The sequence below is a fragment of the Maniola hyperantus genome, chromosome 20, assembly GCF_902806685.2.
Source record: "Maniola hyperantus chromosome 20, iAphHyp1.2, whole genome shotgun sequence".
Classification (NCBI taxonomy): Eukaryota; Metazoa; Arthropoda; class Insecta; order Lepidoptera; family Nymphalidae; genus Maniola; species Maniola hyperantus.
In genome coordinates, this window is record NC_048555.1 from 37,269 (window position 1) to 109,357 (window position 72,089).

Genomic DNA, 72,089 nt, shown 5'->3' on the forward strand with positions numbered 1-72,089 from the left:
ACGTGTTATTATGAAATTCAGTACAACATAATAACACCCGTCTGGATGATGTTATGGTTATTACGTCATTGGGTGTTTTAATGTTGGCAATGCGCTAACTGTTTCAGGATCTTTTATAGAGGATGTAAAGCATGGGTGTAGATAAAGATACTAATGTGGTGTCAGTGAAGAGATTATAGGGGCCGCGGCACAGCCGCCTACGTCTCGGTTTGTTGCGCGTTAGTTTTAATTTTACGATATTTCATATTATTTTAATTTTGTGATATCTCATAGATATTATTCTAAAATAAATAATGTCAAGGGCAATTTTGGTCTAAATGGAAAAATACAGATCAACTATTTTATTTTGATAAGAATCAATAGAATGTCAGTAAAAACACTCTCGAAAGTAAGGCTTTGTTTCAGATCACATTTGAAAACCATAAAATCGATTATTGTGAGCCAACCTTCAAAGATACATGTATGCTATTGCGGATTTTTTTGTAGAACTTTTTAAGAGAAATAATTTCACCATACATGGTTTTCGTGTAACTTTGACCATTTATGCAGCGCACGCCTCGGAAACTCTCAAATGAGAGAATTTTTTCAGACCTAATTCACATTATTTCAATTTCCCTAGGGATCTCTAATTTTTGAGAATTAAACTATACCTATAAACCATTTTCTTGAATAATTCTATCTATTGGTGAAAACCGCATTAAAATCCGTTGCGTAGTTTAAAAGATTTACGCGAACATACATACCTACAGACAGCGGGAGGCCACTTTATTTTATACTATGTAGAGATTAAAAGGAGAAACCTAATAACTGACTTGTGTGCCTGTGTGTAGTTTTCTCTCTAACGTAGAGAACTTTTTTCATATTGCTAAGCTTTTGTTAAAGTACTTATTCACGAATGGATTTTAGAGAAAGAATAGATTGCGAGCTCCAAGGAAAGTTATCGAAGGTACACTATTTTATGGATTTGTAAGAAAAAAATAGACTGCGATGTTAAAAGGTCGTTTTCGGAATTTTTAAAGATTGTTTTATGAATGTTTTATGTAACGTCGATTGTTTTATTAAAATCCGACGAGCGTTGTCCGTCGCTCGTAAAACGCAATTGAAATTGATCGGCAGCTCTACGGTGTAGGCGGAAATCTGAAAGCCGAAACGTTGTACGTTCAGATAAAATGTTCTACAATCAAATACTTTCGTGACGGATAACGGATGAGTCAAACAAGTTTGTTGACTTTATTTTGATGACAAATAATCAGTAGGTACTCTTATTAACCATTATAAACCATTATACCAATTATATAAACCATTTTATTGTCTTTTTTAGGATTTTCCCGTTCGTCGAACATGCTCGCAGTTTACTGCCTCCACTGCTCTTCTTGTTAGACGTTATAGAGAGAGCCAGTGCGTGCCAGATCTTCGTTACGTTATAAAACGTGGCAACCCCTGCCAGACGCCCTGGTGCTGGCCCCGGGCGTTGCCACGATACCTGGCAATGCATGACGTGATTTCTAATATTATTTATTCCGGAGAAAATATAAAAAAATTGACTTTGTACGTTGACGTAAGATTTTTTACAACTTCAACCTGTTATCTCAAAAAACCACCACGATCCAAACTTCACAGTCGCAGGTCGTTTCTCCCTGTGTTAGGGACAATACGCAGAAAAACTTTTAGTTTTTATAACATAACGAAGGTCTGGCATGCGCTGGCTCTTAGTCCTTTACATACAGTCCAGTGGGTGTAAGTGCAGTACGAAACGCTAAAGGCTCGTGGGTTCAGATCCTGGTCAGGTACTTCCGAGCTTTGTTTCGCAAAGCACAATCGGAGAGACAACATCTTTCTCGTGATTTGTATAACGCTTAGCATCAGCTAACTTTTCATCAGAAAAGTTTTCGGAAAAGCCACGAAAAATCGTTGTCACAGTGGAGTGCTTAGACTGATGAAAAAAATCAAGACAAAATCGGCCTATTTCGGGCCAATGAAAAACTTTTTTTGGACTATAAAATTTAAAAGCTAGTATGATTGCATCGTAACTACCCAATGCCAGCCCGATGCTCGCTCAAACATTTGTAACTACCCGATGCCAGCCCGATGCTCGCTCAAACATTTGTAACTACCCGATGCCAGCCCGATGCTCGCTCAAACATTTGTAACTACCCGATGCCAGCCCGATGCTCGCTCAAACATTTGTAACTACCCGATGCCAGCCCGATGCTCGCTCAAACATTTGTAACTACCCGATGCCAGCCCGATGCACGCTCAAACATTTGTAACTACCCGATGCCAGCCCGATGCTCGCTCAAACATTTGTAACTACCCGATGCCAGCCCGATGCTCGCTCAAACATTTGTAACTACCCGATGCCAGCCCGATGCACGCTCAAACATTTGTAACTACCCGATGCCAGCCCGATGCACGCTCAAACATTTGTAACTACCCGATGCCAGCCCGATGCACGCTCAAACATTTGTAACTACCCGATGCCAGCCCGATGCTCGCTCAAACATTTGTAACTACCCGATGCCAGCCCGATGCTCGCTCAAACATTTGTAACTACCCGATGCCAGCCCGATGCACGCTCAAACATTTGTAACTACCCGATGCCAGCCCGATGCACGCTCAAACATTTGTAACTACCCGATGCCAGCCCGATGCACGCTCAAACATTTGTAACTACCCGATGCCAGCCCGATGCACGCTCAAACATTTGTAACTACCCGATGCCAGCCCGATGCACGCTCAAACATTTGTAACTACCCGATGCCAGCCCGATGCACGCTCAAACATTTGTAACTACCCGATGCCAGCCCGATGCACGCTCAAACATTTGTAACTACCCGATGCCAGCCCGATGCACGCTCAAACATTTGTAACTACCCGATGCCAGCCCGATGCACGCTCAAACATTTGTAACCGTGTAACTTTATAGTTTATAACTTCTTGCAAACCACAGACGCATACCTAGCCTACTGTGTGTTTCGAAAGCTTATAAAATTGAATTGAGTTTGATTGGTTCGTATATAAACTCGTCTTGCAGCATTGGCTTGGTTGTAGGTACGACTGGCCTTCCTGCCAAAAATACTATTCCAAATAAATACAGACGGGGAAGTTTCAAGTTATATATGGGTAGGTGTGTTAATAATAACCTTATGAAGATTATATTAAAGTGTTTCTGAATAGAAATGTCACCCGTATATAAAAGATTGACATTAAAATACAATTTCCAGGCTGTCAAATCCAGTTCGTTTCATCTTGTATTAATTAATTACGTCGCTTAAAACAAAACATAAAGAGGCATGTACATATTGGGTCATTGCGCTCGGCCAATGCGTTCGGAGAACGTGGCTAGAGTTAGGGATGATTTATGCTAGACCATGCCGAGCCCGAGCCATGCCACGTTCGAGGCACGAGCAACGCGCAGACGATCTATAACACCCTAATACGGACGAGGCTGGGAAGTCTCGGACATGGCACGATTTGATGTAACTTTATACATTTTCCGATATATATGTGTCTCGGACGTGCACGATTTACAAAGTTACAGGCATTTTAATTTTGGAGTGGCAGGGTCTACTATCCCTTTCTCGCAAAGCGAAAATTTGTATGAAACCGCACGAAACTACTATGGCATTAGTAAGGTGTGACGTCAAATGCTATATCGCTATCTCTGTCTAATCAGAATTTAAATGCTTATAACCTTAATTAGTTTTTTTAATTAATTTAATTAGTCAAATACCCAATTGCCACAGCCGGGAAACCTACCCAGAACCTCTCCTATTATATTTTCCGCATGCAGCCAGTGCTGGTACGCTCGACAACTTTTCTGGGTTTCTAAAACTTTACAATTTACAGATTGGCTGGCACTGGCCGAACGCAACGAGGCCAATGAGTACTGGGGTCATAACAATATTATAACAATGTAAAGTTGTTCGATGAATTAAATCACTTAATTACTTTTAACAACTACTTGGTCGCGAGCTGACAGCTGACAGCTGCGAGCTCCGACTTGGCAACTTTACTGAAACTTTGTATTCATTGGACTCGGATTTCATTTGGACGAAGTTAAATGCATTATAATGTCAGGTGACGATTTTCAATCGTCAAAGGTAGGATGTAGGATGTTACTTCATAATTTGTTAGTTTGTAAAACAATCGCCACTAAACCATGCCCCCCCCCCCTCTCCCCCCAATCTCCAAAACTAATGAGTCTAAAACTCAGTAGTTTTGGAGATTGGGGGTGGTTTTAAAATAACATGGTTCTCAAATTATTATCATACAAACTCACAAAATAGGTATTCATCGTACACAGAACCTTCTCCGCGCGAGTTCAACTCGCACTTGTCCAGTATCTAAACAACCATCTACATTCTACTGCGACATCGAGGCACATTTTGTCCGCACTGAAATCCGCACAGATATCTGCGTCTGTTCCGCAAAAATGCGGCAGTTGGGACGGTGACAGTAATTGGTGGTAATTGGTTAATTTTATTCTACGGGTTATTAAATTCATAAATATAACTTAAAAAAATATATTCAAAAATATATACCTACTGGCTGATGCCCGCAACTTCGTCTGCATGGAACCCGTGGGAACTCTTTGATTTTTCGGGATAAAAAGTAGCCTAAGCAGCTCTACAGGTCTTTAGCTATAACCATGCAAAAATTCGTTGCTCTGTTGAGACGTGACTGATGGACAAACCAACAATCAAACACACTTTTGCATTTATAATATGGGTAGTGATGATGGGTAGTGATTGCTAAATTTTCCCTGCCGAGAATCAAACCCAGGGACCCTGTGATCACACACCACTGCGTCAACATAAAGCTGCACTGTGATCACACACCACTGCGTCAACATAAAGCTGCACTGTGATCACACACCACTGCGTCAACATAAAGCTGCACTGTGATCACACACCACTGCGTCAACATAAAGCTGCACTGTGATCACACACCACTGCGTCAACATAAAGCTGCACTGTGATCACACACCACTGCGTCAACATAAAGCTGCACTGTGATCACACACCACTGCGTCAACATAAAGCTGCACTGTGATCACACACCACTGCGTCAACATAAAGCTGCACTGTGATCACACACCACTGCGTCAACATAAAGCTGCACTGTGATCACACACCACTGCGTCAACATAAAGCTGCACTGTGATCACACACCACTGCGTCAACATAAAGCTGCACTGTGATCACACACCACTGCGTCAACATAAAGCTGCACTGTGATCACACACCACTGCGTCAACATAAAGCTGCACTGTGATCACACACCACTGCGTCAACATAAAGCTGCACTGTGATCACACACCACTGCGTCAACATAAAGCTGCACTGTTAAGAGAAAGTTGTAACTGCACTGCAGTAGATATTTTTATTATCCCAGTAAAGAACATAAAGTTCGGAACACCTGGATAGCATAAACATCCGAGCGATCTGATATAATATGGATGGCGGGAACATTCCGCCCGCGCCGAATGTACGAGCTGGATGAACGGAAGCGTTTCATTTCGTTCATATTGTACGACGTGACGGACTATGGGGATACAATATGGATGGCGGGAACATTCCGCCCGCGCCGAATGTACGAGCTGGATGAACGGAAGCGTTTCATTTCGTTCATATTGTACGACGTGACGGACTATGGGGATACAATATGGATGGCGGGAACATTCCGCCCGCGCCGAATGTACGAGCTGGATGAACGGAAGCGTTTCATTTCGTTCATATTGTACGACGTGACGGACTATGGGGATACAATATGGATGGCGGGAACATTCCGCCCGCGCCGAATGTACGAGCTGGATGAACGGAAGCGTTTCATTTCGTTCATATTGTACGACGTGACGGACTATGGGGATACAATATGGATGGCGGGAACATTCCGCCCGCGCCGAATGTACGAGCTGGATGAACGGAAGCGTTTCATTTCGTTCATATTGTACGACGTGACGGACTATGGGGATACAATATGGATGGCGGGAACATTCCGCCCGCGCCGAATGTACGAGCTGGATGAACGGAAGCGTTTCATTTCGTTCATATTGTACGACGTGACGGACTATGGGGATACAATATGGATGGCGGGAACATTCCGCCCGCGCCGAATGTACGAGCTGGATGAACGGAAGCGTTTCATTTCGTTCATATTGTACGACGTGACGGACTATGGGGATACAATATGGATGGCGGGAGACAGAAAGTTGGATTAGTAGGTAAGTACTCCATGCTTTTCTGCCTGCGCAGTTTCCATTACATAAATTTCTTTTGGGCTGGACAGATAGACAGATAGACGGACGGACAAATATTTTAAAATTGAGCGTTTGGGTTTTGATAACTTGTAATCATAAATAGTCTAGAGCTAGACAACTACTAGTTTTGTTATCAACCATAGAGACTTTCAATTAATTTATCTTTTATAATTTGCTTTTTAGCATTATGAATAGAAAAGTCTAGTAATCGAATTTTAATGAAGACTATGTAGCTTAATAACTTTTGAACTAATATTGTTCCCTTGCATCGTCTATTTGTTATAATGCTCGAGGGAAATCAAGAAGTGACAAACCCCAGCTACTAGTCGCTAAGGTACCAAATAAATACCATTTCGTATTTAAACTAATCAAGTCAAATGGTTTATTCAAAGAAGTCAATAAATTACACTTTTTGAAAGTCCGTTGTTGCAATTGTAATGGTGATAATTTTCACGCGAACTTAAAAACTAAAACTAGGAGGGTTCCAATCCAAACGCGCCCTGGGGCTGAGAAGAGCCCACAACAAAGTACAAACTCAGCATTTAGCATCTAGCTGAACCGCCCCGGCTTCTCTTTCTAAAAACCCTTTTTGAGTGGAGTTTGTCTAGATAGAAAGTACCCAGTTTACGTTGATATGTTAGTCAGTCAGTTTATATGTTCTTTTCAACGGCACGCTATCATTGTCGTTCCCAGCTGTACAGTATAATAAAGTTAAATCTCTCGGTAACGGCAGATGGGAAGCGTTTTAAATTAATCCGAGTTCCTTAACTTCCACAAGTGCCATTGAGCCTGTCTTATTGAACGCTGGAGGTTCCGTGTGATGCCTAATAGTCTCAAATAAATAGATATGTCGAGATGTATGTAAGTTTAAGATTCCTTATATGTATGTATGTGTATATAATATGAAAGGAAAAGCTGACTGACTGATATATCAATCTATCGATCTAAAATGAGTGCAAGAACTAGAAAGTAATCAATGAATGTTACTTCCATCCAAAAAAATATCTGAGTTATTCTCAATGAATCTCTCAAGTCACGCCTAGAGAAGTTATACACAAACAAGTGTTTTTAACCCAAAGCCTTGGCCACAGCCTTGGCTATAAATGTGCAATTTGTAGGACAAGGATGAGACTCAGACTTAAAGCTAAGACGGGAAAGCTGTGTCCGACTTAAGTCTGGTTAGAACTCTATCTCCGAGCAAAGTCTGAGCACTTAGAATTCTGCCTGGATGACGATTCAGGCAGCGATGGAAGCGAGCTAACTTGATGGGTATGTGTGTCAATTTAACAACACAAACTCTCTCATCGGTTCTATGTGTCATCATGTCTTTGTGTGTTAATTGGCCACGGCAGAAACTTCAGACCAAATCAGACCTAACCCAATTCAGATATTATAATTTTAAAATAAGTCCCAGCTGTGAATCAAGCCGTTCGCTACAGCATCCGGGAGGCATCACACCACCTACAGGCTGATATAGTCTCGCCAGCGCTCACAGTAACCGGGCGGGCGGCGGCGGCGGGCGGCGGCGGCGGGCGGCGGGCGGCGGCGGCGGGCGGCGGCGGCGGCGGGCGGCGGCGGCGGGCGGCGGCGGCGGGCGGCGGCGGCGGGCGGCGGCGGCGGGTGGCGGGCGCCCACGTGCCGCGAGTTTAGTTTCCTTTTCTTTAATTGCATTCTATCTCGTGTCGCGTATTTTATTCACGGAAGGGTAACGGGAATTTCCAATTGCAAGTAATTAAATTCCGCCCCCGCTGGGAATTCAATTCCTCAAACGAAAATTTAAGATTTATATGCCGCTCTTTTGGGCAACGCGTTTACTAAATTCTCCCATTCGTGTTCAATGTTCTGCTTACTTAATTATTATTGTACTTTTTAGTAGAGATACTTGAATAAACTTCGTTTTATACGAATTTTGAAGATAGATTTTGACCTGAATCCTTTCATACACACTTAGGTATTGTATTGTAAACGAAGTGGAAGTACGACTTGTGTTGCAACGCTCGTTGTGAGCCTGTAAATTGAGTTAAATACGAAACCTATAGAACGCAAAAACATATTATGTAATTTAAGTGTGTGGGTGGTTCTGTGCCAAATAAAAGAAAAATGAATACATAAGTAGCGGCACTAGCGGCCGCCCTGCGGATCCGATCGGCACTAGCGGCACTAGCGGCACTAGCGGCACTAGCGGCACTAGCGGCCGCCCTGCGGATCCGATCGGCACTAGCGGCACTAGCGGCACTAGCGGCACTAGCGGCCGCCCTGCGGATCCGATCGGCGACAATGTAAATCCTCTTTATTGCCTATCGCAAAACATTCCATCCTACAGGTTCGTCTAGGTCCAAAGGTTCCGGCTGCGTGTTGTTGAGTTAGTCAGTGACCTTTCTTTTTATGCACTTATCTAGATTTCTGGATAATACCTTCGTACCAATGCAAGTCTAGACTTTAGAGAGATGTACGAAATATTACGTAAAATGGTCATCAATTAGTATCAAAATATCTGTAAAATAACCAATGTAACTATGTATTTAAAATTTTATAAAATAGCAATTTTGAAATAAAACTAAATTCAAATTATTATTTTATTGTTACTTTATAATTTTTTTTGCAATTGTGTTTTATGTTAGCTTGGAGTTTTGTATTTGGATTAAGCCTAAATCAAAAATATTTAAATTGAACTATATTAATTTTATCGACCTCCTGGCGTAGTGGTGAGCGCTGTGGTTTTGTAAGTGGGAGGTACTAGATTTGAGTGGAGAATTTAAGTATTTTTCAATTGTCTTGTCTCTGATCTGGTCTAGTGGAAGTCTTCGTCCACGGACAGCCTTCCAAGTTATCCCGCTTCTTAGACGGTTTTATCATTTACTGCGTGGAAAAATATAGTAGTTAAATTGTCACCGAATCAAAAAAATGAGCAAAGATACTGCAATTAGAATAACATTGTTTAAACTCATTAATTTTAATTCTTTCTTACTTATTGTTTAATGTACATTTTGACCTACATTCGTTCAGAGATTGAATCTCAGGTGCTGAAATACGTTTCGATATTAGCATTGTAAGACACGTATCAGTGTAGATCTGCAACCCTGGATTTTACATACTTTAACGAGGTCATCACGTATCATAGTATCGGCGAGACAATGAAACGAGGAGTTCATGTTCTACGCTTCCTGAGGGGATTGCCTTGTATAGTAGTACCGAGCAGTGTTGCGCCGAGATGAGCTGCACGCCGCACGCCGCACGCCGCACGCCGCACGCCGCACGCCGCACGCCGCACGGGCGATGCTGCTGCAGCTGCCTAGAATGGTGAGTGCGACTGAATACCTTACAGCTGGTTTACTTTAGGTAAACAAATTCAAATGTAGTGTTTAAGACTTTAAAACTTGATTTATTTTTTTATATGTATGTATGTATTTGTATTTTGCTTTATAAATAAGTAAATAAATATGTAATTACAATTTATACTTTAGTGTCTTATTTTTTGTAAAGTAAAATAAGGTAAAAAATAATAATGTAGAGGGGTATGTTGAAGGTTTACGCTCGTAGTTCCGGGGCTTCGAGCTCCCTGTCCTAGTTTATACTCTTTACTTATGGCAACCCTATAACAAGTGGGTACCTACCAAGTTGTGTTGTGTGTAAACTGCGTCACCGCTCTAGAGCTAAGCCAATTATGTCGCCGCCTGCATCGACTAATGTTTGTCTCACGTACGAACAAGTAGGTACCTACCAAGTTGTGTTGTGTGTAAACTGCGTCACCGCTCTAGATCTAAGCCAATTATGTCGCCGCCTGCATCGACTAATGTTTGTCTCACGTACGAACAAGTAGGTACCTACCAAGTTGTGTTGTGTGTAAACTGCGTCACCGCTCTAGAGCTAAGCCAATTATGTCGCCGCCTGCATCGACTAATGTTTGTCTCACGTACAAACAAGTTTTAGTTATAATATCAAATATGCCACTTCCGTTTTGATTGAAAGTTACAATAACAGTTGGTTGTTGGAGCTACATTGCTTCTAAGTACTTACTCACTATCAGCAACTCGTCGCCGGCTCCCTGCAGAGCACAGAGCACAGAGCACACAGCGCCTGTCTCATCCCCTCACAGTGTAACGAAGCGTTACATGAATTTATTATTTATATTAGTATTTTATCCGACCTACCGAATAGGAGATAGAGGTGTTAACCAGTAGGCTGTCACGGCTTGTAATAATCACATACGCACAATACAATGTACGTACATGGTTATTACAAGCCAGAAGCCTCGTGGAAACTTGTATTTACACAAGTTTTAATGAAACCCTCCGCGCATTGTTCTGTCGCGCCGCAAACAAAGGGTATCGCCACAAAACGGGGGGAAGGGTTTTGTTCATGTCGTCGCAACATGGCGCCTGGCGAGCCGTGTAATGTGTGATTGATAAAACTTCACATCCTGAGCCTTTTTTAGGGTTCCGTACCTCAAAAGGAAAAACGGAACCCTTATAGGATCACTTTGTTGTCTGTCTGTCTGTCAAGAAACCTACAGGGTACTTCCCGTTGACCTAGAATCATGAAATTTAGCAGGTAGGTAGATCTTATAGCTGACTTTTGGGGAAAAATCTGAAAACCGTGAATTTAGGGTTAGATCATACAAAAAAATTAAATTGTGGTCATGAACTAATAATTAGTATTTTCAACTTTGTAAGTGAGTGACTATATCAAGTGGGGTATCATATGAAAGGTCTTCACCTGTACATTCTAAAACAAATTTTTATTTATTTTTATGCGTCATAGTTTTTGAATTATCGTGCAAAATGTCGAAAAAATACGACTATTACGGAACCCTCATTGCGCGAGCCTGACTCGCACTTGGCCGGTTTTTTTATCTGTTCTACAAATATCCAAAATGCATGATACCGTAGCGGCCATGTTAATTCCGACTGTGACGTCACGAGGATTGGAGTTTTAATGTATTTCACTAAGAAAATGTCATTGTTTATCAATCCGTGTGACGTCATCACAGCTCATAAACCTAAAAAGATGGCGGGTATCACTGCGTTTGAAATGCAAAATTGTGGCACTTATCGATCGAATAAATTTTTGTGAATTTTTGGTAGTTTGTTATCCTTTTAGGATCAAATTAAGACAGTTTTCAAAACAGGGTAAATACCCTATTGCTAAAATCTTTAGAGGGCATTATTTCCAAGCTGTAATTTTTTCAAAAGGTGTCTAAGAAACCTATTAATGAGTTTAAATTATCTATTTAACGAAATATCACTCGAGAGGGTTAGCCAAACTTTTTTGACTTAAATTTTTCATGTTCAGGAGGTACTTTCTTTAATTTTTTCAAAATTTAAACATGCCTCTTTATAGCGATAATAATTAATTTTGCTAATTCTATATTTGTGTTTTAAATTGTACAGCTATTATAGTTTGTTTTTAAAATGGATGTGACACACAGACCGACGGACAGACGGACTGACCGACTAGACGAAACTATAAGGATTCCTTGTTTTTCTATGGAACCCTAAAATACAACAATTACGTAAAAAACTTTGACATTCAAGTAGGTATGTCTTCTCAGTTGAAACGCATTGTACCCACTGATAGAAAGACTTGCGAACCAAAGACAACTTTTCCCTCCGTGCGGGGGTGCGGGGGTGCGGGGTGAGGGGTGCGGGGGTGCGGGGGTGCGGGGGTGCGGGGTGCGGGCGCGGGGCGGCGCGACCAAGTCGGAGCGACTCCTTACTTCGCTTAAACAAATAATTATTCCAGATCCATGGCTTCCAAGGTTTTCTCACGATTTTACACGATTCCTTCCCACTCCTTTCCTTGGAAACACGAATCTAATTACTTATCGAACGAAGTAATTAATATACCTATTTTTCGTGTTATTTCAGCCGAGCCTGTGACGCCGTGACGCCGTGACGCCGTGACGCCGTGACGCCGTGACGCCGTGATGCCGTGACGCCGTGACGCCGTGACGCCGTGACGCCGGGGGTTCGTAAATTGTATTTGTAAGCGCCGAGCCCGAACTGCTAAGTATTTTTTGTTAGTGGAGGTCTAAATTCTAAATTACAAATTCAAATTCTCAAATTTTTAGACTCAGCGAAGCTTAAAGGTATATGAGAATATAAGCACTATATCTTTGCCTTTGACTTAAATAAAACTAGTTCCCATAGATTGCGTATCTCTCTTTGACTCTGCCTTGCTCGAGATGTCTTCCGGTTTTTTTGTACTATTGATGTCTAAATTACTACAATAAATACTCAGCGTTTTGGACCAAAAAAAATTTAATTTAACATGCAAGTAGAATAATTAAACTAAATGAGTTCACAAATAGAGGTCATTGAACACAATGACGCAAACCATAATATCCCACAATATATACGATTAATGTTAGTTACGATTAGTTGTACACACGTACACGAGTGTATCGCGAGGTGTAAACACTCGGTACACGCTCGTTAATGTACACACGTACACGAGTGTATCGCGAGGTGTAAACACTCGGTACACGCTCGTTAATGTACACACGTACACGAGTGTATCGCGAGGTGTAAACACTCGGTACACGCTCGTTAATGTACACACGTACACGAGTGTATCGCGAGGTGTAAACACTCGGTACACGCTCGTTAATGTACACACGTACACGAGTGTATCGCGAGGTGTAAACACTCGGTACACGCTCGTTAATGTACACACGTACACGAGTGTATCGCGAGGTGTAAACACTCGGTACACGCTCGTTAATGTACACACGTACACGAGTGTATCGCGAGGTGTAAACACTCGGTACACGCTCGTTAATGTACACACATACACGAGTGTATCGCGAGGTGTAAACACTCGGTACACGCTCGTTAATGTACACACGTACACGAGTGTATCGCGAGGTGTAAACACTCGGTACACGCTCGTTAATGTACACACGTACACGAGTGTATCGCGAGGTGTAAACACTCGGTACACGCTCGTTAATGTACACACATACACGAGTGTATCGCGAGGTGTAAACACTCGGTACACGCTCGTTAATGTACACACGTACACGAGTGTATCGCGAGGTGTAAACACTCGGTACACGCTCGTTAATGTACACACGTACACGAGTGTATCGCGAGGTGTAAACACTCGGTACACGCTCGTTAATGTACACACGTACACGAGTGTATCGCGAGGTGTAAACACTCGGTACACGCTCGTTAATGTACACACGTACACGAGTGTATCGCGAGGTGTAAACACTCGGTACACGCTCGTTAATGTACACACGTACACGAGTGTATCGCGAGGTGTAAACACTCGGTACACGCTCGTTAATGTACACACGTACACGAGTGTATCGCGAGGTGTAAACACTCGGTACACGCTCGTTAATGTACACACGTACACGAGTGTATCGCGAGGTGTAAACACTCGGTACACGCTCGTTAATGTACACACGTACACGAGTGTATCGCGAGGTGTAAACACTCGGTACACGCTCGTTAATGTACACACGTACACGAGTGTATCGCGAGGTGTAAACACTCGGTACACGCTCGTTAATGTACACACGTACACGAGTGTATCGCGAGGTGTAAACACTCGGTACACGCTCGTTAATGTACACACGTACACGAGTGTATCGCGAGGTGTAAACACTCGGTACACGCTCGTTAATGTACACACGTACACGAGTGTATCGCGAGGTGTAAACACTCGGTACACGCTCGTTAATGTACACACCAATACAATTAACAGCGGCACATACGTGAGTGTTTCAAGTTCATTAAACGCGCTCTTTGACTACTATTAGTATTTTACTCTAAGAGCTGGCAGAACATTTCCAGTATATATTGTACAAACACACGCGTGTATGACGCGTTTCACTTTTGTGAGTTAGGTTCCCACAACGAACGTTAAAATTAGTAGTTTCACTTCAATAATTACATATTAATTGCTGTATTGTTACTCTATTCTGACAAACCCTCCACTGCAATCGATCCACCAGTCACCCTCACCCTCACCACGGACTGGCGCCTAAGTTTGCGAATACAGTCAGCTATGTAGAGGTACCTACTATGAACATTGGAAAGTCTTCTTTTTGAATTTATAGAGTAGCGTTTGGCTGCACCTGACCTGCACCTGGTGGCAAGTGATGGTGCAGCCTAAGATGGAGCGCGCTTGCCTAGAAGATACCTATACACTCTTAACCTAAAGGTACCGATTTTAAAATTGGACGGAAAAACTGATGCTGGAAGGGCGTTCCATATCCTAGCAGTTCGAATTAGAAATGAGGTGGCAAATCGCTTCATACGTATCCATATATAATTTCAACTACGTCTGGTTGCAGACCTCGGTTGTGCCTTGCGGTACGATAGTGGAGGAACCAGGTCACAGCATTGATCAAGTATCTCGTGAATACTTCCCGCCAGCTCCCCGCCCGTGTGACAGCAGTGATTAGATCTGACGTCATTCGTCACGCGCCACTTAGCTCGCCTCGCCTCGCTCATTGCCTGCTATCTGACGTCATTCGTCACGCGCCACTTAGCTCGCCTCGCCTCGCTCATTGCCTGCTATCTGACGTCATTCGTCACGCGCCACTTAGCTCGCCTCGCCTCGCTCATTGCCTGCTATCTGACGTCATTCGTCACGCGCCACTTAGCTCGCCTCGCCTCGCTCATTGCCTGCTATCTGACGTCATTCGTCACGCGCCACTTAGCTCGCCTCGCCTCGCTCATTGCCTGCTATCTGACGTCATTCGTCACGCGCCACTTAGCTCGCCTCGGCCTCGCCTCGCTCATTGCCTGCTATCTGACGTCATTCGTCACGCGCCACTTAGCTCGCCTCGGCCTCGCCTCGCTCATTGCCTGCTATCTGACGTCATTCGTCACGCGCCACTTAGCTCGCCTCGGCCTCGCCTCGCTCATTGCCTGCTATCAACGATCACACCAGCCTCTCCACACTCGAGGCTGTTTGTCAACTATTAGCCGATATCAATAAGTTAAATTCAAGATGATTTCCGAGGCTCGGTGGCAACACGGCATCTTCCCAACACTGGACTACTGGGCTCCTAATTTGTTGACAAACACCCAATAACTTTTATTTTGAGCCCGTAGTTGAGCGAGGCAGCCAGTAAAGTAAACTACAGCTAGTTATAGTGGTACCTATGTACCCAGGGCTGGCACTCCGGTGTTCGCAGCAGTGGGACGGTAGTGGGACGGTAGTGGGACGGTAGTGGGACGGTAGTGGGACGGTAGTGGGACGGTAGTGGGGCGCGGGTCAAGCCCTAGCTATAATTAATCTCCATGATTGATGTTCCTGCGTGATGTATGTCCCCCCCCCCCCCCTACACGAATACCTACTCACCTTACACTCGAGTGAATAAAGCAATTAAATCATTTTCAAGCAAATCTGAAGGAGGGTCTCAAAATCTTATTCAACGAAGCTTTATTGGCGCTATAACTTTTTCTTATTACTTAATATTCGAGTTTAATTTGTGAGAGCATTACACATTGGGCCAACACATTTGCCCAACATGGTAAAGTTATGCAGGCTACTTGGCGTATATTTGCCGGATATGGCCAGCGTTGGTAACGTTTGTGGGTTTTCAAACATGTTCACACGTTGGCCAGTACTGGCTTAATGCATTGCGCCAATGTGTTTTGCCAATGCCTTTAAATTTATGCTAACTTTTATCAACTATCATAGTCAAACTAAGTACAGTTTAAACATCATACCAAAGCCGTTAATACAACTCAGTATTTCAATAAAGTGGCCCTCATTCCACCATCCAATTTAGAAAACTTTTATCCAATACTGACCCAATTTGGAATTGAACCTAGAATTTTGCTCCTTTTGCGATATACGTAGCTATATATTATAAAGTATTATACAAATAATATATTCAAAAAAGTATACAAACATAGCAAGAATGTGCAAAGCAAAGATAAATATTGTAGAGTCGATACTCGATGTCAATGCACTGCGTAGCACGGCGTAGCTGAATGTAGAGAAATCCGTAGTGCTACGAGCTACGTGTAGCACGTAGGAAGCAAATGAGCGTTGGCTGAACCCGTAGAGAGAGTAATAAAGGTAGATACAGGAACGTTTGCTTTCTCATCTAAATATATAAAAGGAAAAGGTGACTGACTGACTGACTGACTGATCTATCAACGCACAGCTTAAACTACTGGACGGATCGGGCTGAAATTTGGCATGCAGATAGCTATTTTGATGTAGGCATCCGCTAAGAAAGGATTTTTGAAAATTCATTCCCTAAGGGGGTGAATTAGGGATTTGAAATTTGTGTAGTACACGCGGACGAAGTCGCGAGCGTAAGCTAGTTCACGCTAAAAAGAGAGCACAGATAAAGTTACTAATGTGATAAACAGAGACGCAGCTAACCTATTTTTTGTCCCTTATCGTGTAACTGGTTTTTTTCAAGAATATACAACTTACATACAAGGCATGCAACTTTAGTTGCGAAACAAACTTTGAGAATTCGTGGCGTAATTGTATTTCTCATGAGTTATTTACTTGTTTTCACATAAAAAACGTTTAATACAAATATAGATTACCCTCCACATAGCTATCAGACACAAACTCGCAAAATTCGTACTAATATTCGCACTCATAATATTATTATTTTATCAAGCGTAGATAGAGTAGGTACAATAAAAATTGATTGTGCCCTAAAGAAACGTTTGTTTCTTTGAAATAACGATAAAATATAACTCTTTTCTAAGATTGATAAGCATGATTAGTTCTGTTTTCATTATTTATTTTTGTTTCTCAAACCTCACTTAAATCATATTAAATAAATTATTATTAGTCAGCATAAAATATAGTAATAGAGTAAATAAATCCTAAAATAATAGAGTCCCTTTTTAAATAATAGAAAGAGTCCAGAAAGCATCACAATGTCTCCCAATCTCAGTGATCGGGAATATTGTGACGAATATTCCAGATCCACAGGCTTCTCAAGTTCTCAGAGCAATATATAGTACGCGACAGGTCGAGATGGCCATCGGGGAGGGAACGCCCCACACACCCGCACAGCCCCCGCGCTAACCCAGTGCGGACAAGCGCGGGTGACGTGTAGGTGTGCGGGGCGTGCCCCCGTCTCATACCCCGATTGCCATCTCAACCTGTCGCGGACTATAGAAGGCTGTGTTCCGCGCCCATTGTGGACTGCAAAAGCTCACTCACTCGACCTAAAAGTTAGCGAGCCTCGCTAGTCGCTAGTCGCTAGTCGCTACCTGCATGTACCGTAGTCTAAGGGCGACGGTCCACTGGCAAGCTTTTGTTGCAGTCACTGACATTGTAGCTAAAATTGTATTCTACATAATCCCTAATCTAGCAATAGCAAATCTAGTGCTGTCCTTTTCCGCAGGCAACTTTATGAAAGCTCCTAAAAGTCGAAAGTCGCGTAAGATTGTTCAATAAGTTTATGTTTTATAAAACTTGTAACTTGTTGAGAGACATCTCCAATCTCCATCTGGGAGCTCATTGTAAACACGTATACAGTTGCCAATAAGTGAATTGCTAAGTTCACTTAGCCTATAAACATAACACAGAGGGATAACGACTTCAAGTCACTCGATAGTTGTAACGCAGTGGCCTGTGGCAGTGGCAAGGTGCTCCACAGCACTAGTGTACGCTGTGACGTCACTACTACAGCTCGCCCCGCGCCGCCCGCCCCTCGCGCCGCCCGCCCCTCGCGCCGCCCGCCCCACGGCTCCGCAGCTACCACTGTGTAGTCGATAAGGGCGCTTTTGTAGTGCAGGAGATGGCCGGGCCTTTCCATTTGTCTACATACATAATAATCCATACTCCATACTAATATTATAAATGTGTTCTGTCTGTCTGTCTGCTAGGTTTTTACGGCCAGTCTGTTTAACCGATTTGGACAAAATTTGGTACTGGAATAGCTTGCATCTCAAGGAAGGACATATTATGCTACTTTTTATCCCGGAAAATTAAAGAGATCCCACGGGATTTTTAAAAACTTGAATCTACGTGGACGAAGTCGCATGCATCATCTAGTTTATGATAAAAGAGCGGTGGTAAGCTAGTAGTTAAAGGGTCAGCCTCCTATTCGGAGGGTCGGGGGTTCGATCCCGAGAAAATTCATGAACGACATTGTGTGAATCACCTTCCCGCGACTTTATTTGCGTGAATTTAAATTAATCATTTTAAAGACAGAGAAATTCTAACTAGATCTTTATTTTCTTACTGTACTTTATAAAGAGGATCTATATGTAAAATCTCGAGTATCTAAACGTTCTAGCGATTTAAGCTGTAATTGTCAGTCATTAGTTTCTCCTTTTATGTTGCCTTTCCACTCAAGCGGTACGGAGCGGAAATGCGTTCAGCAGACCAAACAGATTAATCATTTAAATATGCCCCAATAATATGAGTGGTCGACTAACCTACATCTCCGCTTTACTTTACTGTTTTATTTGACAGGCAGTCTTATGGCGTGCCCTTTGCAAAGCGTAGCGTAGAACTGTCCGCCACCTCCTGGGCTACAGCTTCAGTTTCAGCACTCGGACGTCGTCGCCAGTCGCGCCGCGCTCGTCGTGCTGGTCGGATCTCGGGCCCGTGAAGCCGCCACAGTCCACACACACGAGCGCCGCGCGCCGCGAGTGCCGAGTTAGCGTGCAGTGATGGTGGCGTGTGTGGGGTGACCTGGGGGTGACAGACGCGGATGCCATGTGACCTTGGATACCGGCTGCTTTTACGTGGATTCATGTAATAATTAATCAACTTTTTTAGGGTTTCATTACTCCGTAATTAAAAGTGAAAATAAAACCCTTGCGGAATCACCCCGTTGCAGCTGTCCTGTCCGTCCGTCTGTCTGTTACAGCCATTTTAGTTTTACGGCTGTACAAGTTGAGTTTTTGATACTACGTAGATCCATGTCATGAATAAATTAATGATTAAATACTTAAGTAACTTTTCTTTTTAACCGACTTCAAAAAAAGGAGGAGGTTCTCAATTCGTCGGAATCTTTTTTTTTTTTATGTATGTTCCCCGATTACTCGAAAACGCCTGGACCGATTTGGAAAATTCTTTTTTTGTTTGAAAGGGTATACTTCAAAGTTGGTCCCATTTCAATTTGGTGAAGATCTGATGAACATCTTCGAAGATAGATACTGGAACTCCTCAACGGATAAGAGTAAATTGCTCGCGATCAGTGTAATAGCTTAGTAAACAGTAGATTTTTAACCAGTCATAGCATAATTCCATGGGGCCACTAAAAATTGTGAAATAAATTTTTTTACAAAAAAAATAAAAACCGACTTCGTTACACAAACACTAAAAATTGAAAAATAATTTAATTTATTACCGAATATATTATGTATACAAGAGTTAATATAGTTCCATAATAATATTTTTTGGGGTCGGTGCCAATGAGGTGCCATTGTGGAGTCCCATAAAAATATGAAGTCTAGACGATTCGCGCAGCTAAAGCTAATTGGCACCGGCACCAAAAAGTATTATTATGGAACTATATTAACTCTTGTATACATAATATATTCGGTAATAAATTAAATTATTTTTCAATTTTTAGTGTTTGTGTAACGAAGTCGGTTTTTATTTTTTTTATAATTTTTTTTTATAATTAATTAATTTGTAACTTGCAATAGCAAGTACAATACTGACTGTATTATATGCAGAACTTAGTTATACATATACAGCGAACAACATTTCAAGTAAAGCTTTATCGATTTTGATCAAACTGTAAGGGACAGATATTATTTCGCCGTGTTGTCGACTCCTGCAAAAGTTTTGGAGTCGGCTATTCACAAGAGCATATACAAGCAGGTAAGCGCGCAGCTCTCGGACGCTCAGCATGGGTTCCGCCCGGCAAGAAGCACGACTAGCAATCTCCTTAGCTACATGTCCAGTGTTGTGCCAGCGGTTGACAGGGGGAGCCAGACTGATGCTGCTTACTTCGATTTTCGAAAAGCCTTCGATCTAGTCGATAATGATGTCTTGCTTAAAAAGTTAGCAGGCGTCGGGTTCACCCCACATTTATTATATTTTTTTGCCAGTTACATGAGGGACAGGCAACAATATGTCGAATACAGAGGGCATAAGTCCCAACCGTATTGCACAAGATCCGGGGTAAGTCAGGGCAGCAACTTGGGACCTTTGCAGTTTATCATAATGATAAATGATCTGCCGAGAGTAGTCAGGGAAGCAAAATGCTTGCTATTTGCGGACGACCTCAAGCTCTCTGTAGGAGTGACCGAAAAGGCTGACTGTGCAAGGCTGCAGAGGGATATCGACAGAGTGGTAAGATGGAGCGAGGATAACCTCTTGCAGTTCAATATCTCAAAGTGTGCAGTCATCAGTTTTTCTCGTTCACATGCTCCAATCCTAAATCAATATAAAATCAACGGGATGCCAATGTCGAGGGTTGTAGAGGTAAGGGACTTGGGGGTTAGTCTGAACACTGAGCTAACGTTTCGTTCTCATATAATTAAATGTTGTAAAAAAGCATATCGAAATTTAGGCTTTATACTTCGCACGGTTCGCGGTTTTAGTAATATGAAGGCTGTCGTTGCCTTATACAATGCGCTTGTAAGAAGCCAATTAGAAGGTAATGCAGTCATCTGGGCTCCTCATGAAACCAAATATTGTATGATGTTGGAGAGGGTACAGAACAAGTTTGTCAGGTACTTGTATATGAGGCTGTATGGGGTATATCCATATTATCCTCTAATGTACCCAACATTGTTTGTTCTAGGGATGGTAGGATATAACGAGCTGAGGGTAAGGAGGGAACTTGCGCTCGTTACATATATCTTCAAGATATTGAGAGGGAAGGTTTGCGATGCAGACATATTGGCGCAGGTTAGTCTGTGTGCCCCGGAGAGGTACGTGGAGCGGAGACGCCGGCCGCCGCTGCTGGCCGTGCCGTACGGGCGTACCAACTTGCTCAGGCAGGCGCCGCTGACGCGCGCACTCCGCACCCGCACACTTAATAGCCGAAATAATAGATATTTTTTGTTGCTCTCTGACTGAGCTCACAAGGATAGCAATGTGGATTATAAGTTATTCATAAGATAGCCGTTAAGTAATAGATTAATAATTTTATTATCGTTGTAAATAATTTATTTTTTAATTTTAAGTATAATTGTTAATAGGTATAAGATAGATTAGAGTGCACTGTCGCATTAGGACTACCCTGTAAGGACAGTGCACATTATGGTATAATAATAATAAATAATAATAATAAATTTAGAATGGAAATCACTCACGGTAGTTTAAATGCTAAAAAACTGTAAGTGCTTTAAAACTGACTAATTTTTAATGTTAAATATTTTTTCGTGATTTGCGCGTCCAACGCTGCATTTTCCGGTGTGACGGAAAGTATTTTAACACGTTGAGGCCCCCAATTCTATCGGCTTCCCGAACTATCTGCCCTGCCCATTGCCACTTCAGCCAAGCAACTATAAGCCATGTCGGTTACTCTGCTGGTCGTCTTTCTCGTTTACGCCAATCATAGCTCTTCCCATAGTACCCGCTGAGTGAGTGAGCTTTCTGATGAGGCTCATAGTTAGCCATTTATTATGTATAGCTAACCATGAATTATCTTTCAATTCTCATAATTTAGATAGACATAAATAGAACTAGCTAAAATCCGGGTAAAAAACTATCATAGTTAGCCACCCTATCTGGAACCCATAATGTTATGTTATCACTGGCAAGTGGCAACACGCACTGGCCGTCTGCTGGATACTGTAGTCCCATTGGTTAGCTATCTTCCATAAGCTTACTTTGTGGTTCTATTGGGACGATTGGTCTTAAAAGACTTGGACTTAACCGACTGTACCGTTTCCACCAGCCTGTTGTTGAGGTCGTCCACAGAATCGTAACTAAAAGAATTAGTCTTTGGGAGAGAGTTACGTTTACGCCATAGTTTATTGTGAATATTAAACATGTGAACCTTATTGAGCCAGCGCGTGCCAGACCTTCGTTATTTTATAAAAGCCGAAAGTTTCTTTGCGTATTGTCCCCAGTACACGGAGGAACGATCAGGGACTTTGCGTATTGTCCCCAGTACACGGAGGAACGATCAGGGACTTTGCGTATTGTCCCCAGTACACGGAGGAACGATCAGGGACTTTGAAGTTTGGATCATGGTGGCTTTGGGAGATAATAGGTAATAAAGATATATAACACATAACATAACTCCGAAAAGTTAGTAGTGCGTGCCTGGGATCGAACCCCCGACCTCCCGAAAAGAAGGCGGACGTCTAATAACCACTAGGCTATCCAGATAGATAAAGATAAATGCACATAGATCTATTTCCTTACCGTTTTCAAATGTGTTTCAAGAATTTAAATACTCGAGTTTTAATAAATGAGCGTGAAACTAAGTAATAGAGTTTCGGTGTAAACATAAACACACCCAACATAATAATTTCCCGACAACACAAATACCGCGGCCTGGCTTCACATTCCGTGCACGGCCTCCTTGTACCCGCCACCGGAATGTGGGGGGGCACATTGGACCCCCACAACAATGAACACGGCCGTTACTAAATATCTAAACGTTTCATTATGACGTCACGAAATAACATGGTTCCGTCCACGTTGGTAACCAATGTTTCGTAACCAGCTCTACGAAATAAGATCTTCGTGTTTTCGTAACTAATTAGTCATTAACCAAGATTATTTTACCCGGATCGAAGTAGAATAAACTGCCGTATTATAATTAAGTTAAAATGCTGTGCAATAGATGTCGTTGATATAAGTTTACCGCGCACTATCCATCAAATTGAGTAAAGCAGTCTGTAAAAAAATGGTGACATTGAAGGAGAAATGTACAATTTAATACCTATGTGTTTGATGTTTATTCTTACTTTATTTACAAACTGAGAGAAATAAGAACATAAATTTAGTCTTTTTTAGCGTTTAAACTATGTCTCACACCCCGCTTTACTCACGTGTTTAGTCGACCGTCCTTTTTCACAGGGTCTCAGTTGAAATGAATTTAGTCACTTCGTAAACGAAAATAATAATAGGTAAGTTATATCCCAAAAGAATCTTCGTGTGATTTCTACAAAAATAAGTATATTATTATTATGATTTTTTATGTCACAATAAGTGAAGATAAAATACAATCACATCTCAAAAGACTCTCCGTTTGATTTGTACGTCAACATTGATTGAGCCTACATGAATAATGTGTCATAGCATCTTACGCAGAAGGACTTATAGAGAGAGAGCCAGCGCCTGCCAGACATTTCTTATTTTATAAAATCTGAAAGTTTCTCTGCGCATTGTCCCCAACACTGTGAAGAACGTTTGTTTGGATCATGGTGACTTTGGGAGATAACAGGTAATAAAGGTATTTAAAATCTTACATCAAAGTGTAAAGTCTAATTTATTTCTTCTTAGTAGTATTACGAATCACGTCATGCATTGCCAGACACTTAGTGTCGTGAAAACTCCTGCCTTTCAACGTTAATAATTTATAATACTTTAAAAGTGTCTTTCAGGGGGTTTCCATCATACTAAGTGTGTTTTCTAATACTAAGCATTCTGAAAGAAATGTAAAAAAATGACTTTATAGTTTGATGTAAGATTTTTATACCTTTATTACCTGTTATCTCCCAAAGCCACCATAATCCATACAAACATCCAAAATTCCAAACAAACGTTCCTCCCAGTGTTGGGGACAATACGCAGAGAAACTTTCAGCGTTTATAAAATAAGGAAGGTCTGGCGCACGCTGGCTCCTAGACCATTGGGTACATGTCTCGGCAACGTTACCTACTCATTGGCAACGTTACGTACTTATTACCCAATTATGGAAATAGCTCATAAATATGTAACGAGTCGTAAACGTTACGTTAGCGGACTGATAAGCTGTTTATGGGGAATTATAACGAGCCACAAACACGAACTTCACTCGACTTTGTGTGTTGCCTCGTACAACACTAACTACACCAAGCAGGTTAGTGCACAAGTTATGGCAACTTTGACCTTCAACATGTACTGGTAACAATAACTTAAGTACATAGGAATCTAATCATTATATTTTTCAAAATATGGTGTCTCAGAATAGTTAACTTTATGAAAATTAAATTGATGACTTTTTAGAGAAATTTCAATAGAAATATATATTTTATTCAAATTAACTTTAATGAGTGCTTTTATATCGTCGCTGAATTGACCACTGCTTCGCTTCGGAAAGCCCTTCCTACCGAGAAGAACCTTAAGAAACACGGCGGTTGCTCTGTAGGTAACGGTGATAACAGATAGTTTAACGTCAACGCTGCTACGAGGGTTCCAAACGTGCTGGTCTGAGAATAGGCCCACAACAAACTTAGCCGGGGACCTATTCTATATATATTTTGACTAGCTTATGCTCACGACTTCGTCCGCGTGGACTACAAAAACTTCAAACCCCTATTTTATATAGCTATCTGCATGCCAAATTTCAGCCCGATCCGTCCAGTAGTTTGAGCTGTGCGTTGATAGATTAGTCAGTCAGTCAGTCAGTCAGTCAGTCACCTTTTCCTTTTATATACATATATAGATTAACACTATAAAAATATAAAAACAAGCAAGTTTAATTCGTTAAATTACAATATCGATGTTTTATGAATGATCAGAAATCTCTTGTCAACTAACTATTATGTAAAAACTATTCGTTAAATGAGTAATTCATCCTCTATATTCAATATAAACTGCCATCGATTGAGATTTGTCTACATAGTTTATTTTAGAGTTAAGCTAGACATGAGATGGCTCTAAACCTTTAAAATATAACCCTTTATAAATAACAGACCCCCCCCCCCCCCCCCCCCAAGAGACCACCAGTGAGACCTTATCACGACCACCCCTACTACAGCTACGATATAAACAGTCTAGACACACTAGATTATGTTTATAGTGGAGCTAAGTCTGACTTATCGACGCCCACAGTACATCGACTATAGCACTCTCATAAAAACATTTTATCCCTTCTGAAAAATTAAAAAGTTAATGAAATAAGATATGAGATTACTAAGTAGGTACTTACACGTCTTTTTGGTGTGAAGTTTAGAGATTTTATGTTACTTTTTTAACAGTTTTAACCAACTTTCTAAACAGTCATAATTAAAAAGCATGACTCTCCTGCCATTGTACGCTAAAAATAACTGTCATAATGATTTTTTCTCAAAAAATTATATTCAATGTCACTCGGCGTGATAACGATTCTAACGATACCCCATACATCCAAATCTGTTCAGGCTTAGAAATTATGGTGGAATCGGGAAGGGGATGCTCCGCACACCCGCACAGCACCCGCAGAGCGCGGCGTCCGACGAGACGCGCGACGTGCGGGAGTGCGAGGCGTCCCGCCCCCCGCCTTATACCCCGATTGCCATCTCAACCTGTCGCGGACTATACATACATGAACCCTGTAAATATTACACTAAAAAGAAAAGGTTCGACAATTCAGTTAAAAAGTGCAACAACAAGCAGTGTTATCCGCAAGAACATTTGCTTCCCATAGAAATAAGAGTTGTAATTTCAGATTTCTGTGGTTTCCCCACAGTGTCAAAATTCTGTCTTATTCTGTCTATGACTAACATTCGCCTTTCCCCTCCAACTAAGCGTAAAGCTTGTGCTAAGAGCAGATTATACCATTATAGTGTAACGACTGACGTTTGAACGCCGACCTTTCGGATTTCCTTTAAAGGAGTGCCTTTAACCTTTGAGCTTTTGAGGGTTGAATTTTATTTGTCCTTTAATTATGCCACAACGGAGCAGCGAACAGATAGAGTGATTTTTACGTGGATATAGCTAAAAACCTAGAGAGTGACAAAAGCAACTTTTAATCCCAGAAAATCCAAAGAGTTTCCACGGGAAATCCAAGGGAAAACTTAAGCCCACGCGGACGAAGACGCGTGTATCAGCTTATTCAGTGCTAACTTGATTAGGAAATGATGTAATTACTTAGGAGTTGGCAAGTCGTAAAAACGCTGTCTAAACAACATTTGCTAAGTTTAACTCATATCGGAGTCAAAGTGAAAAGTTCGGGGAACAAGTAATTTATGTGCCTATTAGGGGGGCGTTTAGAAGTTAAACAAGGGCGTAAGTCAAAGGTTGCGTGGAAGTTTAACGTCATAACTCACTAGAACCACTCGGCACCCCACCAGCACTACCTCATCGTCATCGACAGGTGGTCCATGGGTGGACGCCGCGTTGTCACTAGTGAACCTCGTCATCAACGAGTGAGTAAACGTCGCGTGGCACTAGGTCTCGAATATCTCTAGCGCGAATCTCGCAAGCAGTCCACTCTGGACCCGTGCAGGCAACCCGTGGCGAAGACGAGGAGCAGGCAACGCAAGACGAGCAGCGAGCAGGCTCGCCGTCCCCGCGTAGACAGCTTGCGAGCGAGGCGATCCACTGACGCTACGGAGTTGATGTAGTGAGCGAATGTCCATAGAAGTTCATATATACAGAACTAGCTGATGCCCGCGACTTCGTTCACGTGGATTTAGGTTTTTAAACATCCAGTGGGAACTCTTTGACTCTTTGATAAAAAGTAGCCTATGCCACTCTCCAGGTCTTTAATTATACCCATACAAAAAATCTCGTCAATCCGTTGCTCCGTTGCGACGTGATTGAAGGAAATACCAACAAACCAACAAACAAACACACTTTCGTATTTATAATATGGGTAGTGATATGTGTAGTGATACTAACCGCATGAGGCGAAGCGGTGCAGGTTGGGTGCTGGATGGCTCTAATGAGCCATGACCTTTATAGTAACGAGCGATTGGCTGCGGCGAGGATCGTGAGACTGCGCCACATGCGATAAACGTGGAACACATTTGCGAAGGAACGAAGGAACACAGGAGCGCGCTTGCCTAGAACATAATGTCCTCAGTGGCTAAGGATAGCACTAGATTTAGAGCTATCAATTTAGTTAAGTGAGAGATTGTGTAAAACACAATCAGCCACAGCGCACAACATTACTTAAAACTATTGGAACTATCGGCAATCGCGTCAGCCACATAGTTTGAAAAACCGATACACGTTAGACTCCCAAGGCGCTAGAATGGCGACCTTGCATAATATAAATAGCTGGAAAATAATTAGAACTGCCCACTAGGACCTAGGTGGACAAATGAGTCTGCGAGAGTCGCTGGACGGCATGTGGATTGTGGATGTCCCTACAGTGGACGTCTGTCGGTTGATCATGATCTGATAGAGCAATTCCCGAGCTTGCTGAATGCTGTCGCTCGTGCCGCACTACAGCTGGCGTGTGTTGCTGCAGGTGCCGCATCACGCGCCAGTAGCGGCACATGGCGGCCGCGCTCGCCCTGGTGCTGCACGCCGCCCTGCTGGCCTCCGCTGGCACTGCAGGTCAGTACAATCCTACTTTTTTTAATTTACAGACTAGCGCTTGGCTGCAATCAGACCTGGTGGCAAGTGGTGATGCAGCCTAAGATGGAACACGCTTGCCTTTTACTCGAAAAAACACCCATATTTCTCCATATTTTGTTTCTACTTTGATTAATACTCATAGCTGCAATCAGTCTACTATAAGCTGGTTGGTTTCGTTTTCTGTGACTTTGCCAAACTACAGGCTCTTCAAGTCCGTGACAGTGTCAAGCACATTGTCCGCAGTCAGTAAAGCGATCGAAACATATCTCCATTCACTGGCAACATTGTTTGTTTGTTTGTTTGTCAGTGAATCGGGATATCTTCCCGATTCACTTCTTCTTCTATTATATTATTGTCGGCATTTCTAGATGTGTAGCGCCAAGGGAACCGCCAATGCGTTGCCAACTTTCCGAGAATTTGTTGATACCCTTGAACAACTCCATGTTGAAGGTCACCTAGTAAGGCCATGGTTCCACAGAGCGGGCGCGGCGCTCGGCGGGCGAGGCGGCCGCTGTAGAAGTCGTCCCCGCCGCGCCCGACCACTCCCACACCGAGATGACGCAGGCCGAGATCGACGCGGCGGCGCAAGCCGAGGCCGAAGCCGCCGGCGTGCCCGCCTGGCGCGACCTGTGGTACTCCTCGCTGGAGGCGCTGCGCAGGGAGCCCACCATCAACAACACGGAGGAGGACATCCTGGTGCAGCTCGGGGGCGTCGCCTTCCTGCACTGTCCTGTGAGGAACCTCGGGGAGCGCGGAGTGAGTACATCGTCAACCCAACCCTCACCGACCCACTGCTGAGCACTTGTCTCCTGCCAGCGTGGTGCATGATGCAGACGATCTGTATTAGTGTAGTGTGGCAGTTGTACAACTTCATCCAAGTAAAAAAACATAACATTTTCACGAAACGTTATTTTTTTCTAATATATTCAAGAGGCTATTGAAGAAAAACTTTTTAATGTAAAATTTTATGCAGGAAAAATTAAAACAATAAGTAGAAAAATGTGGAGAGGGAAGCACTTATCTGTATATGTTTGTAACTGAGTGTGACCCTGCAGGTGTCGTGGGTCCGCAGACGCGACTGGCACATCATCAGCTCCGGAGTGTTCCTGTACACCAACGATGAGCGGTTCCAGGTATTACCTGTTTACGTTATTATCTCTTTGTTATTCCTACCCATATTATAAATGCGAAAGTGTTTGTCTGTAGGTTTGTCCTTCAATCACGTCACACCGGAGCAACGGATCGACGTGACTTTTGCATGGGTATAGTTAAAGACCTGAAGGCTACTTTTTATCCCGGAAAATCAAAAAAAGCACGGGATTTTTACACCCTTTTAAATCCACGTGAAGAAAATCGCGGACATCTGCTAATAAATTATTTGTATATCATCATCATCATCATCATCAGTATGGGATCCCAACGTCTATCAGTTTTCCGAACTATGTGCCCTGCCCATTGCCCCTCAGCTTCGCAACCCGTTGAGCTAAGTCAGTTACTCTGCTCTACGGATCTTGTCATTTCTGATTTGATTGCATAGAGAAACTCAGTCGTCCGCTGAGTGACTCTGAGCTGTATTGTGAGGCCTACAGTGGTGTCACACGTATTTACTCATTAATTTGTATGTAGGTCAAAACTTGTTATTTGTTTTCAAGGTACTCCACAGTGAGGGGTCGGACGACTGGATTTTACAAATTAAGTATGTGCAGAAACGAGACAACGGCACTTACGAATGTCAGGTACTTTCCAGTTTTACTTAATTCTCTCATATCCAGTTGGAGCATTACTTACTGACTTAAGTTTAAATACATGACTATAGGCTTTCAGTAATTCTGACCTTAGCTACTATTTTTATGTATCTTAGATAATGGTCATTTTTACGTGGATATACTACCAGATAAAGTCAAAGTCAAAGTCAAATGATTTATTCAAAATAGGTAATTAATAACTCTTTTTGATGGTCAGATGTTGGATGGATAATACCGCAATGTACTGAATATAAATTTTGATGACGTGGCAATGATGGTCGCCTGATGGTCAGATGTGTTTTGTGTGCTTATTACTTTGGCGCAATATTAGATTTTACATCTCACTATCGTTGACAAAATTTGAATATCGAAACATAACGACATCAGAGTAAAATAGACTTAAGTATACTTGATTTAAAGGCAAATATTCAGCATCACCGATTTTAATTTTCCATGGTTTCCGTTTGGAATACTTGGTGTGATGTGTGGACAGCTAGACTCCCCTCTCCCCAGGTGTCGACGGCGTCGGGCACGCTGTCGCGGCTGCTGCACCTGCACATCGTGGTGCCCGAGGCCTTCATCCTGGGCGCGGACGAGTACCACGTGGACGCGGGCTCCACCATCAACCTCGTCTGCATCATAGAGAAGGTAACGTTGTACAGCCACGACCGCCTGCTGCCAGCTGGGAGCTGCTGAATGTCTGGTGTGTTTCGCAGAGTCCGGTGCCGCCGCAGTACGTGTTCTGGTACCACAACGCGCGCATGATCAACTACGACGCGGCGCGCGGCGTGTCCGTCGCCACAGCGCCCGGGGCGCGTACACAGTCCGCGCTGCTCATCCGCGGCGCGGCGCCCACGCACTCCGGCAACTACTCCTGCCGCGCCGCCAACACCGAGCCCGCGCACATCTACGTCTACGTCTCCGAAGGCAGTGAGTGACTCTCCGCTCCTCTCTGTTGCTCTTCTCTCAGTCGTCGCCACAGCGCCCGGGGCGCGTACTCAGTCCGCGCTGCTCATCCGCGGCGCGGCGCCCACGCACTCCGGCAACTACTCCTGCCGCGCCGCCAACACCGAGCCCGCGCACATCTACGTCTACGTCTCCGAAGGCAGTGAGTGACTCTCCGCTCCTCTCTGTTGCTCTTCTCTCAGTCGTCGCCACAGCGCCCGGGGCGCGTACTCAGTCCGCGCTGCTCATCCGCGGCGCGGCGCCCACGCACTCCGGCAACTACTCCTGCCGCGCCGCCAACACCGAGCCCGCGCACATCTACGTCTACGTCTCCGAAGGCAGTGAGTGACTCTCCGCTCCTCTCTGTTGCTCTTCTCTCAGTCGTCGCCACAGCGCCCGGGGCGCGTACTCAGTCCGCGCTGCTCATCCGCGGCGCGGCGCCCACGCACTCCGGCAACTACTCCTGCCGCGCCGCCAACACCGAGCCCGCGCACATCTACGTCTACGTCTCCGAAGGCAGTGAGTGACTCTCCGCTCCTCTCTGTTGCTCTTCTCTCAGTCGTCGCCACAGCGCCCGGGGCGCGTACTCAGTCCGCGCTGCTCATCCGCGGCGCGGCGCCCACGCACTCCGGCAACTACTCCTGCCGCGCCGCCAACACCGAGCCCGCGCACATCTACGTCTACGTCTCCGAAGGCAGTGAGTGACTCTCCGCTCCTCTCTGTTGCTCTTCTCTCAGTCGTCGCCACAGCGCCCGGGGCGCGTACTCAGTCCGCGCTGCTCATCCGCGGCGCGGCGCCCACGCACTCCGGCAACTACTCCTGCCGCGCCGCCAACACCGAGCCCGCGCACATCTACGTCTACGTCTCCGAAGGCAGTGAGTGACTCTCCGCTCCTCTCTGTTGCTCTTCTCTCAGTCGTCGCCACAGCGCCCGGGGCGCGTACTCAGTCCGCGCTGCTCATCCGCGGCGCGGCGCCCACGCACTCCGGCAACTACTCCTGCCGCGCCGCCAACACCGAGCCCGCGCACATCTACGTCTACGTCTCCGAAGGCAGTGAGTGACTCTCCGCTCCTCTCTGTTGCGCTTCTCTCAGTCGTCGCCACAGCGCCCGGGGCGCGTACTCAGTCCGCGCTGCTCATCCGCGGCGCGGCGCCCACGCACTCCGGCAACTACTCCTGCCGCGCCGCCAACACCGAGCCCGCGCACATCTACGTCTACGTCTCCGAAGGCAGTGAGTGACTCTCCGCTCCTCTCTGTTGCTCTTCTCTCAGTCGTCGCCACAGCGCCCGGGGCGCGTACTCAGTCCGCGCTGCTCATCCGCGGCGCGGCGCCCACGCACTCCGGCAACTACTCCTGCCGCGCCGCCAACACCGAGCCCGCGCACATCTACGTCTACGTCTCCGAAGGCAGTGAGTGACTCTCCGCTCCTCTCTGTTGCTCTTCTCTCAGTCGTCGCCACAGCGCCCGGGGCGCGTACTCAGTCCGCGCTGCTCATCCGCGGCGCGGCGCCCACGCACTCCGGCAACTACTCCTGCCGCGCCGCCAACACCGAGCCCGCGCACATCTACGTCTACGTCTCCGAAGGCAGTGAGTGACTCTCCGCTCCTCTCTGTTGCTCTTCTCTCAGTCGTCGCCACAGCGCCCGGGGCGCGTACTCAGTCCGCGCTGCTCATCCGCGGCGCGGCGCCCACGCACTCCGGCAACTACTCCTGCCGCGCCGCCAACACCGAGCCCGCGCACATCTACGTCTACGTCTCCGAAGGCAGTGAGTGACTCTCCGCTCCTCTCTGTTGCTCTTCTCTCAGTCGTCGCCACAGCGCCCGGGGCGCGTACTCAGTCCGCGCTGCTCATCCGCGGCGCGGCGCCCACGCACTCCGGCAACTACTCCTGCCGCGCCGCCAACACCGAGCCCGCGCACATCTACGTCTACGTCTCCGAAGGCAGTGAGTGACTCTCCGCTCCTCTCTGTTGCTCTTCTCTCAGTCGTCGCCACAGCGCCCGGGGCGCGTACTCAGTCCGCGCTGCTCATCCGCGGCGCGGCGCCCACGCACTCCGGCAACTACTCCTGCCGCGCCGCCAACACCGAGCCCGCGCACATCTACGTCTACGTCTCCGAAGGCAGTGAGTGACTCTCCGCTCCTCTCTGTTGCTCTTCTCTCAGTCGTCGCCACAGCGCCCGGGGCGCGTACTCAGTCCGCGCTGCTCATCCGCGGCGCGGCGCCCACGCACTCCGGCAACTACTCCTGCCGCGCCGCCAACACCGAGCCCGCGCACATCTACGTCTATGTCTCCGAAGGCAGTGAGTGACTCTCCGCTCCTCTCTGTTGCTCTTCTCTCAGTCGTCGCCACAGCGCCCGGGGCGCGTACTCAGTCCGCGCTGCTCATCCGCGGCGCGGCGCCCACGCACTCCGGCAACTACTCCTGCCGCGCCGCCAACACCGAGCCCGCGCACATCTACGTCTACGTCTCCGAAGGCAGTGAGTGACTCTCCGCTCCTCTCTGTTGCTCTTCTCTCAGTCGTCGCCACGTACTCCAACCACTGCCCAGATCTCGCGACCACATCTACGTCTTTATCTCCAAAGGCAAAGTATTTCTCTTCCTCTTCTAAGACACAATCTTTGGACCTAAGACATACATGTGAAGACATCATGACCGAAGATGTGGGAACCCGAACTTCTCGCGACCTACGACGCGTAGCAACGATAGGTTAAAGGAGCTATAATGAGGAAAAGAGGAAAGAAGAAGAAAAGAACTGGAGTTCAGCACAAAGGAATACTTTGTAGTTTCATGCTGACTTAAAAGTTACGAGGGAGGTTATTATAGACCGTGCGAGTTGGATGCTCTGCCAGCTTTAGAAATCCGTAAATATTTCTCCTTCCACGATAAGCTTTCTGACTCCTCTCTAGTGTCCATCTCCCATTTAAAATCCCATGCATGAATACTCCTCTTCTCTATATGATGGCCAGTAGCGGGACCTTAGAAGGCGCTTCATGTTCCCAGGTGACAAGATGGCCGCGACGCTGAGCCGCAACGGCAGCAGCTCGCGCGCCAGCTGGCTGCCCCTCGTCGTGGCGGGGTCGGCCATCTTGCGGCTCTGCCTATAGTGCATCCATCCGAACGTATACAAACTTCACATGAACTCTATTAGAGCGCCAGGTTGAGGCACATTTACACATGCGCCAAAGAGGCCGAGCCGCACGCGAACTATCTTGTTCACTAATTCGTCTCTGGTCTTGTCTTGCAACCGAGCATTGGCGAGATTATACGCACATGTGTAAATGAAGGGTAAGGCTTATTGCACACGGGTAACATCCGCTTATATCAGTCTTAATACTTTTGAAACAACTATCACTTTAACATTTTTGAGAGCAACAGCCCAAGCGTAATCAGTGCGACTTTCTTGCAACACTATTTAAACTCAGAAAAGCAAGTTTTATCGAAATATTTTTAAACAAGTAATTGAGATGTCCTCTCAAATGAAAGTTGCGCGGTGACACAGACCACGACGCGTACATTTATCGAGAGGTTTAACCTTTAAAATTAATGGCAAAATAAATTATCGAATTAGTGTGCGATTGCCATCGTAACATGTACTTAATTGTTCCATTGACGCAACGAGCTTTCGAAGTGCTCTGCATCAGTGTTTTGGCTAATGTGAAAAAATGAAAAAATAGGGGTCAAATTGCTATATTATTGTAATGAATTCCCGCAAACCTTGCAACAAGTGCGTTGTAAATTTATGTCCCACGCAATATTTCAGCGGAATTTATAGCCTTTGTAACCCCATTCGTGAAAATGGTTCCGTGGCGAAAATTACGTGCATGGTGATGTTTGTCGAGGGACGCATTCTCATAAAACAGTCATGCGTACATGCGTGGCCGTAAGCCCCTTTTCACGCGGGAAAACCTATTTGTAACTTATGGCACAATTAGACGGCTTCCCATTAATTTTTACCTGCCTATGGTAGGTTTTGAAGTTACGTATGTGTATTTGCATATACGTACGTATACGTATTTGTTTATTTATTATTATTAATGACGAGTGGTAATTAATTCGTTTGTTCCGTCGTAATGGTTGTGAGTGAGAACCCACGCTGTCTCCTTGTATTTTGTATTACGAGGCACAGAATATGCTGAGCTGGAAACTTTTTACCCAACTACGGCAAAGTCAAAAAGAAGGGTTATGATTTTAGCAGTCTACGTATTTTCATTTAAGGTTGTGCCACACACGACAGGCACAATTATGTAAATAAAATTTTTTCTTACTTTCTTCAAGCTTGTATCTATCTTTTCTGTATAGATTTTATTATAATAAGCAAGAAACTCCTTTCCGGATACTCGCGGCGTTGTTTTATCTTCGCTTGTGACGTCACATGCAATAGACTCGTGTGCGGAGGTCTAAGCGATTACAATTTACTATCATGAATTTGTGCACTAACATTAAGTAATACGAGTATGTATGCGAGATACTTCTAATGTAATTAAATATTAATTCTAATTGTAAGAAATGAGTATTAAAATAATTATTATTCACTTCCTTTTCTATTCGATGTTTATAATTTTAAAAAGTAATCTAATTAAAATTATAATAATAATAAAGAATGAATTGCTCAAAGCAAAACGTACAGAGGTTTATTATTCTTAAATTAATTTGTACAAACAAATGGATAAAATTAATTAGATCGTAAGAGGTGTATTAATTAAGTTTTGTTACTATAGTCCGCGACAGGTCGAGATGGCAATCGGGGTATGAGGTGGCGGGATGCGCCGCACACTCCGATTGCCATCTCGAGCTGTCGCGTACTATAGCGCCTGCGCACCATTCAAATTACCTACTCTACTCTACGCGTACACCACAGACTTTTGACGAGTGTGGGAGGTCCTGGGTTCAGTTCCCATCTGAAGTAGAAGTGGGCTTACGTCGACTATATTTAGTTGAATAAAGCCGGATTCTTCTTTATTTATAATATTTTTTTTAAAGAATATTAGCCATGTTAAATCATCAATATCAATACTTATAATAAAACTGTAACAGGTCAAATTCTGTACATTGAAGATATTTTGAAATTTTTTTTTCGAGGGCACTCTATAATCGATACTGAACCCAAAACTGTATTTTTTTTCATTTTTGTCTGTCTGTCTGTCTGTCTGTCTGTCTGTCTGTCTGTCTGTCTGTCTGTCTGTCTGTCTGTATCACGGCCGCGCATCACGCTGAAACTACTGAATGGATTCCAATGAAACTTGGTAGGATTTGAGGTCATACTATGAGGAAGAATATAGGATACTTTTTATCCCGAAATTCAGCATGGTTCCCGTAGGAGAGGGGATGAAAGTTAAAATGTATACTGAGTTGTAATTCATTAACGCGTAGTTCGATTTCATTCATTCTGTTTTTGTTAGAAAGGGGATATTTTAAAGATTGTTCCGTAAATATTTCAAGGTCATCGGTTTTTAACCGACTGTCAAAAAGGAGGAGATGTTTTTTCTACATCGATTTTTTCGAGGTTTCTGGACCGATTTGCAATTTTTTTTTTAAATCAACAAAAAAAGTTATCGTGGTGGTCACATAAAAAATTCTGGATTCAACTCCTTAATCCTGATGCTGCAGGGTTACTGCCCGCCTGAGTTATCAAGATTCAGGAAGTGTTCATAGTGAATTCATATTGTAGGTACCAAGCAACGACTTTATTCTCAGACTTCAAGTCCCAACTCCTCAACCCTGATGATGTAGGGTACAGCACTCCTAAACTATAATGTTTCAGGAACTGCGGATGATGCAAAATTAATTTAGGTACCAAGCATAGGCTACATCATTGAACTTCGGATCCTAACTCCTCAATCCTGATGCTGCAAAGTACTAAAGTCCTAAATCGTGGGGATTTTAGAATTTCTGATAGTGAATTGATATTTTAGGTATCAAGCAACGGCTTCACGATGACACTCCCAGTCCGAAATACTCCACCCGAGCGAAGCCGGGGCGGGTCAGCTAGTGACTAATATTCCTCATTCTTCTCCAACTAAGCGTCAAGCTTGTGCTAGGAGTAGGTACGACAATAGTGCAACGGGCGGGGTTTGAACCGTCGACCTTTCGGTTTTCAGTCCACTCCTTTACCCGTTCAGCTATTGAGGTGCCGGTCGCAGGAGTTCAACTACACACTCAACGGAATATTTGATGTACATAAGTTATTGTGGCCACACTTGGTGACTGTGACCCCAAAATTGTGCGATACAGTTGCGGAACTGAGCTCTATGTAAGATAACCTCTCCCTTACTAATAAACTGAATGACTCTGTTTACTGCGCCTTTCATTGCACACCCTGTAACCTGTAACCTGTAACCTGTAACAATCATCTCTCACCCTGGGAGTTACACTTACACTGAAATCTATGGAACGCACTTTGACGTAGGAAGCTAGATCTCTCTTCGGTCTTAAGTCTGAGCAAAGTCAGAGAGTTTTCTATCCATACTTCCATCCATACTAATATAATAACTGCAAAAGTGTGTCTGTCTGTCTGTTAGCTTTTTACAGTCCAGGCAGTTTAATCGATGTTGATGGAATTTGGTACAGAGTTAGCTTACATCGCGGGGAATAACATAGAACACAGTTTGTCTCGGAAAATTAAAGAGTTCCCACAGGATTTAAAAAAAACCTAAATCCACGCAGATGTCACGTAGCTGAAGCTAGTAAATATATAAAAGGACAAACTGACGGACAGATATATCAACGAAAACTTAAACCACAGAATTTTAAATTTTAAGATTTCAAAAAGTTCTCATAAGTATAAAAAACTGGCCAAGTGCGAGTCAGACTCAAGTAGGAGGTTTCCGTACTCAAGTATTTTTTTTCGACATTTTGCACGATAAATCAAAAACTATTATGTATAAAACTAAATAATAATCTGTTTTGGAATTTTCAGGCAAAGCTCTTTCAAATGATACCCCACTTGTTATACCTAGTTATCTTACTTTGAAAATTAAAAATACTAATTAGTTGTTCATGAACAAATGTTACTTTTTTTTGTGATGTAACCACAAATTCACGGTTTTCGGATTTTTTCCTTTACTCGTGCTATAAGACTACCTACCTGCCAAATGTCATTTTTCAAGGTCGGAAGTAGGTTTTCTTGACAGACACGGCGGACGGACAGACAGACAACGAAGTAATCCTATAAGTGTTTCTTTTTTCCTTTTGAGGTACAGAACCCTAAAATGGGCTTTCAGATTTCGTTTCACTCTAAACCACTGGGTATCGCAAAATCTCCCGTTCTCATATCTGAGTAAGCTTGCCAAGACTTGGCGTCTGAGCAGTTGAGCAGTTGAGCAGTTGAGCACACACGAGCACGATTAGCGGCTAGTTGCAGAGGTTCGCTCTGACACGAACACAAACAAAATAAAATGCTCGCCGTGTGTGGAGGGGGGAGGGGGGAGGGCAAACGAGCTCACAGCTGCGGCGCCCGATTTATTGAACAAATTTAACCCGAGTGTTACTAGAAAGCACTTGTAAAATTTACTTCGATATACTTAGGTATCTAAATATATAAAAGGAAAAGGTGACTGACTGACTGACTGACTGATCTATCAACGCTAGCTCAAACTACTGGACGGATCGGTCTGAAATTTAACATGCAGATAACTATTATGCTGCGCGACGAACGAATTGTTGAACCAATTGGACCATTAATTGTTTGCTCAATATGTTCCGCGCTACACATACGGAACTATTTTTCGATCACTTTCAATAATTAAGATTTACCTATGTATTGTAAAGCTAAAGATCATTGTAAAGGTTATCAACTTATCGCCGTCTCCCTACTAAGTGCAGGTCTCATCTCTCTCAGGTTTCAAAGTCTACCACGCTGGCCAAGTGCGGATTGGCAGATTTCACACATCGTTGAAAACATTATGAAGAACTCTCAGGCATGCCGTTTCCTCACGATATTCTACTTCACCGTTAAAGCGAGTGATATTGAATTGCTTAAAACGCACACAACTCCGAAAAGTTAGAAGCCCGGGATCGAACCCCCGACCTTCCAAAAGGCCAACGCTGCTCTAACCGTCAAGGCATTAAATGACGTAAATAAGACTAAAATATCGATATTCCGATATAATTCCGGCTTAAGGATATAGGCATAAGATACTCTTTTGAACAGTATTTACTTTAGCAAACACGATCTGATCAAGCAAGCAGAAGGTGGGCGCGTGCGGCACGTAACGGAAATCGCTCGTTTGTGCTTCCGGCGACCGACGCGACCGACGCGACCGACGCGACCGACGCCGACGGACGCCGACCGACGCCGACCGACGCCGCCCGGCGCCCGACACCGCGCTGAGTAATGGCTTCGGGAACAGTTTGTTCACCTTAACGGTCGAACTGAACCTATTTACAGTGCGACAAGGCCCACTTGGCACTTGAATGACCAGCTTTCGTAGATATCCGCTAAGAAAGGATTTTGGACCCAATTTCAAGTTTATTCATTATTTTTTATTTCTATCCTAAATAAAATTGCCAACGAAATTGGAGATATTGTTTGTTAATGGAAATATATTATTTTGAAATAATAAGACGGGAGCGGCTCTGCACTTGACAGCTGCGTCGTTAGAGCGCGCATTGATATCAAGTCTGCGTTACCTTTATACTACTTACTTTACTTTATGCTTTGATTTTTTAAAGGACTGAGATTTACATTATTTGCTCTTGCTAAAAACCTGCACCAAAAACCGATGGACGTTGGGATCCCAAGGATTCCAATGTTTTTTACTTTTCTAAAGATGCTTATAGAAAAATAATATCTTCTTTTGTTTATATTAACTATATGGAAGCTAGGTAGATTTTAATGAAAATCTTACGTTTCTCTACGAGAGACTATTCACCAGAATTTAATTAGAGTTGACTTAGTGAATAGAACTCCGCCAAGGTGGCCTGCCGAGTTTACTTTAGTCTTCTTTAGTTAGAAGGTGCGTCCTTATGATGTTATTTTATTTTTATTTTATTTTCTTTGAAAACCAACAGCTTTTTTATCCTCATAATCTTAAAATTAGGTAACTAGGAGTTCATAATAGGTTTACACAGACAAGAGAGATGAGCTCACATAAAATGACTGTAGGTACTTACTTATCATTTTATCTACTACTACTAATATTATAAATGCGGAAGTGTTTATGTTTGTTTGTCCTACCTTCGTGCCCTAACTAAGCAACCGATCGACTTAATTTTTGGCGTAGAGATAGTTGAAGGGACGGAGAGTAACATAGGCTACTTTTTATCCCGGAAAATTAAAGAGTTCCCACGAGATTTTTAAAATCATAAATCCATGCGGACCAAGACGCGGACATCAGGTAGTTTTACGTAAAATTTCGCTGTTGGTTGACAAAAAAATCTTATTCTAAAGGACAAAAAACAAATATAAATAGCATTCAATAAGCCTAGTTAAGACGTCGGCCTTCTATTTGGTCGGTCGGGGGTTCACGTCCGGGCACGAACCTCTAACTTTTCAAGCTAGGTGCGTTCGAAGCAATTAAATATCACTTGCTTTGACGGAAAACATCGTGAGAAAACCCTAAATATCTGAGAGTACTCCATGGTGTGTGAAATCTATCAATCTGCTCTGGGCCAACGTGGCAGACCATAGCCAAACCTTTCTCAGACTGAGAGCAGGCTCGAGCTCAGTAGATAGGTGATGATGATGAAAAATTAACTATTGTCAAACAAAAAAATAATAATAAGGTATAAGTTTAGTTTACAAAAGTATTGTAAGTTACAAGCACAATGTAGTACTCGATCGCACCGTTCGCGTTCGTGCGGTGATGGTTATGGTTATGGTTACAGATAAGTGGCGCTAGAGCGGCGAGAGGCGGCGGCGATCGTTTTCCGATACGATAACACAGCGCCAGTGTACCTCCACGTCCACGTCGCACCTGTGCCCTGCACAGTGCACAGTGCACAGTGCACAGTGCACACATCGACACCACGGCTGTACAGTACCCGCCAGGAAATATTGTACAGTCAAAATGGAATGGATATCCACCATAATGGAATTCGCTTGCACTGCACGGCACGCTTGTGCGCACATCTGACTGTTTGAGTGGTGTGTTTATAGAAAAAGATCATAAGTGACATAAGCTCGATTGCTATCATTCAGCGTTACCCACTGAGTCAGCGAATCGCCGCTCAAATTTATTTATTAATATTTTTTTTTATTTTATTTTTTTTTATTTAGACAAAAAAAAAGCGAATAATTCACACCACACTTCCAGACCAAAGCACTAGACAAAAAGCCGCGACTGGTGTTGGCAGTTTGCAGCCCAAATAGACCGTAGTCTGTGCTAGGGCTGACAAAGTTCATCGACCTCATTCATACTATATTATATTATATTATATACTATACTATATTTATACTATACTATATATATATTCATACATTACTAAAACTATATTTTATTTGGTGCAACAGTGTTAATGCATACGGAGTTTAGATATATAATTTAAATAGATAGGATAAGTTGTAATAAGTTAAGGCATTCGTTTCAACAGATCTTGTCATAAAGACGTTTAAAATTTTCAAAAGAGGTTTCTAGGAGAAATTTCTTTATATAGAATTTAAGTTTTTTCTTTAAGGATGGGCGCTGGGCACATAAAATCAGATTAGAAACCTCCAGCGGAAGGTTATTGAATAGTTTTGGTGCCGCAGCTGTAAAATGTCTACTCGAGAATCCAGACGTTCGTCGGGGAACTGAACATCTTAGTTGCCTTTGCCTACGGTGACTGGGAGTTTGCTCGATTGTGAACTTGTCTATATATTTTGCCATATACATTGTTATTTGCCAAATGAATATTTTTCTTGGGGTTAGTACTTTACTTAGCTTAAATAATTCTTCCGTAGGAAATCGTCGGTTCTTTTTTAAGATAATTTTGAGATTAAGTTTTTGAGCCTTATTTAGTTTGTCTAGTAAAGTTGATCCACATGAGCCCCAGGCTATAATGCCATATAATATTAACGACTGAGTTAAAGAGCAGTAAACTCTTAACAGTAGGTTAACACTCATAATGTTTCTTAAATTATTGTATATATAGCTCAAGCTTCGGACTTTTTTAGTCAGCATGTCTACGTGCTTATCCCACCTCAGATGTTGATCAACAATAATACCGAGTTAAGTTGTGCTATTAGTACATGATAATATTTTGCAGTTTGCACAGTCAGACTTATTCAAACAAGAGTGCACTCTAATCTTCGGAGTCTCGGTCGGAAGACCGGCACTGGTGGGAGAGAAACACATACATAAAGTTTTATCATCATTTAAGGTTAGCAGATTATTGTCATACCACCCCTTAGCTAGACGAAGGCCATGTTCGGCTTTTTGGATGGTACTTTCCCACGTCGAGGCTGAAAATAACAAAACAGTGTCATCTGCAAAACATAGAGATTTTGAGTCTGTCTGATTGTCTGTCAATAGCGAACAAAAGTCATTAAGATAGATATTGAACAAGATAGGGCCTAATACGCTCCCCTGAGGGACACCAAATATTATTTCTGAATTGTTTTCAGCGCTAACTTTATTATCAACACGTACAAATTGTTTCCGATTTTTAAGATAACTACTGAACCAGTTTAGTGCATTTCCAGTGAATCCGTACCTCTCTAATTTTGTTAGCAGTAACTGATGTGAAATGGTATCAAAAGCTTTGGCAAGATCTATGAACACAGCAATTGTTTTATTTTTATTTTCATGGTTCAGTACAATTTGCTTTGTTAATTCAGCTATTGCATCACCGGTTCCCATTTTATCTCTAAACCCATATTGATTATTATATAAAATATCAGTAGTATATGCAATAATCCTGGTTTTCATTATTTTTTCAATAATTTTTGCAGTAGTTGGCAAAAGAGAAATGGGACGATAGTTTGACATTATGTTAGTTGGCCCTTTCTTATGTAGTGGCATAATTATAGCCGTTTTTAAGGTCTGTGGGAATATTCCTGCTTTAAAGCTTAAATTAATAATACATGATAGTGGAGCAGCAATTTCGCGATTCAGTAATTTTAATATTTTAGCGGTAATGCCATCGTGTCCACAAGAATCCGTGTTTTTTAGAGTCCCTATGAATTTACTCACCTCAGCTTGATTTGTAGGCTTTAAGTAAAAAACTTTATCTACAAGGGAGAAATTAATATTGTTGCATAGGGTTTCCTCTGTGACGCCTACAGTATTCAGATGCTTTTGGGCAAGGTCATGTCCTACTGAGCAGAAAAAATTATTAAAAGTATTAGTTATCTTGTTTGGTTCTGATGAAAAATTTAGAATTTGATTATTTATTAACATTTCTCTAATAGACAACTTCTGTTCAGTTTTTCTATTAGAGGCTTCATTTAGAATTTCCCATATCTTTTTAGAGTCCCCTGAGTGTTTAATAATTTTCTTTCTGAAATATTTTTCTCTTGTTTCTTTTATTATTCGATTACATATATTTCTATATTTTAAGTAATTGGCTTTATTGACAGATTGGTTAGGAATTTTTTTAAATAGATTATAAAGTTTGTTTCTTTTTTTTATACACGTAAGAAGTCCATCCGTAATCCAAGGTTTCAATTTAACTTTGTTTCTTTACATTTGACTACTACAGTTCTACTAGATACTAGTACAAGCCTGTGGATCAATTTTTACTTAACACAGTTTTTCTTTAACTCTGCAGAAATAAATTCACTTTCTATGTAGAGAAATGCGAAACGTGATGGTTTATGTACAAAGTTTTATAAAAAACACCTTTTTTTTAGTTGAGATGAGAAGTGTTTGGCCATAATCTACCACGCCGCCGCCGTGGAGAAGTGCAGATTAGCAGACATCATACACCTTTGGAGAACTCTTAGGCTTGCAGGTTTCCTCAAGATGCTTTCCTTCACTGTTAAAGCATATACATAAAATTAATCATGTAATTGCTTAAAACGCACATAACTCTGAAAGTTAGAGATGTGTGCCCGGGATCGAACCCCCAACCTCTCAAATAGGAGGCGGACGGCGGAGGTGGTGACCAGCCATCAGAATGAGTGAAGATCACAAAAAGTAACACAATAAAGCCAAACGTGGAAATGAATACCACACAAAATATTTTTCCTGGAAAAGAAAACTAGCTGAAAAAGTGAAAACTCTTTACAATCTTCGATAAAGTATGTTCATAACTTTTCCGAGAAAAGTACGAGATCATAAAGATAGAACTATTGATAGCGTGTGTATAGTACGCGACAGGTCGAGATGGCAATCGGGTTATGAAGCGGGGGGACGCCCTGCGCATCCGCACGTCACTCGCGCTCGCCCGCACCGGGCTAACGCGGCGGCTGTGCGGGTGTGTGGGGTGTCGTCACCCCGATTGCCATCTCGACCTGTCGCGTAGGATAGGTAAAGTTTTCCTGTTTTCTTCGCCCCTATACAGTTGCCTCACATATAAATATGAAATGGAAACTCTTTAGAAAAGGCGAAACCTGTGTGTAAGTTTAGATGGGTTTCATTCACCGCTCGGAATTAAAGCTGAAATCAATTCATCATTGCGGCGGCGGAGGGCGGGCGGCGCGGGCGGCGGGCGGGCGGCGCGGGCGGCGGGCGGGCGGCGGCCGGGCGGCGGGCGGGCGGCGCGGGCGAGGCTGACAGGCTTTCATAACTTTTTCTATACAACTTGCTTAATCGAAACAATTTGGACTTTCAAATTTTTCAATACTGGGTAAGCTGAAAGAAACAGACGTAATCTTTTGTACTTTAATAGAGTATTTTATAGCCTTATTAGGGCTTTACCTGTACATTCCAAACTGTATATTCTAAGATTTAGGTTTTTTTAATCCCGTGGGATTTTTTATTTTCCAGGACACAAAATAGCCTATCCGTAGTAGCCCATCCCCGACATGCAAGATTTTCGGTACCATCATTTTCATCACCATGATTTCGCAATGCAAATCCTTACAGTATCAGTTCTGAGGAGTCGGGTCCTCGAGTTCAAAAAGTCTTCTCAATATCAATTTATAACCGACAGTTTATAAGTCCCAGCAACTTTTGTGGTCAGGTCCCATACAGCATCATGATTGAGAAGTTTGAAAAAAACTTACGTAAATCGGTTCGGAAATCTCGGAGATTTCGGTGTACATTAGTAGAAAACCACAACTTCACCTTTTTGAAAGTCGGTTAACAAAGCAGCCTATGTTATTCCTTGGTTAATCCTCTCAAATCCGTTCAAACAGACAGACAGCCAAAAATTTTAAAAACGTGTGATCAGCTATGGTACAGTTCAAATAACCATTTATGAGCTAGTAGCATTGAGGTAGTAATTTCGAGATTACAGACAGACTTTAATTTTATTTATTAGTATAAAAATAGATAGATAGTTTTTTGCTAAATAAAAGTAAGTCTGATGTTATATTTTATTTTATAAACAAGATACTGAGCCCATCCAATTTCCGAGTAGACTAGAGAGGCCTTTTGTAGTCTCTATAAAATATTTTCTTAAAATTTTAGGTTTTTGCATAAATTATTTTTTGATGTTGACCTATTTCAGGCACCAGAGGCCTTTTATAGTCATGACATGAAATGTTAATTAGTAAATTATAATTATTAACACAATCGCCGATATCGGGGTCAAGAAGACAAAAGGTTCTTTCACGGGGTGTTCTGCGTCATCACGAATAATTTTAGTAGCGAGCGTTCACGAGCGACGTCACAAATTACCTAATATTATATTGGCGTAAATTTGACCTACAATGTTTAGATTGGTCGGACCTATTTCCGGTTAATGAGCAGTCGACCGGAGCGAACAAGCAAGCAGCGAGAGGTCACGGGTTCCATTTCCGATTGGATCAATTTTGGAAACGATCACTTTCAAATTGGGTCACGTGTAAATGCCTCTAGTTTGATCACTGGCTCGTAGTTAGTACAACGGACAACGAATTCATTTGGCAAATGATGTTTCGATTTCATGTACAATACTTACCTACTAGTACAGCTTTTGCTTTGGTATTTTGTCGTACCACCCTGTAGTTACGCCACTGGTTTAGGCTGTAGTCCGCTACGCTGGTCCAGTGTAAATTGGCAAACTTTACACACCTTTGGGAACATCGTGGAGAACTCTCAGGCATGCAGGTTTCCTCAAACCCGCTTCTATGCAAGCACCCTTAAGGGCTTCCGAGACTGTCAGGGAGCTTGACTTCAAGCTCGTTGATTTTACCAATACGTTCGGTTAGTGTTCAAGATATTAGGAAAGTGCCGTTTGCTTGTTCAAGCAAAACAAAACTACGTGTTTGAAATATAGCCGCTTGACCATCTCGGATACCCTTTACGCTATAAAATGTAGAGTACGGAATATTTCTATGCTTTGTCGTTTACGCTATAAAATGTAGAGTACGGAATATTTCTATGCGTTGTCGTTTACGCTATAAAATGTAGAGTATGGAATATTTCTATGCTTTGTCGTTTACGCTATAAAATGTAGAGTACGGAATATTTCTATGCTTTGTCGTTTACGCTATAAAATGTAGAGTACGGAATATTTCTATGCTTTGTCGTTTACGCTATAAAATGTAGAGTACGGAATATTTCTATGCGTTGTCGTTTACGCTATAAAATGTAGAGTACGGAATATTTCTATGCGTTGTCGTTTACGCTATAAAATGTAGAGTATGGAATATTTCTATGCTTTGTCGTTTACGCTATAAAATGTAGAGTACGGAATATTTCTATGCTTTGTCGTTTACGCTATAAAATGTAGAGTACGGAATATTTCTATGCGTTGTCGTTTACGCTATAAAATGTAGAGTACGGAATATTTCTATGCGTTGTCGTTTACGCTATAAAATGTAGAGTATGGAATATTTCTATGCTTTGTCGTTTACGCTATAAAATGTAGAGTACGGAATATTTCTATGCTTTGTCGTTTACGCTATAAAATGTAGAGTATGGAATATTTCTATAATTTGTCGTTTACGCTATAAAATGTAGAGTATGGAATATTTCTATGCTTTGTCGTTTACGCTATAAAATGTAGAGTACGGAATATTTCTATGCTTTGTCGTTTACGCTATAAAACGTACGGAATATTATTTCTATGCTTTATCGCTCATTACAACAAACTAATTTTAATTAACTATTCCCACTCGTTACATTGTTTAAAACCAGAAAGGAAATACATGTGGAATGGAAGTAAAAAGTTCCATTAAGGTAAGGAATTAGTCTCAATTGCTCTCTGCGGAGAAATAAAACCTACCTACCCTCCGCTCCGCTCCGCTCCGCTCCGCTCCGCGCCGCGTGCCGCCCGCCGCAGCACTCATGTTGCTGCTTCAACAATTCAGCCGGAGCTGCAGTTTAGATAAGTACCTACCTTCTATAATACATTTTTGAAGACTTTTTCGTGTAAATGGTTCCGTACATACCTAATATCTTTAGGACAGTATCTTTTAGCGGCAATATAGCGGCAACAGGAATATATTACTTACTAAAACCAGAATAAAATAAATATATAAGTGGGCACCCATACAACAAACGTGATTATTTTTTGCGCATTTTTATAGATAACTGGCTGACGCCCGCGACTTCGCCCGCGTGGGTTTAGGTTTTTGACAACCCCGCGGGAACTCTTTAGTTTTCCTAGATACAAACATTGAATTATTATGTACTACTCTATGGATAAAATGTAGCCTGTATCACTTTCCAGTTCCGTTCACATTCCTTGACTATAACTATGCCAAAAATCACGTCAATCCGTTGCTCCGTTGCGACGTGATCGAAGAACAAACCAACAAACAAACACACTTTCGCATTTATAATAAGGGTCCTATGATACGGAACATTTCCACCGGAATTCATAGTCAAGTTAAGGGCTTCTTACAAACAACAAGTGTCATATCCCACCTTCAAGCAATGCATTAAGCTTGTGTGTGACACAACATGTCATCTGAATCGTCCTCTAAAGAAGCCCCTATTTGACTATGAATAAACGTTAAAAAACCAAATCTTCAAACGTTAAAAGAGCTTTAGTAAAGCGCAATTTATAATCAATTCATAAAATGTTTATAAAACCAATCCACCTTCCTTCGTTCAGCGTGGCAGCAGGCAGCAGGCAGCAGGCAGCAGGCAGCAGGCAGCAGGCAGCAGGCAGCAGGCAGCAGTAATACCGACTGCCCACTTAGAAGCTCGCCCTCGGCTCGCGGCAGGAATTAGCAATTCAAATGCTCCGCATCGGGAAACTGCCCACTTTTGTTTCTGCTACAAAAAATTTAAAACATCTTAAATCTTTGCTTTTATAATCCATTTTCAGGTTTTTCCATTAGTCAAAGATTTAAATCTAGTACATCCGTATAAAAAGAGAGCGTGCAGCCTCCAGGCCTCCAGGCCTCCAGGCCTCCAGGCTTAATGTGCTGCTTTAGTGCCTATATATTGTTTGAAATATGATTAACGGAGTCATCATCATCAACAACCGATAGACGTCCACAGCTGGACATAGGTCTCTTGTAGGGCCTTCCATACGCCATGATCGTGTACCAGCGGCCTCCTGTGACTCATCTGATGTACATATGCCTAATAATGTCATCATGATTGCCATCTTGACTTATTGCGGCCTATAGTGGGGTATCTTCCGCCGTCAGCCGCTCACTTTCGCTTAATATGGACACAGTATTACTCCGATCAAGGAATGTATTCTGTAACTTATAGTGGAGATATTGGCTAAGTGACCCATTTTCGAGAACAATATCTTGGCGGGCCCGCGTGGGGCGGGCGGGGTGTGAGGCGGGCGGGTGAAGTGGGCTCTGAATTCTTGTTAAATAAACAAAACGCTTTTGTAGCGTTTCTCTATCGCGGCGGTTTGCTTTGACAATTGCTTTGTGAGTGAACTTCAAACAGAGCGCTCGTTCGAGCTAAACTGAATTTATCGTATCCGTTACTTATTGGGAACACTTGTTCGTGTCATATATAGTTCACGCCGTAAACTAAATATTAACGGCCTTGCGTTGTTACATCCGATTTCTCTGTTTCTATCCTCAATAATTTGATTTCGAAGAAGTAAGTAGTAGCCATTTATTGTATAATGTTAGTAACCTGTCAACGTAAGTATATTTTGTATAATGTTAGTAACCTGTCAACGTAAGTATATTTTGTATAATGTTAGTAACCTGTCAACGTAAGTATATTTTGTATAATGTTAGTAACCTGTCAACGTAAGTATATTTGTATAATGTTAGTAACCTGTCAACGTAAGTATTATTTGGCAAGCTGTTTTGTTTTCTCACGCCTTAGTGATGTAACGCCGTAGTTATGGCACCCTTTCATCACACATGCCAAGTCCATATCTATATAGTAGATTCTATGGTATAGCAGTTATTTTCATTTAGAAACTAGCGGATGCTCGCGACTTCGTCCGCGAGGATTTTCAAAAACGTATTTTAAAATCCTGTATTCCCACAGGATTTTCTCTTTAATATTTTGTGTTAAAAAGTAGCTTATGTCACTCTCCAGGTCTTTGACTATACCCATGTTTAAAATCACGTTGATCTGTTGCTCCGTTGTGACGTGATTGAAGGACAAACTAACAAACCAACAAACAAATAAACAGCTTTTGCATTTATAATAGGGGTAGTGACTGTAGTAATTTTTGTGGACTTATAAAAAAGGCTGGTTTTCTGGCAGCATTGTGCGAATGAGACGTGTAGCGAGGGGGGGGGGGGGTGTCCACTTATAATATCGCTACATTTTCCACAACAAATTGAAGCTTTTCCAGACAGATGACTTATCATCAACAACAATAATTTCCAGTAAATCAAAATTTCTCGCCTTAGACATAATTAAATGTATGTAGGTCTTCGACAAACTAAAATAGATCCTGTGTCTATGAGGTGCAAACGATATTCAATCTAAAATAGTACAGTAGGTACACGGCAGAAAATAATGTACATCGACCTCTAGAAAGAGGTAGCGGTTTTGTAGAGCATTGTCTCTGTCGTTGAGGTCGATAAAACGTCGCATAGGTGTGAGTGACAGAAACAACGCTCTACAAAGCCGAATTCTCATTCTAAATGCCGTTTACAGCGAGTACATTATTTTCTGCCTCGTACTATAAAACAATCAAAAACAAGATCGATAGATACCTCTAGTTCGCGTCTTCGCTCGTCGCCTGTACCCGTAGTACAAGATTTTACGTCTCACCAAACGAAACCAAATTCGAGAGTCGAAATACTTCCGCGTTACAGTAAAATTGACCTAAACAGCCTTGAATTGAAGTCAAATATTCAATGCCACTGATTTTAATTTCGCAATGTTTCCGCTTGGAGCGCTGGCTGTAGAAGTGTGGACAAACTTGAGCTTTAAAACAAGGCATTTAAGATCCAGTTTACTGTAACGCGGAAGTATTTCGACTCTCGAATTTGGTTTGGTTTGGTGAGACGTAAAATCTTGTACTACGGGTACTGAGAACTATTGAGCTGTGCCTAACGACGATAGTTCGCAATGGCGTCGCATCGGCACAACGGCCCCATTAGCACAATCAGCCGAGCCCCCTAATGGCCACTCGGCTCTAACGACAGAAGGGACCGATGTCATTTGTGCGTTTGTTTTTGAATCACTTTTACTGTTGTACTTTAGATAAGCTGTAGAGCCTCGAGAGTCGATGGGATCGAGTTGAAGCCGTGACAGCCTCATATACCACTAGGTTATCCTTATCGACTAACTTACTAACTTACGTGTCTAACTTACAACTATAAGTATTTAACTTACGTGTTTGAATCAATGGATTTGAAAAGAAACTTGTACCTATGTGATTGATATTAATTATTAAATTGATAATTATTAAACGTGATGCGCTTGGCGTTGGTGTGAGGCGGGGGCGCCCCGCACACCCGCACATCGCCCCGCACACCCGCACATCGCCCCGCACACCCGCACGTCGCCCGCGCTGGCCCGGTGGCTGCGAGGCGTTCGCTCCCCCTTTGCCATCTCGACCTGTCGCGTACTATAGAGCTCTCAGATCATTATGACACGATTAAATAAAACGAGCGAGTATCTTTTCAGCTGGTTACGTGTTTAGTTGCATTGAAGCAGGTTCCGTCGCGAACTGCGAAGGCGTCAGTTGTAGTCGCGATGGCCACTCGGCGGACATTTGCCAAATGGCCACCCGCACATAAACGTGCGCTAATGGCGAAACAAAACGTTTTCGCGCCAACGACGACGGCCATAGCGAGTGACGCTTCACAAACAAATTAACTGTTTCAACATTATTTTTCGCTTTGCTTTTTCAAGTCCATGAAGTTCTTATTATCAGAGATCGTTACAACCATTGCGTCGTTGGTTTAGAGTATTGCGGTAAGATTCCCGAGTTAGGCCAAAAATAGGTATTGGTTTGTTAAGAAATTGTCAATACTAATGTATAGTTCTAATTTGTGTCCAAAGTCCTAAAGTTTTTAAACAACGCGATGATTTAAAATTATCGATATTTCAACTCAGTCTGCAAACTGGGTCGCAACATCAATAATTTAAATAATTTATTGATTCAATCCATTCATCGGATCGATTGAATAATTATCATAATCTAAATATATAAAATGAAAAGGTGACTGACTGACTGACTAATCTATCAACGCACAGCTTAAACTACTGGACGGATCAGGCTGAAATTTGGCATGCAGATAGCTATTATAACTTACATCCAGTAGTTTAAGCTGTGCGTTGATAGATCACTCAGTCAGTCAGTCAATCACATTTTCCCTTTCTATATTTAGATAGGTAGGTACTTATAATAATCTTGTACGATGGTACGGAACCCTTTGGGTGCGAGTCCAACTCGCCCTTAAACGGTTCTTTACAATTTTCTTCACGGACTTATAATAGCGAACCTTATGTATGTTATGTATGTCTTTATTCAAAAGCGATAAAAGGAATACTCGTTGGTGTAAAGCAAGAGTGTATAGCCAATAGGCATTCGGTGCGGATAGCGGATAGCGGATAGTGGTGAGCGGATAGCGGATAGCGGTGAGCGGATAGCGGCTATACGTGGCTCGTTCGATGGCGATCATCTGTTTGTAATGGAGCTGCTATCTCCTAACCGCCTCGTAAAACGTCCCTTCCCTCTTTATAGCGCGGTTCTAGATAAGTGAATGTATTGAGATTAATGTTCTACAGAGAATCTGTGGCAGCCTACTTAGTAATTACAATATAGACAGTAGACACAGACCACCACCTCTAGACGCCTAATGTGCCTAATAGCGATTGCCAAGCTTAGGCACTTGCTTAGCATAAGAGTGTCCCGCGCCAACATTTCACGATTTTATTTTCATGCCAGACCTTGTATATGCGTACTCTTGAGGTTGAATTCTCTGTAAATGTAAAAGAGTAATTTAGCGGGAACAGGGTCATCATCATCATCATCATCGTCCATACATAGTTTTTAAGTGCGGAATATAAGTACTTTTTTTTCATTCTAGTTTTCACCAACAAAATAATATAAGTAATGTCTCTTGAAATCTGTTCTTATAAGATCCCCGACCAAAACCGGGGTAGTTTGTTTTTAATGTTGGCTGCAATCAGACCTGGTGGTAAGTGATGATGCAGCGTAATGATAGAGCGCGATTGCCTTGAAGATGCCTATTTGTTGACTTGAAGGTACCCATATTAAAATGAAACTATTCTCATGACAATTATGTATCGTTGAGTGGTGGGGCTGCTGTTTACTCGGAGGTATAATAATAATATATCCTGCAGTCCGAGCGATGTGTTCTGACTTGACAGGCTGATTTATTCCACGTCGCGCCGCCCGCCCCCGGCCGCGCCGCCCGCCCCCGCCCGGCGCGCCTTGAGAAAGACAAATGAATGGCCAGACGCGACCGCTATCATTGCGAACTAGCCTTGACACCAACTTGTACTGCCACGACTAGCTGTGGCCCGCCACTTCGTCTATCTCACACACGTCTCCACATAAACCATCCTCGTGAAATGTTACCTAATGATCGTGAGCTCAGCATCGCTCGTGATCACGATAACTCATCGCTACCTTTGTGCACAGGCCTCTTCTCAAAATGAGAAGAGTTGAGGCCATGCTCCACCAGGTTGGCCAAGTGTGGATTGACGAATTCACACACTTTGAGAACATTAAGAAGAACTCTCAGACATGCAGGTTTCCTCACGATGTTATAAAGCAATATACTTACATATGATATCTGCCGCGAAATATTAGCCAATTTTAAATAACTAACTAATCTACCTAATACACCCCTCTCCCCTCCAACTAAGCGTCAAGCTTGTGCTAGGAGTAGCTACGACACTAAAGTGGAATGGATCGGGTTTGAATGGGGTTGAAACAGCTGCCCTAAATATAATAAAACTAACAACCCACCCCAACTTCGCACGGGGAGCTTATAAAATTTTTCATAGTGATTTTAATTTTTATTAATTACTTCCTACAAACAAACTTACAAACTTTACCTCCTTATAATATTAGTATATAATAGATACATACGTAGAGCTTCTAATTCATAACAAAACCATATTCCATATTATGAAATCTACGCAACGCCATATCATGTAGCTAAGCCCTTTGAAGTGTCTGTTACATATTATAGCATATAGCATATTACATGTTGGTAATTGCGAGTTTTGATGTCCGCAACAACCGTAGAGCAGCCCAGCCCCCAGCCCTTTGCCGACACAACGCTAAACTCTGTTCTACTAAAACACTGGGCCATTAGGTCATAGACCTGCTATCGATATAAGCATGTAGGTAGTGAAAAGCGATGTACACAGTGTAACCAGAACGTTAGCGAAAATAGCGTTATTGTTATACTACCTAAACACAATCCAATACCAATAACCATTTGCCTTCATTTGTAGTTTTAGTGATTTAGTATTTTTCAAATCCGCCATGTATAGCGTGCAAAACTCCAGTCAATGCTCCACCTACGACACAGCATTGACTCCGAGTGGCCTACTTACGCAACGTTCGTTGACCTCTAGCGTCAGTCCGATGTAATATTTGCAATTAGATCGTAAACTTTTACAAAATTAAAGATATTTTAAATATTCTTTTTCGCGTTCTTTTTGTGGTATCATATTATCAGTAATCATCAGTACCATCACCTGTCTCCGTTTTGTGGTATCATATTATCAGTAATCATCAGTACCATCACCTGTCTCCGTTTTGCCAGCGTTCTGGGTACACCCTGTATAGATGGTAAATTGACCAGCATGGTAGCTATGGCCAAATTCTTGTCACTCTGAGAGGAGACCTGTACTCAGTAGTGAGCCGGCGATGGGTTCATGATGGCGGTGAGGATGTCCACCCCCAGTTGTGCTGCTCTGTACAACAGAACACAAAAGGGCGTGTTTCATTTGATATAGCCCTGCGACTGTTTGCTCGGGCTTTTATATGTAGCTTTTAGTTACTTTCTATTGTATTTAGACGACTCCCTGGCTAAGTGGTGGTCTTATAAGTGGGAGATCCTGGGTGCCATTCCCGGCTGAAGACATTAATTGAATTCATAATTTCTATATTATTGGGTCTGGTGGGAGGTGGGAGGCTTCGGCCCTACCTAGTAGACCGGCTACCAACTTAATAAGTATCATCATCATGATCAACTGATTACGGGCTCACTACTGAGCACTGTTCTCCTCACATGGTAAAAAAAGTTTGGCCATAGTCCACCACGCTGCGAGCGAGTGTGGATTGGCAGACTTGACAGTTGACATCCTTTTGAGAACATTATGGATCCCTTAATAACCATTTTGTAGGAATTAAATTTACTTATTATTTAGTGATTTAGTAAATAAAAGAGACTTTAGATTAAAAATAAACTTGGAGTGTATTCACAATGAAAATACAATTTTTCAATTTATTTTTATTTATTTTTATTCAGGTACAAGTTAGCCCTTGACTGCAATCTCACCTGGTGGTAAGTGATGATGTAGTCTAAGATGATAGCGGGCTAACCTGGAAGGGGTATGGCAGTTTTTATTAAACCCATACCCCTTTGGTTTCTACACGGCATCGTACCGGAACGCTAAATCGCTTGGCGGCACGGCTTTGCCGGTAGGGTGGTAACTAGCCACGGCCGAAGCCTCCCACCAGACGAAGATCAAGATGACACTTGACACAATACATCAACATTGACAGATCTACAATAGACAATAGTCTTTATAATCACTTGTCGTAGACAAGGTGCGTTCACTTTAGGCTCTGGCTTCCATCACATTTCTCCACTATACCCTCATAACAAATACCCTCCCGTCAGCAATAAGTCACCTCCCGGAACAGCCAACTGACGTGCTCTCAACATGCTGTAGAGTGACATGTTGCCGGTGCTGCCGGTGCTGCATACCGCACCAGCGCGCCCGTGATACCCGTCATGCTCGTAACATCCGAGTTCTATCCGTCATCCGTGAGAATACCAGCGATTATTTACATACAAACAAAAAAGAACGTATTTTCACGGACTCGGATCGGATGAGTGCGTAACCGCCGTTGATATGCCGGGAGTGTGATCCATCATATGTAACTACGATCCTTATGATGTATTAATGTATTGCAAATAAAACATCTGACTGACGCTACAGTTCAACGAACGTTACGTAGATAGGTGCTGCATGGTCATTGCCACGTCGTAAACGGGGCATTGACCTCAAGTTTTGCTCGCTATACATTGCTGGTTTGAAAAATACTAAATCACTAAAACTACAAGTAGTTAGGCAAATGATTATTGGTATTGGATTGTGTTTAGATAGTATAATAATAGCGCTAAGTTTGTGCTGGCGTTCTAAGTACACCCTATATATCAATAGTCCAGATACTAGATGATCTGTACAGTACGCGGCAGAAACTAATACCTATACAACGACCTTTAGAAAGAGAGCGGTTTTGTAGGGCAATGTCTCTGTCGTTGAGACCGACAAAACGTCACATAGGTATGAGTGACAGAGACAACGTTCTAAGTATAAAGCCGAAATCTTATTCTAAAGCTCGATGTACATTATTTTCTGCCGCGTACTCTACCAGCTTCGCTTGTGTGTTTTTTTTTGTTTTTCTCTAAAAAATTATTTAAATAGCAAATAAAACTGTTTCATGCTAGAGGCAAATAAAACGAAACAAAAAAACAAACTGTAAGTAATATTTTCATTCAGGTTTTAATGTAATTCCATTTATGTTTATCTATTGTTAGGTGCTGAATGATGAAATGCAAGCACGTACAAAGCACGTAGATATATCGCGCACTGATTATTTCGCACGTGCGAACTGCGAAGCCCTTCCACGTGTAATATTCTACAGCTTTGTGGCTTAAAGTCACAGCACACGAGTTCCAACTCTTTTGTTCGCATGTTCATTAGAGTTGTGAATTGTGATCGGTGTCGCCAACAAACAGCCTGTTGTTGGCATCCAATGGCAGAATACAAGTTGACATAAGAGACATTGCGCGCTAGGCGCACCACGGTGCGGTGTGCTGCGGTGCGTTTTAAAATCCGTAAATTTAAATTTAAATCTATCAAAATCCGGTGCGGAATTGATTCCGCAGTGCGCGCGTTTCTATGTAGTTCTATAGTTCACAAATTTTGCGGGAAAAAACGTACGGAAATTTACCGTAGTGCACGCTAGCTCTTAAGGGGACATTGGTACTGATTCTGAGTGCACCTAAATTTTTGAGTATATTCGTATATATATGTAACCTAATTTAATTTAGAACATGTTTAGAACAGCTGTCTAACCTCGTTAGTTTAGGTGCCAGACGTGAGCCTATTGTTTAAATCTGTTGAATGTACTCGTACGTACAAAAATTTAGTTTTTAAATTTAAAATTATTTTTTTGTCCTATTTTAACAATAGGATTAAAAAGAAAAAGATGTAGATACTTTTGAATATCGGCAAAGTTCATACAAAATTTTATCTTGAATGCGTCTATGTAGGAAAAAATATTAATACCACAGGGGGTCCATTACTTAAACATAATCACCAAGATTTTTCATTTCAGGATTCATCCAAAAAAAGATATTAATATTTTTATATTTTGAGATTATGAAAGTAACGTAGTGGTTACATACTCTTTGGTTGGTAGTATATGCAAAATTGATGCATTAATATTATCAAGTAAAAACACTTAAGAGTTGTGTGCCCAATTCGTGAGTCAGAGACTTTGACAAGTGACATTTGCAACTGCAAATGCACGAATCACGCGTATGCGCACAAAGAGTAGCAAACGAACACAGCTAAGATACTTACCTTCTAAACAATTAGATTCGTCTTGAAGGCGCGATTGTCACTGGGTACATTAAATTCTTAAAAAATCAATAAGTATGGCGGATTTTATGTTCGGGCCAAAAAAGATGTAGTGCAAACCGAAGTCGGGGTTTTTTGAAAACTTTTTTAATTACTTGTTTTACACTTAGTATTTCTATTTCTACCTACGCGTAGATACATATTATATGCGTCCCTGTCCTGGTAAATCTCGTAACATTTCAGATAAGAGACGTCATGTCACGCAAACGTTCGTCATGTCACGCAAATGTTCGCGGCGCATGTTGAAGTGTGAATATAATATTATTCATTTTACAAAACGTTTAAGGTTAAGTGACTCCTTCGTTTCAGATACATGATATTACGAGATTCGTGGAACATTATAATATGATAGGGCCATGTTTGCTGTCATATTCAAAACTTAATAAACTATGACAGCTATTGCTGTATAAATATAAGACTGGTATCGAAATCTGCATTTATTATATGGTTATTCATATTCTCTATGCATATTATAAATGCGACTGTGTGTTTGTTTGCAACGGAGCATGGACCGACATCAATTTTCACAGGGAGGTTAATTTTCCCATGAAAATCAAAGAGTCCTCACAATATTTTTAAAAACCTAAACCCACTTGGACGAACTCGGGGACATCGCCCGGTAATCATTTTGATATCAAAGTTCAATTCAACCCCTGAAATATTAAATCTTTTCTTTATGAATCTGACTTTTTTACATTTCTTCAATGTCACGGATTTTCGCAGAACGGCACAAAATTCTTTAATTTATTCCTTACTTAAAATGAAATCATTTTATTTGAGGACAAAAAGCAATTACATTTATGATGGCTTCGTTACCAACAGACAGACTTTGCACGGTTTAAAATATCGGGCTTGTCAGAGAATACGATGATTTTACCTGAGTACCTACTTGTTACTGAAAATAGAGCCATAGGAAGTAGGAACTAATAGCCTAGCAGTTACGACCGACTCCTATCCGGAGGTCAAGGGTTCGATCCCAGGTACGCACCTCTACTTTTCGAAGCTATGTGCGTTTTAAGCGGTTTAAAATATCACTTGCTTTAACGATGAAGGAAAACATCGTGAGAAAACCTGCATGCCCGAGAGTTCTCAATAATGTTCTCAAAGGTGTGTGAAGTCTGGCAATCCGCGCTTGGCCGGCGTGGTGGACTATGGCCAAATCTTTCTCATTCTAGGACACCCGTGATCAATAGTGAACCGGCGGCGATGGGCTGGTCATGATGATGAATGGTGATTATGAACAGTCTATGGTCGTTTAATTAAAGAAAGTAAACAAATTGTTTAATTGATATCACTGCACTATAGATTAGGACAAATACTTAAAGGTAAATTGTAGTAAGTAGATAGTGTAAAATATAATAGCTTTGTGGTATTTGTTCGGGAGCTGCGCTCGCAGTGCAGTGCAGTGCAGTGCAGTGCAGTGCAGTGCAGTGCAGTGCAGTGCAGTGCAGTGAGCTTTAATCGCCTTTGTGGATCGCATCATATTTCCAGCACAGAAAACTTTGCCATTCCGACTCTGCGCTCAAATTACTGCTTCAAACTAATTAAACATTTATACGGTTAAAATATACGAATTAATTGAAATACCTCTACCAGCTCTGACTCTCAACAGGCTATTAGCTGTTGTTAATTTTTTGAGGTTTTATAACAGGTAGTTTTTTATTAAATGGATAGGGTTTGAAGTTTTGAACCGTCAAACATTTGATTTCAGTCTGCTTCAAAAAAGTAAAAAAAAAACCGGCCAAGTGCGAGTCAGACTCGCGCACCGAGAAGGGTTCCGTACTCGTATTTTTTCGACATTTTGCACGATAAATGAAAAACTATTACGCATGAAAATAAATAAAATTCTGTTTTAGAATGTAAAGGTAAAGCGCTTTTATATGATACCCCACTTGATATAGTTATCTTACTTTGAAAATTTAGAACAAATATTAATTATTTTTTATGTTGTAACCACAAATTCAGAGTTTTTGGATTTTTCCTTTATTTGTGCTCTATGACCTACCTACCCGCCAAATTTCATGATTCTAGGTCAACGAGAAGTACCTTATAGGTTTTTTTGGCAGAGACGACAGACAGACAGACAGATAGACAGACAGGCAGACAACGACGTGGTCCTATTCGTTTTTCCTTTTGAAGAACCCAAAAAATCGAATCATTTATTCAAATTGTACACTTTTTGATGATCAATTATTGTTGAATTTGTAAGATGTAATAGTGAAAATTAATTACATAAACTTAAAATTAAAGCTACGAGGGTTCCAAACGCGCCCCGCTCTGCGACTGTCTGAGGTCTGAGGTTGAGCTATGAGACTCTAGTTTGCAAACATAAATTTCCAGGTATTACCATGCTTTGGGCGTAGTAATCAAATTCACAGTTTCACAAAGTGCAAACAGTGCGAATACATCGCACAGTCAGTTTTTGCGCGCCGCTTTGAATCTCGGATCTTGTCTCTGAACAACCCCGGGAGTAATGAGTTCCGTGTTTAACCGGAGAGAGAGATAGAGCAGGCCACATGTTATCTATGAGATAAACTCTTTGAAACTTTCTCTATTTAATCGTTACTATTTGAAAGTACGTTTAATTATTTTGTTAGTTGTGAATATTTAGTTGTTTATAGGTAAAGCAAGCTTAGGGTACTAGCACATGTACTCATGTGGTACCAGCACATGTACTCATGTGGTACCAGCACATGTACTCATGTGGTACCAGCACATGTACTCATGTGGTACCAGCACATGTACTCATGTGGTACCAGCACATGTACTCATGTGGTACCAGCACATGTACTCATGTGGTACCAGCACATGTACTCATGTGGTACCAGCACATGTACTCATGTGGTACCAGCACATGTACTCATGTGGTACCAGCACATGTACTCATGTGGTACCAGCACATGTACTCATGTGGTACCAGTCAGCCAGCCAGGACTGTTGTGAGGCCCTTTCCGAACGTCCGGGGGAAAGAGCAGCGCTCCCCGGAAGATGCTAGCTAGACAGATAGACGGACAGATAATCATTAAGTTATAAATGCAATGTTATGGCGGTATCACACTTGGTTGTTAACTCCGAAGTCGGGTACTGAGATACTCGAGTGACTTTACTCATATACAGGAATGCGAAAGGTTATTTCCATCAGATGGGCAGCCTACAATTTGAATGGAACACACTCGGCATCATTCTTCCACATGGTTGCTATATTTTCGAAACATCCAATAATTATTGTGAATGAACGGACCCTGAATTTTCGCTATAATAAAATTACGTCTGTTACGTAGCAGCTGAGTTCTACGTCGAGTGTAGAGAGTGCTACGAGAGCTACGCGTTCAATGATGACGTAAAAAATAAGAATTTAAAATTATCTACACCAAATCAAAACTGTATGCTGAACAAAATAAAGTTCAGGCTTCAGTTGTCATAACAAAGCCTCCCGCACTTGACACTTCCACCGGAGGTTTGTATTTGTCGAACCCATGTACGCGATGACGTCACGATTTAGCGGGAAAATTGCAAAAGCCTCGTATTTCCATGTCGCCGCCAAGATGAAAGGCTTTGCAGCAGACGGCTGCATCATTAGCGAGATTTATGTCGAGCCTCCCCCCCCCCCCCCCCCCCAACCATCGCCCCTCCGTCCCGCTGTTGTCGTCCGCCGCAGCCCGCACAGCACTTTAATATAAACAAGGTGTCTGTATCTATATATATAAAAGGAAAAGGTGACTGACTGACTGACTGAATGACTGACTGACTGACTGACTGATCTATCAACGCACAGCTCAAACTACTGGACGGATCGGGCTGTTTGGCATGCAGATAGCTATTATGACGTAGGCATCCGCTAGGAAAGGATTTTTGAAAATTCAACTCCTAAGGGGGTGAAATAGGGTTTTGAAATTTTGTAGTCCACGCGGACGAAGTCGCGAGCATAAGCTAGTTTAAATATAAATATGATCGACATGTTAAATGATTGAAGATATACATATCACATGCATGCATTCACAGAAAATGTTAAAAAATTGTCGTTGTTTTGTTTAAAAAAAAAAAAAAATATCTCGTGATAAAATCCCCAACTCCCCAGGTGAGGTGGTTCTACTTTGATCATCATTTAGTTTACGAGTTTTTTTTAAATTTATCCAACAACTAACAATCAAAAAGTGTAATTAATTTATTACCCATTTTGAATAAATTATTTAATTTGATTTATAGACTACTAGATGATGCCTGCGACTTCGTCCGCGTCTGTCTCGTTTTAACTCAATCTTAGGTAACGGTTAGGGACTCTGAGTGCGGCTGTAATTCCTCGTAGACAATGTCACTAGTAGTATCATAAATTAATTATTCGATCTATTTGTTTGTTGAACTTCGTATTATCAGATTTCGATATTATTTGAGCAGTGAATACCAATTAGATTTGAGCGCTCGATCCAGACTGATTGGAATTCAATTTACAGAATATCAAATAATATCCACAAGTATGATAACATTTGCCTCGGAATGTTTGGCTCTAAGCCAAAACTAAATAGAGCTAACTAGCAACATAACTAATGTTGGTTGAAGCCTCGAGGCCTACTTCACAGGCTCTTTGAAGCGACAAATCTGTCTGTTTGTAGCAACTCGACTATGTAACTTGTACGCTTACTACGAGATTTTATGTCTCACCTACGTTAATAGTATTCGAGTGTCGAAAACCGTCCGCATTATAGTAAACTGGACCTTAACCGCCTTGTTTTAAAGCTCAAGTTTGTCTGCACATCTACAACCAGCGCTCCAAGCAGACACGTTGCGAAATTAAAATCAGTAGCATTGAATTTTTGACTTCAATTCAAGGCAATTTAGGTCCTTTTTACTTTGTCGGTATTGTATTTCGACTCTCGAATTCTATCAATGCTTAGTGAGACGTAAAATCTTATACTAAGCGTAGGTACTGTTCAAAGTGTGGAAGAAGGGTCTGGCGGGAGCCCAACGCATTATTTAGTTATTTAACTAAATACAAGAACTCAATTATTAAACGGCTCGAGCTGAACTTTGGCATGTAGATAGGTATTATAACGTAGACATTCGCAAAAATTTTTTTTTTGAAAATTCAACAGGGGTAAAATAGGGGTTTAGCTGTGATAGCCTAGTGGCTAAGACGTCCGCCTTCTAATCGGAGGTCGGCGTTCGATCCCGGGCACGCACCTCTAACTTTTCGGAGTTATGTGCGTTTTAGGTAATTAAATATCACTTACTTTAACGGTGAAGGAAATGGTGAGTTAACCTGCATGCCTGAGAGTTCTCCATAATGTTCTCAAAAGTGTGTGAAGTGTACCACCCGCACATAGCCAGTGGCAGAATATGGCCAAAACTCTTAAAGGGAGACCCGTGCTCTAAAGTGGGTCGGCGATGGGTTGATCATGATGATGATAGGGAATCCACGCGGACGAAGTTGCGGGCATGATATGCTAGTTGGTGACCAGCACGGTGAAGGAGGAACTAGGGCGTGAAGATCCTGAGGCCCATTCTACCAAGTGTATCCGATACAAGGTATATCAATTTGTGTGTGTAATGCAAACTCATTCATTTACTAGATGATGCCTGCGACTTCGTTCCCGTATGCTTTAGGGTTTTAAAGTCCCGTGGGAAGTCTTTGATTTTCTGGGATTAAAAGAAGCCTTTGTCCTTCCCCGGGATATAAGTTATATTTGTACCAAATTTCATCCGAATCGGTTTAACGGATGGGCCGTAAAAAGCTAGCAGACAGACGGACAGACAGATACACTTTTGCATTTATAATAATGTTAAGTATGGATAGAGTAGCTATCTGCTCTCATACTACGCTCGTGTCCGGCGCTGATTGAGGAACCTAATGAAAGTCAATTTTATTCATCGGCCAATGAGAGGCGCTGCCTACTACCCCAGCGGCAGGGCGGGCGGCGGCGGCGGCGGCTGGGCGGGCGGCTCAATTATGTATATCGGTAGAGCGCTGCGGCCCGGGACCACCGGTTTACTGCTAATGACTCATTCATTAATTCCTCATCCTATCTAGGTATCATACTGGCCTACTTAATAACTCTAGTTTCAAGTATACATTGTTACGGCTATACTTATGTATTCAGCCGCCGCGCGCGACGCGCAGCGAGCTGAGTTCCTGTAAATAAAAAACTGGCCAAGTGCGAGTCAGACTCGCGCCGTCTCGATTGCTATCTCGACCTGTCGCGGACTATAAGTAGGTTAAGGTACTACGCATAAGTGTGAAGCCACACGATGCGTCACGTTGGAGATGCGAGTTGCGAGTTGCGAGTTGCGAGTTGCGAGTTGCGAGTTGCGAGTTGCGAGTTGCGAGTTGCGAGTTGCGAGTTGCGAGTTGCGAGTTGCGAGTTGCGAGTTGCGAGTTGCGAGTTGCGAGTTGCGAGTTGCGAGTTGCGAGTTGCGAGTTGCGAGTTGCGAGTTGCGAGTTGCGAGTTGCGAGTTGCGAGTTGCGAGTTGCGAGTTGCGAGTTGCGAGTTGCGAGTTGCGAGTTGCGAGTTGCGAGTTGCGAGTTGCGAGTTGCGACGCCTGCGCGGTGCCGCTGCGTCATCACATAAAAAAGTAGGTACATCGTAAAGCTCGCAATTTGTATAAAACAATGGACGTTTGTTATCCGTATTCCGTACGTGTATCCGTCCTTGTTTGTATCGGGTATGGTTGGGCTAGAAACTTTGCAGACGAGGAGAACCCGAACTATTCTGGTACACTATTACCTTTTACTCCAAAACAAAGTCGACAACCCAGATACCCTGTGCAGATGTGCATTGGCGGCGAGGGCGCCGGATAGGAATGTCCGTCCATGCAGACGCCGTTTGCCCTTTTTTCATCTGGCAACGACACGAACAAATTTTGCCGAATATCCGCCAACCCTAAGAGCTCTCACCTTGCTCAATGCCACTCTGGCAATGCCATATTATTCTCTGCCGGAGCGGCAACGCAGTGCCCGTGTGGCACCAATACTCAAATCCACAGCGGCGCGGTGCGGTGCGGCGTGCGGTGCGGTGCGGTGCGGCGTGCGGTGCGGTGCGGTGCGGCGCGCGCCGCCGAAAACGCATCGTGTTGCTTGAGTCTTAAGTCCTAATAACACGAATAAAGTGCGGGTAGACAATTCCAATTGCGAAGAGATAAACAAGCTAGGAGGGCCGCTCCTCCGAGATATGAGGTCCTAGGTAAATACCCTCCACCTTATGAGCGCGGGAGGTATGTTTGCAGGTCAATATTATCCTGCTTCACAGTTATGAGGATTTTGCGAGAATAATAACATTTTTATAGTGATAACTAGCTGATGCATGCGACTTCATACGCATAGATTTAGGTGTTTTTAAATCCCGTGGAAACTCTTTCATTTTCAGGGATAAAAGTAGCCTATGTCACTCTCTAGGTCTTAAACTATACCCATGCAAACAATCACGTCGATCCATTGCGCGTTGTGACGTGATTGAAGGACAAACCAACAAACAAGCACACTTTCGCATTTATAATATAGGTAGTGATAGATAGGATATTGGGCTCCTATTCGACGGGTCTGGGATTCGATTCGACGCACTAATTTCTAACTTTTCTGAGTTATGTGCGTTTTAAGTAATCAAATAAGTATCACTTGCTTTAACGGTGAAGGAAGAGGTAATGAGGAACCCTGCACACCGCAGATGGCATACCTGACAGTTCTTCATAATGTTATCAAAGGTATATGTGAAGTCTGCCATTCCACTCGTGGCAGCATGGTAGACTAGGGCCAAAAGACCTGTGCTCAGTATAATGAAGAATATGGGTTAATTAAAGTGTACGCAATGTATAATGTCTACCAATCCGCACATGGCCAGCGTGGTAGACTATGGCCAAAACCCTTCTCACTCTGAGAGGAGACCTATCCTATTATTATTGTATATAAGTTGATTTGGGTATTTATTATAAGATATTTATGTAGTTTATTAGATTCTAGTACCGTAGACCTATTCCACTTCTTGATACGCCTTACTCACAACCTTGAATGGGAAGCTGGAAGAAATCTCTGTTTAGAGATAAGCATTTCCAATGTAACTTAATATTACTTTGTAACTACAATTTTGGTAGGTACATGAAAAAAAAAAAAAATCCTCTGTAGTGAGCCGGCGATGGGTTGATCATGATGATGATGATGATGAATGTATAATGCTTATTTTTGGCTGAGTGTATTTTTTCCTAATTGTTTCAACTTTCAAAACCTTTTATTGTAAGGTGAAATTTAGGTACGATTGATCCTTTGAATCCAAAAACATTTTATACACAATAGACAAACACTCGCTCGTATAAAACACACACGCAGAGCCGCGGGTGTGAGTGTGTTTAATTTATTGTTTCAGTACTGAAATGAGAAAATAAATAACTTTCGTAATAAATTGTGTGGGGCCTGTCGTAAATTGTTTAGTGAGACTTATCTCTGGATACGAGTATAAACTAAGTTCCACGTAGGTAGGAGCGCCACCTGATATTGCCTTTGACGACCTTTGCGACCTTGGGAGCGAGAGCACAGTTCACTTTGACGAAAGGTCTCAAGTTTGATTCCCGACTGTCAATTTTGGACACTGCTACTGTGTCATAGGCACACTTGGCGCTAATTCTGTTGTCTTTCTCTAAACTTTTAGAGTATCTGCATCTTTTTATTTTTAATATTGCTTAAAAAAGACAAAATTTTTACGTTTAACATTTAACATTTAAAATTAAACACTAAAAATTTTAGTGCGCTCTATTATATGATAGTTCAGAACGACTATGATATGATAGGCTCACGACTGGCAGCTAAAGTCACGGGATTTGACAGCTCAAAACTAAATTAAAAACTGTCAAACTGTGTCTGTCCTTTTCATATTACATTAGTAAGAAGAGGATGCGATGTGAAAATAATGTGAGTAACAACACAACACAAACACAGGTATATACATATAAAATATAGTACACCAACTTCACTGTACTCAGTTTCGACTTTTACTATCCGTTTTTAACGACTATTACTTAATTCCTTTAACCAAAAGAGGTCTAAGAGATTGCTTGTAGCAATAAGGCCGCCTTCTAAAGATTTTCTTCTTTTCCTTCGCTGTATACGAGCAGGTTAAATTGTTAATGGATACAAAGACACAAAGCTCGACGAAAATCCTGTGAGCAACATTTCTATACACTTACAAAGAAGTTTCTACAAAATCTTATTGTCTAGACAAGGGCCTGGGATACGGGAGTTAAAGCCAGGTTAAAGCAATCAATCTGACAGTTGGCTCACTAAGTGAAATCCATAGAGCGCACTCTGCATTTGCTTAGACTTAAGACAGAGGTAAAACGAGACAGATGTATATCTCTGATATAAATCTGTCTCGTTTTAACTCAATCTTAAGTCTGTGCAAAGTCAAAGTGCGCTCTATAGATCTCAGCCTTTAATCTCTGAACATACAATCTCTGAGTTAAATACAATACTTGGTTGAATCGCATTCCATAGGACGAAAACACACGAAATACTTTTGGCAAGGTGTTAAGGGGGATTCCAACATCAATGGTGTTAACAAACTCCAAGATTAATAGTGGAAAGATAAATGTAGAGGTGTTAACAAATTCCTCCTCAAGTTCGAACCCTGTGTTGTATAGAATCAACTCCGACTTTTTTTGTTACACATTTTCATGGATTTTATCTTGATCAATTTACGTGCTTGTTGGCGTATGTGTGTGTGTGTGTCACGTGTGTGTGAATTTGAGCACAATGGGATCCCAACGTCAATCAGTTTTTTGAACTGTGTGCTCTACCCATTGCCACTTCAGCTTCGCAACCCGTTGAGCTATGTCGGTTACTCTAGTTCTCCTACGGATCTCCTCATTTCTCATTTGATCACGTAGAGGAACTCCAAGCTCTCTCCAAGTTCTCTCCATCGTCGCCCGCTGACTGAGTCTGAGCTTTCTTATGAGACCCATAGATAGCGACCGTAATATGATGAATACTAAACTAAAAGTATTCCGTTTAGTTTACCCTGAGCACACAGGTCACAGGTTGAACAACAGCGTGACTGCAGAGATTCACCCGGCTCCCTCGAGAGTCACAACTTGTGACAGTTTAGCACGCAGAGTATAACAAGCACAGACACGGCCGCCGGCCGTCTTGTGACCGCTCAGTGCTGCATTACGAAACTTTAGACACAGACAACCAATATTATAATCGCATTCCTACTTATGAAATGAATGAATGAATGAAAATCTTTTTTATTCGTATAAACTTTTACAAGTGCTTACGAATAGTCGGATGCATCTACCACTGGTTCGGAATGCCTTTCCTGCCGAGAAGAACCAGCAAGAAACTCGGCGGTTGCTCTTTTCAAATATTTGATATAGGTACAAGATTATGCCATGTATAAAATAGTATTTGCAGTCTTGTGCGTTGCTGGAACGAGCTGCAGGTCAAATCCACGCTCTTTTATCATTTAGATAATCTTCAATTGTGTAATATGCTTTTTTCAGGAGCATATTTTTAATAGATTTTTTAAACTTGTGCAAAGGTAAGTCCAAAATAGTTTGCGGGATTTTATTATAAAAGGTAATACCAATACCCACAAATGACTTTTGGACTTTCCTGAGGCGGAAGGCAGGAGCTATGAATCGGGTCATCAAAATTAAAACATGATTACCTTTTTTTCTACGTTTTAGACCTTTCACATGGACCTATACATCTCAATTTAGTAAAACCAAAATACGAGCTATATTTCCTGGAGAGCGGTACGTATTCCAACGTCGTCATCTGTCCTTATCAGTGACGTGTTAGGTATTAGAGCGTGTTTCCACGTGATGTCACGTCTCCGTAAAAGCGATGAATGACTCAAATGTCAATACTATAAACTGATAGTCACCCAACGCACGTTTGGTAAAAGACTTTTTAGCTATACCGTAGGTCTTGTGCCCTACAAATGAATATTTTGCAAAGATTAATATAACATCGTCAATCTAAAGTCTTCAGTGGAACAAGTATGAAGTAGCTATCGATTGACACTCCTTTTACACCAGCCGTGACTGTCGTGTCGTCGTTGGTATCTCCACTAGAAAATGTGTAAACGACAAGGCGTGTGCAGTGTGCAGTGTGCAGTGTGCAGTGCAGCGTGCGTGTCGTGTCGTGTCCGCGGGAACACGTCCTTATCACGATGGGCACGACAATGTATGATTGCGGCGCAGCAATATAGCTATCCGGGCATTATCCGGGCAATCCCGGCGATGGCGGCAGTTGCTGCGTGATGTATCACTCACGCCTGACTAATGTGTTGAACTTATGAATATTGTGTTGCCTAAGTGCGAGTCGGACCTCGCTCTTTTAGGGTTCAGTACATAATAATTATGAACATCATATTTTGGGTGTATGAAATATTTCTTTTCCGAGCTAGAACATCGCAATAAACCGTGAATGAAAAGCCCAAAAAATGTTCATTCGTGTTGGTCACAGCTTACAAACTATTTTATAAATTGTTGTCTTAAGTATTTGTTGTTTAAATACAGTATATAACATGGTACATAATGTACCGACATTTCATATCCCTAACTAGTTTAGTTTTTGAGATAGCCCCCGTCACAAAAACGGTCTAAAACTGACAACTTTGCCAAATAATTTTTACTCTACTCAATGAGCTCTAAACAACGATACCACACATGCTAGGGTGAGATTTTTTTTCCGGCTCCTTTTTCATATGGGAGCCCCCGTGAAAAATAATTTAATTGAATTTGTAATTCAAAATTTGATTTTGGGTAAACGTTTTACACCAAATACCAAAATGTCAGGTTAATAGGGTATATAGGGCTCTGTCTTTACTCTTTGGGTACCTAACCCTAAAATATCCTTACACAAGAAATGTTTTTCGCATGAGATTTTTCTCAAACACTCGTACTCGCACGGCAGAGGGGGGGAGGGGGGGGGCCTCATTTCCACGAGCGTATGAAATGCTGCGCATATTTCGCGGCAGAATTATATTATATTTTAATTAATTCCGAGCTCTCTTTTAATTTTGTTTTACATAATATCTACTTCACGAATTCCATAGTATTTCCTGACGCTAGTTAAGACTAGCGTATGCTAACTGACTACGATTATAATACCTATGTACTTTTAGTTTAGTTATTTAGTTTTTTTACGCAATTTTTGGTTAGTTACAAGAAGTTGCAGATAGTGAATACGACTATGAATGAATGAATGAATAAAAATACTTTTTATTCAAGTAAACTTTCACAAGTACTTTGAATCGTCGGATGCATCTGCCACTGGTTCGGAATGCCTTTCCTACCGAGAAGAACTAGCAAGAAACTCGGCGGTTGCTCTTTTGAAATATAAACTCTACTAGTATTGAATTGATATATAGTTTATCTATTCGTTTGTAAGGGTTATGTACCTAAAAAAGAATCACTTCGTTGTCTGTAGGTATGTCTGTCTGTCTACCGCGTGTGTGTGTGTGTGTGTGTGTGTGTGTGTGTGTGTGTGTGTGTGTGTGTGTGTGTGTGTGTGTGTGTGTGTGTGTGTGTCAAGTCAAGGGGAATCAAAACATTTGGCAGGTAGCAATGTCTTTAAAGCACAAGTAAAGAAAAAAATCAGAAAACCGTGAATTAATGGCGTCGTGCTAAAGAGAGGCGTGTGAAGTCTGCCAATCCACCTTGTCGAGCAAGGAGCAAGGCGGACTTCTCATTCTGAGAGGAGTACTTTCATAGTTCCTCGTACATGGAAAAAGGGCACTTATGAAGTGAGTGTGAGAGCTCTTTAGATGTTGGGCCACGGACTCGGCGAGGGTCGAGCGCAGTGTCGATAACTGGAGAGTGCTCCACAGTTCATCGATGCGATAGTGAAAAGGGTTGGGGTTGAGGCACTGTGTAGTGGTACCTACTATAGGCCTAGATATAGGCTGCCTCGTTAGTCTCACTCTCTTTGCTTCGTATTTCTCATTCCAATCCAATCCATCAGCCTGTACGCGTCCACATAGACCAAACACGGTACACCGCCTTCCTCGGTCCAGCGGCTCTCCTACCCTTACCGGTACGTGGTCTCTACTCCAGCACACGTCTGCCGCATCGCCCATCGGCCGTCGGTTCTGCGACAGACATGACCAGCCCATTGCCGCTTTAGTCACTCGCTTTTGTTCTTCTACTTCCCCATTCCGCACGAGAGTGACTCAACATAGCTCGTTCAATATTACGCCGAGTGCTTTTGATTTGTGCACGAGGTATCCACGTTTCTGCTTGTCAGTCAGTCAGTCTGCGGCCCAGCTGGCAGCGCGGTGCAGACGAGTCTTAATTAAATGAAGTAGATAAGTCTCGAAGTATTTTTGATTTTGTTTTCGTCGAATATTCCTATTTTAGGTTAACTTTCCGTTATGTTCTGAACTTCTGGATTTTTCAAAAGCTCTGAGGAAAAAGCCTTAAGGTTAAAGTCTTCAATGAGGTGTCTTAAGTGTGCGGCCCAGGTGAGAGCGAGTGCGTCCAGCGGAGCAGCCAGCGGAGCGGCCAGCGGAGCGGCCAGCGGACGCGATGCCATACTCTCCATACCGCTCGGCTCCCGTTCTCGATTAGGACACGTCCGCGCCTCTCTTACTTGTCGTACACGCGTGACGCACCCGCTCCCACCTGGGCCTCATTGAAGACTTTAGCCTTAAGGTTTTTCCTCAGTGCTTTTGAATAATCCAGAAGTTCAAAATAAGTATAACTGAAGCTAGAATAGGAATATTCGACGAAAACGAAATCAAAAATAAGTGCTTATCTACTTTATTTAATTTAGAGTGAATTTCGATAAAGTAAGAGTAATTTTCATACTTATTTGAATAGGTACTATTTGTAGTTAAAGCCGAGAGAGAAAGCGAGAGATTTTCATTAGAGCGTAAATGAAACCGCAATATGCATGCAAACGCGCTACCGTCGCGACCTCGCCGACCGACAAATGAGATAAAAGTAAAGTGAAGTGAAACAGATGTGCGCTGAAAGCTGTTAGCGTTTAGTGCTGTTTCACTCACTGGCGCCACTAACTAAATACTTGTATTCCTCTATCGATAACAGTTTTCTAGTATTTACACATTTTCATATCTAAATATACTTATAAAAGGAAAAGGTGACTGACTGACTGATCTATCAACGCACAACTCAAACTACTGGACGGATCGGGCTGAAATTTGGCATGTTATTAAGACGTAGGCATCCACTCAAAAATAATTTTTGAAAATTCTACCCCTAAGGAGGTGAAATAGGGGTTTCTCAGTCATTTAAGTTATGTCGGTTATTCTGGTTCTTATAAAGATTCCCCCATTTTTGAGTTATCTCGAAAAGGCACTATTGTATGGTAGCCAACCATTTTTTTTTAATTTTGGTGAATGCCAAAACAGTTTCGGTTTAGATTATCCACCTAAGAAGAAATTTTACTATAGGTGTTATATTCAGATTGCGATTTCACCTGATGGTTAGTGATAATGCGGTCTAAGATGGAAGCGGGCTAACTTGGAAGGGGCAGTTTCATTAAACCCGTACCCCTGATCGGTTTCCACGCGGCATCGTAACGGAACGCCAAATCGCTTGGTGCCACTAGCCACGGGTAATGCTTTCCATCAGACCAGACCAGACCAGAGACAATTAAGAAATTATGAATGCCCCTGCCGAGAATTGAACCCAGTTCCTCCATTTATAAGACACTGCGCCAGAGAGGTCGTCAAAGGTCTAGGCTTGTAATTAAGATAATATAGAGCACCAACTACATGCAATATATTCGGGAGATGTGCTCGTATTTCTGAGCGAGAGAATTAGCGGTTAGAATAAAAGATGTGGCGCGGACCAAGTGCTGCACTTTGTATTGTGCATTGTGCATTGTGCATTATGTTACTACAACAATTACTTCTAGCATTCTACAATAGCATTCTTCCTATTTTCTTGCTTTTTACTCTTTTATATTTTACGTCATTTCGTATTTTACTTTCGTCATCATCATAATCGTCATGATCAAACCATCGCCAGGTCAGCTCTCAGAAAGAGTTTAGGCCATAGTCTGCCACGCTAGCTAAGGACATATTGGCAGACTACACATACATTTGAAAACATTATGGAGAACTCTCTAGCGTACAGGTTTCCTCACGATGTTAAAGCAAGTGATATTTAATTGTTTAAAACGTAAATAACTCAGAAAAGTTAGAGGTGCGTGACCGCGATTGAATCCGCGACCTCCCAAATTGGACGCGGATGTTTTAACCACTAGACAAAATTGTGCCAAACTTGTACTTATTCACCGTCATTTCTATTTGAAGCTTTGCACACAAAAGTAACAATAAAGAATAAAAGTTTTCACTTTAAATATCCAAAAGCTGCGAGAAGCATTAGCAATTCAAATGGGCTGCATTGTGGGACTGGTCTACTGTCTACTGTCTACTGTCTACTGCATTGTCGCAGCAATAAAAACCGGGACCCTTAGAAAGTTCGCCTCAGACCACTCCCGCTGCCGGCGTCTTCTATTAGCGCGGTTTTACTGCACTCTAGTGAAGTCTCTCA

General features: G+C 42.3%; 1 protein-coding gene across 2 annotated transcripts; it reads left to right on the forward strand.

The window, feature by feature from the left end:
- Window positions 1–18,794: 18,794 nt before the first annotated feature.
- On the forward strand, window positions 18,795–31,378 carry LOC117991940 (limbic system-associated membrane protein-like). 2 transcript variants are annotated; one of them, XM_069505620.1, is made up of 7 exons: window positions 18,795–18,973; window positions 27,516–27,604; window positions 28,104–28,381; window positions 28,681–28,758; window positions 29,278–29,361; window positions 29,884–30,018; window positions 30,087–31,378. In XM_069505620.1, exons 2-7 carry the CDS (start codon window positions 27,544–27,546, stop codon window positions 30,306–30,308), a joined length of 858 nt encoding a protein of 285 aa, XP_069361721.1. In that variant the 5' UTR covers window positions 18,795–18,973; window positions 27,516–27,543; the 3' UTR covers window positions 30,309–31,378. The 2 variants fall into 2 exon arrangements, with proteins under 2 accessions (XP_069361721.1, XP_069361722.1); XM_069505621.1 differs by lacking the exon at window positions 18,795–18,973 and adding an exon at window positions 25,919–26,663.
- The last annotated feature ends 40,711 nt before the right edge of the window (window positions 31,379–72,089 follow it).

Coding starts and splice junctions, on each gene's coding strand:
- LOC117991940 (XM_069505620.1), top strand. CDS start 27,544: ATGGCGGCCGCGCTCGCCCTGGTGCTGCACGCCGCCCTGCTGGCCTCC. Junction 27,605..28,103: donor GGCCTCCGCTGGCACTGCAG/GTCAGTACAATC, acceptor ATGGTTCCACAG/AGCGGGCGCGGCGCTCGGCG. Junction 28,759..29,277: donor CCAACGATGAGCGGTTCCAG/GTATTACCTGTT, acceptor TTTGTTTTCAAG/GTACTCCACAGTGAGGGGTC.